The sequence below is a fragment of the Rhinopithecus roxellana genome, chromosome 20 (assembly GCF_007565055.1).
Source record: "Rhinopithecus roxellana isolate Shanxi Qingling chromosome 20, ASM756505v1, whole genome shotgun sequence".
Taxonomy (NCBI): Eukaryota; Metazoa; Chordata; class Mammalia; order Primates; family Cercopithecidae; genus Rhinopithecus; species Rhinopithecus roxellana.
This window is the reverse complement of record NC_044568.1, coordinates 70536165-70598485: the sequence shown is the minus strand read 5'-3', so window position 1 is coordinate 70598485 and position 62321 is coordinate 70536165. Positions and strand designations below refer to the sequence as shown.

Here is a 62321-nt window from a genome sequence, read left to right as displayed (position 1 = left end):
ACCCCAAGTCCATAGTCCTGGAAGCACTATGGGAGACGTGAGGCCTCTATCCTGCTCAGTTGCACACAGCGCAGGACGTGGAGTGACATCTGCAGCACACCACTCTCTCCAAAGCCATAAGGACATACTCAGTTTAGCCAGGCGCAGTAGATCACACCTGTAATCCCAGCACTTTCGGAGGCCGGGGGGATCACTTGAGCCCAGGAGTTCAAGACCAAACTGGGTAACACAGTGAGACCCGTCTCTACAAAAATTAGCCAGGTGTGCTGCGTGCGCCTGTAGTCCCAGCGACTTGGGAGGCTGAGGTAGGGAGACTGCTTGAATCCAGGACATCAAGGTTGCAGTGAGCTGAGATTGCACCACTGCACCCCAGCCTAGGTGACAGAATGAGACATAATCTCAAAAAATAAAAGTTAAAAAAAGGGTGGGTGTGGTGGCTCACACCTGTAATCCCAGCACTCTGGGAGGCTGAGACAGGCCGACCACCTGAGGTCAGGAGTTTGAGACCAGCCGGGCCAATATGGTGAAACCCCATCTCTACTAAAAATACAGAAAAAAAATTAGCCAGACGTGGTGGCACATGCCTGTAGTCCCAGCTACTGGGGAGGCTGAGGCAGGAGAATCGCTTGAACCAGAGAAGTAGAGGTTGCAGTGAGCCAAGATCATGCCCTCCAGCCTAGACCTCAGAGCAAAACTCTGTCTTCAAAAAACAAAAAAAAAAGGCCGGGTGCGGTGGCTCACGCCTGTAATCCCGTAATCCCACCACTTTGGGAGGCAGAGGCGGGTGGATCACCTGAGGTCAGGAGTTCGAGACCAGCGTGACCACATGGAGAAACCCCATCTCTACTAAAAATACAAAAAAACTAGCTGGGCGTGTTGATGGATGCCTGTAATCCCAGCTAGTCAGGAGGCTGAGACAGGAGAATCGCTTGAACCTTCAAGGCAGAGGTTGCAGTGAGCTGAGATCGCGCCATTGCTCTCCAGCCTGGGCAACAAGAGTGAAACTTCATGTCAAAAAAAAAGAAAAAAAAAAAAAGGCAAGCCAGGTTGGGTGGATCACTTGACCCCAGGAGTTTGAGACCAGCCTGGGCAAACACAGCAAAACCCCGTCTCCACTAAAAATACAAAAATTAGCCAGACACGGCGGCACGTGCCTGTGGTCCCAGCTAATCGGGAGGCTGAGGTTTAAGGATTACCTGAGCCCGGGGAAGTCAAGGCTGCAGTGAGCCAAGATCACTTCACTGCACTCCAGCCTGGATGACAGAGGGAGACCCTGCCTCAAAAATAAAAAAGAGTAATAAATAAAAAAAAAATTCACTATTTTGCTCATCAAAGTCTCTCAAAGGTGGTGACTTAACTACACCATTCACCCAATTACACAGCCAATAAGAGGACATGGTCCCCGCCCACAGAAAGCTAATGTCCAGACTGACCTCACTACGGAACCATCCAGATAAAGTGGTGGGGGTGGCTATGCAGAGATGGGCGGGTGCTGGGAGAGTCTAGGGCAGCCCCTTGTCTGGCCAGGGGCTTGGGCCGACCAGCTGGGGAGCTGCATCACTGGCCCAGGAAAAGCGATGACAGCTTACATGGCACTGCAAGAGCAGGGAGGGTCACACTCACATCCAAAAACTGAAACGTCCTAACAGCTAAACAGGTACCACACAGTTTTCATTCCAAAATGTTATATATATAAAATGTTTAAAAAATAGAGATGGGGTTTTGCTATGTTGTCCCGGCTGGTTTCAAACTCCTGAGCTCAAGTGATCTGCCTGCCTCAGCCTCCAAAAGTGATGCAATTACAGGCTTGAGCCACCATGCCTGGCCACTTTTTTTTGAGACGGGGTCTCACTGTGTCTCCCAGGCTGGAGTTCAGTGGCACAATCACAGCTCACTGCAGTCTCAACCTCCTGGGCTCAAGTGATCCTCCCACCTCAGCCTCCCGAGTAGCGGGACCACAGGTGTGCACCACTGTGCCCAGCTAATTTTTGTAGAGTTGGGGTCTTACATGTTGCCCAGGCTGGTCTCAAACTCCAGGGCTCAAGTGATCCACCCTCCTTGGCCTCCCAAAGTGCTGGGGATTACAGACCTGACCCACCACATCAGGCTGCCCCACACATTTTTAAAGTTCGCCTCCCCCTAATGTCCAGATTCCAAAGACAGCAGCCTTCAATGAGTCAGAAAGAAGCATCAGTCATTTTGAAATCAACATCCAAATGAGTGTAGAAGGCCTCTGGATTTTTGAAACGGCAATAACAGATGATGTATACCGACAAAGACACCCCACCCCACTGCTTTCCCACTGCATGCCTTACATGCCACAGCACCACTTCCATGCCAGCAGCTTCAATGACGTAAAGCGAATGCAGTCCCATCAAGACCACAGCCTTGGCTGAGCAGCTGCTCCATGCTGGGCACTGTCCTGGACACTGGAAGTACAGCAAAGAATGAAACCAAGACTATGCCCTCGAGAAGACTGCATTCCAGCAGGACAGACAGACTTCAAAATACAGAGCAGGGAAATGCAGTGTGTCACATGGTGATGATTACTTTGAGAAAAATAAAGCAGGCAAAGAGAACAGGACTATTTGGATGGAGGCGGTGCAAATTCCAATAATCAGACAGCCTTCGCTGGGAAGGTGGTAATCTTGATATCTGAGCAAAGATTCGAGAAGGTGGGGAGAGCACCGGAGCCTTCCAGCAGAGCAAAGGAGGCAGGCGCAACTCTGGAATCACAGCTGTTCAGCATGGCCACGACACGGCCACTTGCAGACAGAGCCCCAGGCTGCTGGGTAGGGACCCCAGCACCTCAGAGTACCCTTTCTGGGGTCACTTCTGGCACCCTCTGCAAACCTCAAGGGCGAAGTGTGAGGCCTGGGGCCATCCATTGGGGTCCAGGCACCTCCCGAAGGAGCCTCGAAGCCAGCCAATCGCCGGCTCCAGACCCATGCTGTCAGGTATCTCTGTGGCCACCAGACCACTGCACTCTCACAGGTGTGATGACATGGGACCTGTCTACTGGTAGTCTTCTGCCTTCGTGGAATTCTGTAACTTCCTTCCTGCCTCGGCCACAGCACATCAGCCAAGCACCTGTCAGGGTCCCTCCCTGGCAGGATGATGTTTAGAAGCTCAACACAGTGCCTCTGCCTTCTCTTCAGGGCCATCAGAACTTGCTACCATGGGTGTGTTGTAATAAATAACTTTATTTCTGCAGCAAAAAAAAAGATGGTTGAATATTACCTTTTTAAAGCACTTTTTAGCATCAATTGTGAATAAAAAGCCTGAGAAAAAGCCCTCTGAGTGTGAAGTGTCTAAATGTTTATTTGTACTACTATTGTTGTAAAGGGCACGTTTTGCAGCATTTTCAGGTAGTGATTACACTGCAGCCACGACCTGGAGGAAACGCACTGCCAGGGCCCACGTGCAGGGTAGGGTCCTGCCAGGCTCCCGAAATGCCCCCTTTCCCAGCACTCAGTCCCACGGAGGCAGCAGAGCCTCAGGGAGGCCAGCAACTCTGGGGCCTGGGGGTGAGTCCTTCAGTCCCTGCACAGTCCAATCAAACTGCCACCCATTTGGTGACCTAAAATTGTAGTAAGTAAACAATTTTTGGTTATTCAGTAGCTTCTGAAATTTAAATCTCTGAAACAATTTAAAGCAATAAGACCCTAGGTGTACCTGTCTACTATCCTTGTCCTCCCTAATAAAACGAGCTAGGCGTGGTGGCTCATATCTGTAGTCCCCCATTTTGGGAGGCCAAGGCAGGAGTACTGCTTGAGCCCAGGTGTTGGGAGACCAGCCTGGGTAACATGGCGAGACCCCACCTCTTAAAAAAAAAAAAAAAAATCTGCGGCTGGGCGCAGTGGCTCAAGCCTGTAATCCCAGCACTTTGGGAGGCTGAGACGGGTGGATCACGAGGTCAGGAGATCAAGACCATCCTGGCTAACACGGTGAAACCCCGTCTCTACCAAAAACAAAAAACTAGCCGGGCAAGTGGCGGGCGCCTGTAGTCCCAGCTACTCGGGAGGCTGAGGCAGGAGAATGGTGTAAACCCGGAGGCGGAGCTTGCAGTGAGCTAGATCTGGCCACTGCACTCCAGCCTGGGCGACAGAATGAGACTCCGTCTCAAAAAATCAAAAAATCTGCTGGCTGTGGTGGCGCACACCTGTAATCCCAGCTACTAGGGAGGCTGAAGTGGGAGAATTACTTGAGCCCAGGAGGCTGAGGCTGCAATGAGCCGTGGTCAAACCAATGCGCTCCAGCAAGGGTGACAGAATAAAACCTTGTCTCTTGGCCGGGCGCGGTGGCTCAAGCCTGTAATCCCAGCACTTGGGAGGCCGAGGCGGGCGGATCATGAGGTCAGGAGATCGAGACCATCCTGGCTAACACGGTGAAATCCCGTCTCTACTAAAAATACAAAAAACTAGCCGGGTGAGGTGGCGGGCACCTGCAGTCCCAGCTACTCAGGAGGCTGAGGCAGGAGAATGGCATAAACCCGGGAGGCGGAGCTTGCAGTGAGCCGAGATCGCGCCACTGCACTCTAGCCTGGGTGACAGAGCGAGACGCTGTCCTCAAAAAAAAAAAAAAAAAAAAAAAAGGAGCTCCTCACAAGAGAAGTCCACCAAAAACACCAGTGCCCACCTCACAGGTGTGGTGTCACCATGCAAGCCCCCCACTCCCAGGTTATGATCTGATCACTGGGTTTTCCTACAGACACACAGGTGCACGCACCCACACCCAAGGGAAGGCGGGGAGCTGTGGCCTGCCTCGCCAGCAGCCTCACTCCCTGGGCTCCTCACGGCCAAGGCCTGCCCAGGTCAGTGCGGCTTCTTTCCCACCAGGAGCCTCCCGCCAACCATGTCTTTCCACACCCCGTTCTCAGTCCTGGCAACCAATCAATCTCCCCACTCAGGACAGGACACCCTCTGTCCTCTTCTACCTTCTACTCCACTGACGAGACAAGCTTCTGTTACTTCATCAGTGCTGAGAAATGTGAGAGGCGTGTCACGGCACAGGTCTACTGAGAACAGGGAAAGGCCAATGCTCTAAACAGAACGTGGCTGGGAGAATAAGCACCATCAACAGGTTAGGTCCTTAAAGCTACCAGGTGCCATCCCCCAAGTCTCTGGAAGAGGGGCTCTCACATCCCTCCACGCCACTCAATGATGAGTCACTGCCGCCTACTTATTTCCACAGGCAGATGGGACCACCAGGTGCTCGTCCTGTTGCTCTTTTCCAGAGCCGGCACTCAGGTTTCAGCGAGACCCCACCCCTGCCCCAGCCACACCTCTGATAGAAAAACAAACCCTGAGTTGTAAACAAATTGAAACTTGTAAAAATGTAGCCGATGGGTAAACTGGGCATTTTCTGAGGATTTTACTTTGTTTCATAAAATGTGTATTTTATGAAAGAACTTAAGAGTTTCAATTCCTTTTTTTGAGGCGGAGTCTTGCTCTGTGGCCCAGGCTGGAGTGCAGTGGCGCGATCTGGGCTCACTGCAAGCTCCGCCTCCCGGGTTCACGCCATTCTCCTGCCTCAGCCTCCTGAGTAGCTGGGACTACAGGCGCCCGCCACCGCGCCCGGCTAAGTTTTTTGTATTTTTAGTAGAGACGGGGTTTCACCATGGTCTCGATCTCCTGACCTTGTGATCCGCCCGCCTCGGCCTCCCAAAGTGCTGGGATTACAGGCGTGAGCCACCGCGCCCGGCCTAAGAGTTTCAATTTCTTTAACTTTTCTAGGTATGAAGTTCAGCAGTTTCCATCTCTTAGAAGTAGAAACCAGGCAGGACGCAGTCGCTCAAGCCTGTAATCCCACCACTTCGGAGGCCAAAGTGGGAGGATGGCTTGAGTCAGGAGTTCAAGACCAGTCTGGGCAACATAGTGAAACCCCATCTCTACAAAGACAATTTAAAAATTAGCCAGGCATAGTGGCATGTGCCTGTAGTCCTAGCTACTAGGGAGGTTGAGGCAGGAGAATCACTTGAGGCCAGGAGTTCAAGACTAGCCTGGGCAACACAGTGAGACCCCAGTGAGACCCCATCTCTTTTTAAGAACCCTATCTTTTTTTAAAGAAAAAAAAAAAAGTAGATATTCTCTTGGCCGGGCACAGTGGCTCACACCTGTAATCCCAGCACTTTGGGAGGCCAAGGCAGGCGCATCACCTGAGATCAGGAGTTTGAGATCTGCCTGGCCAGTACGGTGAAACCTGGTCTCTACTAAAAATACAAACATTAGCTGGGCGTGGTGGCACACACCTATAATTCCAGCTACTCGGGAGGCTGAGGCAGGAGAATCGCTTGAACCTAGGAGGCAGAAGTTGCAGTGGGCAGAGATCGTGCCACTGCACTCCAGCCTGGGTGACAAAAGCGAAACTCCATCTCAAAAAAAAAAAAATGGAAATCAGGGTGCCTCCTATGGTCAAGATGCTGTCCCGCAGATGAACAGTGAAGCCAGCAAGAGAAAGGATCCTGAACAAAAAGCTAAGCTACCTTTGAATGGCTGTGTGTGCTCTGGAGCCTGGGAATGCAGTGGACAGGCACAGCCAGCGCCCGCACACTCTCACACACGGCAACTAGGAACTGCTCTCTCCAGGCCCCCGGACCAAAGTTGTGGGAGGCTGCTACAATTCAACCAGCTCATCTCCAAAGGGATACTGCCCTCAGGTCAGCTGTGCTCACTGGCAAAGAACATTCTGGTAAAAACCTCCTCTCACCCCAGGAAACTCCACAAAGCTAGGTCCGGTACAGAAAACTAGGTGGAGGTAGGGGGTGTTAGGGAGGGAACGCCACTACCTTCCTCCACCCCCCGGGCTGCCACTACCAAGGACAACTGTGGTGAAGCAGCAAAACCAATGCCCCCGTTGGGTTCCAGGCTTACAGCTTACCTGTGGATAAGCCACCCCTCTCCGACCCATCAAGACTCTTTTACAAAATGAGGCTAATGACATGGGCCCACTCGCAAGGGCTGCGGGCCCCACACCAGACAGGAGTGTGAAGCACTCTGTGGAGTCCGGCGGGCAGCTCACAGGGCAGGCCCTGTGGCGGACGGGATTCTTGGTGTGCTCGTACCAGCAACCCATGTCCGAAAGCTCTGCCCACACTGGTCCGTGACCACAGGCAGATGGGAAGCTGGCCCACAGCAGGCACGTGGTCACCAACGCTCTCCCGCGGTGCAACTCACCAAAACGCAGCTCACCCCAATCAGCATGGAAGCTCCGGCAACAGGTGAGGGCAGGAGGAAAGCTGTTTCTATTTCTCCACGAAGGGAGGGAGGAGCGGTGGGCGGGTGAGCTCCAAGGGCAGCTGCCCAATCTCTCCTCCCACAGCCATCTCCACTGGCCTCCCTAGGAGCCTCTCACCTACCCAGGGCAGACAGAGGGCAACGAGGCGGGAACTGCCAACTGTCTGAAGTCTAGTCCTCAGGCTCAACCGGGCTGCCAGCCTCAGGAAGCGCCAGGTCTCAATTTCACTAACCCACATCTTCAACATTGTCTTTGTATATTTGTCACACAAACATATGATGAAAACACCAAAGTACAAGATTTCTCTGCAAGGAGGCTTCGTTCACTTTCCACGCTTCGGAGCTTCCTACAGGTGTACTTTAAACACCACTGATCAACACGAAAACCAGGATGCAGGCCGGGCGCGGTGGCTCACGCCTGTAATCACAACACTTTGGGAGGCCAAGGCAGGCGGATCACAAGGTTGGGAGATCGAGACCATCCTGGCTAACACAGTGAAATCCCGTCTCTACTAAAAATACAAAAAATTAGCCGGGCGTGGTGGCAGGTGCCTGTAGTCCCAGCTACTTGGGAGGCTGAGACAGGAGAATGGTGTAAACCTGGGAGGCGGAACTTGCAGTGAGCCGAGATGGCGCCACTACACTCCAGCCTGGGAGACAGAGAGACACTCCGTCTCAAAAAAATAAAAATAAAAATAACTTTGTTAGGAGGCTATTTTGATAGCTTCAAGTAAACTTACAGGATCTGAAACATCCTGTGTCATTCAAAACCTGACTCTGACACGATGCTCAACATTAATTTGAAAAATAGAGGGCTACTGAAGGGAAATAATGTACTTGAAACGAAAAAAGCCCTAATAGAACAAGTTTAGTATGAATTTCTTATCACCACCAACTTCTTTGGCATGTTTTGTCCAAAAGGTCTCAGAGTTTGGCTGCAAACCCAGCCTCCCAGCAGAAGCCAGCTGTATTAGGCGAGTGCAGGCCGCCTGGAGGTCCTCCAGGCCCACACGAAGAGCACCTCCCGCTCGGAAACCTCCTCCACAGGAGGCCGATTCCCTGCTCAGGCAACCCACACCTCCCTGAGTGGCCACCCCAGCCAGGAGAGCTCCTCCCCTGCTAGTCCACGTTGGGGTCCAGACTCTGCCCAGCTCTCTAAAGCAGCCCCACAAAGGCCGGCCACCCCCTCCTGCTCAGACACTAACTACTCTCCTGCCTTGGGCACCATCTGCAATGGCCGTGATGCTGACTGTTTCCCTTCTGCCCCTGGGGCTGAGAGAGGGACAGGAGCATCAGCTGGATCATCCCCTTCCAAGCTGCAGAAGCAATCTTTTTCACGAAAGAATTTCCTCAAACTGGGAGCATGGGGCCCATTCTGTTCATAACCACTTCTCCTAAACCAACCGGGGCCCGCCCTCACCTTTTTTGCCCCAGACACAAAGCTCAGCACCAGCAGCATCTGCACAGGAGAGCCTGCTAAGAATTTTTTTTTTTTTTTTTTTTTTTCAGATGGTCTTACTCTGTTGGCCAGGCTGGAGTGCAGTGGTGCCATCTCCACTCACCGCAACTTCAGTCTCCCAGGTTCAAGCAATTCTCGTGCCTCAGCCTCCCGAGTAACTGGGATTACAGGCACGTGCCATTACCGCACGGTTAATTTTTGTATTTTTTATACAGACAGGGTTTCAGCATGTTGGAGAGGCTGGTTTCGAACTCCTGATTTCTGGTGCTCCACCTGCCTCAGCCTCCCAAAGTGCTCGGATTACAGGCGTGAGCCACCACACCCAGTGCTAAGATTTTTTTTTTAAGCATAATTTTGTGCTTAAGACTTTTTATGGAATGAGAACACAATGCATTCACCAATAAAATCTATATTTAGATGCGCATTTTTAAACTATGTATCTGATAATAACCAGCTATGTACATACAATCAGAAGACTTATAATTCTGACCAATGAAAAAAAATCCATGAAAGAAAAATGCCAGCCTGCAGGAAGAACACGTGAGTTACCAACGGAAAAGCAGCCGGAAGCACTCGAGCATCTGAGCGTCTGAGCCCACGCTCTGAAGGAGCCATGCACTCCCTCAGCCTCAGGACCAGAGTCCAGCCCAACTGGGAGAGACAAACGCAGACGAACCCAGCACTCACCCTCAGGAAGGACCCCCAGTGATGTCGACACTGGGGGAAATGAGCAGCCATCAGGCTTCTTAGCTCGTAAGTCAGGAGCCTGCTCACTAACCTGCCTCCCCAGGGTCTGGCTGCTGCAGCTCTCCAGATCAAACTTTCCGAACAACAGGGCTCAGCAAAGCCAGCACACCATTCTTCCAAAGATTGGTCTATTCCTATCCCTTCCCACAGGGAAAGTCCAAGCAGTGCTGGGTGCCAGTCAGCGGAGCCCTGGGCCTGGGCCTAGGTGCACAGCGGGAACCCCAAGACAGGTAGGCTGCTCGGATACTGACTGCTGGGCTCCCCAAGGACCACCAGCCACACAACCATCCTGGGGATGTAGTTTCAGCTCTACAGGTGGCTGCACCTACCCACAGAGCACACGTCCCTTTTACCACCACAGGATACCTTAGAAACAAGAGCAAAGTCAAGGCCTAGAAAAAGCCCCCTGGCACCTTGCCCAATCAGGAAAGAGACCACAAGAGCAGAGTCTCACTGTCAGGAGGGGAAAACAGCTTAAGGTCAGAAGGGCCACTAAGGAAGTCCGGGCATGGTGGTTCACGCCTGTAATCCCAGCACTTTGGGAGGCCGAAGTGGATGGCTTGAGGTCAGGAGTTCAAGACCAACCTGGCCAACATGGTGAAACGTCGTTTCTACCAAAAATACAAAAATGAGCCGGACATGGTGGTAGGAGCCTGTAATCCCAGCTACTCGTGAGGCTGAGGCTGGAGAATCGCCTGAACCCAGGAGATGGAGATTGCAGTGAGCCGAGATCGCGCCACTGCACTCCAGCCTGGGAGACACAGCGAGACTCTGTCTCAAAGCATGTTGGGAGGCTGAGGTGGGTGGATCACGATGTCAGGAGCTCAAGACCAGTTTAACCAAGATGGTGAAACTCCGTCTCTACTAAAAATACAAAAATTAGCTGGGCGCATTGGCAGGCGCTTGTAATCACAGCTACTCGGGAGGCTGAGGCAGGAGAAGCGCTTCAACCCAGGTGGCAGAGGTTGCAGTGAGCCGTGATTGCGCCACTGCACTCCAGCCTAGGTAACAGAGTGAGTGAGACTGCATCTCAAAAAAACAAACAAAAAATTACCTTTAGTTCATCATCTCCTAAGCAGGATTCTTGCCATAAATAGCCTGAATCTAATCTAATGAGGAAACAATGAGACAAATCCAGATTGTGAATCCTGTATTTACATAAAATATGAGACAACTAGCCTCGTATTTTAAGAAATGCCAGCCAGGTGCTGTAGCTCATGCCTGTATTCCCAGCACTTTGGGAGAAGCAGGTGGGAGGATCACTTTAGCCCAGTTCAAGACTAGCCTGGACAACACAGCAAGACCCCATCTGTACAAAAAATTTTAAACATTATAATTAGCCAGCGCTGGGCGTGGTGGCTTAAGCCTGTAATCCCAGCACTTTGGGAGGCTGAGGCAGGGGGATCATGAGGTCAGGAGTTTGTGACCATCCTGGCCAAGATGGTGAAACCCTGTCCCTAATGAAAATATGAAAATTAGCCACACGTGGTGGCAGGCACCTGTAATCCCAGCTACTCCGGAGGCTGAAGCATGAGAATTGCTTGAACCCGGGAGGCGGAGGTTGCAGGGAGCTGACATCGCACCACTGCACCCTAGCCTGGGCAACAGAGCAAGACTCCGTCTCAAAAAAAAAAAAAAAAATTAGCCAGGTGTGGCGGCACAGGCCTATACTCCCAGCTATTCAGGAGGCTAAGGTTGGAGGATGGCTTCAGCCCAAGGGAGTTCAAGGCAGCAGTGAGCTATGATCATGCCACTGCATTCTAGTTTGGGCAACAGAGCAAAACTCAGTCTCTTAGAAAAAAAAAACAAAAAGAAGAAAAAAGAGCTTTGACGAGGACTGGGGACCACTGAGGAAGGCTGAATGTCACCTTTGCATTAAAAAATGCCATGTTACGATAAAACCCCATCTCTACTAAAAATACAAAAATTAGCTAGAAGTGGTGGTACGCACCTGTAAGGCTCAGCTACTTGGGAGGCTGAGGCAGGAGAATCACTTGAACCCAGGAGGCAGAGGTTGCAGTGAGCCAAGATCACACTACTGCACTCCATTCTGGGCAACAGCATGAGATTCCATCCCCCCCCAAAAAAAGAAAAAAAAAAACACAACAACATGCAATGTTAATGCTATCTTGGATGTGATGATGAAGAGGCTGTACAGGAGAAAGCTTCTGAGCTCAGAAGGTACCTGCAGAAGGATTCTGGGGTGAAACGCTACCGTGTGTGACTTACTTTCAAATAACAAAAATAATAGAAAAAAATTTGGGGAGGTGAGGGGGTAACATATACAAGCAAATATGGAAAAGGTTAACAACTGGTAGAATAAAGGCGAAAGGGCTAGGGATAGTCATTGTACTATGCTTTCAACTCTTCCTTAGTTTTGAAATTTTTCAGAATAAAACTTAGTGGAGAAAGGTTCATCCTCAGTCCAGTAAGCTCCAGGAGACACAGCCAGGCCCACCTTATTCACCACTGTTTCCCCACTGCTAGCTCAATGCCTGGTCCTCATCCCACTGGCCCAGGGAACCACTGCCAGTGTTTCTGCAGGAACCTCCCTCCAGGCTTTTCCCCGGGCCTGAGGAAAGTTACACTGGGCATGCTGCTTTGCAACCAGGTCTTTTCAGGTAGAAACACTGTAACCACCTGTCAGGAAAGTACAGTCGGCCCTCCCCATCCATAGGTTGACTCCACATGCATGGTTTCAACCAACAGTGGATAGAAAATATTAGGAAAACAATAAATTGCATCTGTACTGAATATGCACAGACTTTTTTTCTTATCATTATTCCCTAAAGAAAACGGTAAAGCAGGCCGGGCGCGGTGGCTCACGCCTGTAATCTGAGCACTTTGGGAGGCCGAGGTGGGCGAATCACCTGAGGTCAGGAGTTTGAGACCAGCCTGGTCAACATGACGAAACCTGGTCTCTATTAAAATACAAAAAACAAACAAACAAATAAAAAATTAGCCAGGTGTGGTGGCATGTGCCTCTAATCCCAGTTACTCAGGAGGCTGAGGTAGGAGAACTGCTTCAACCTGGGAGACGGAGGTTGCAGTGAGCCGAGATTGTGCCACTGCACTCCAGCCTGGGTGATAGAGCAAGACTCCATTTCAAAAAAAAAAAAAAAAGAAAAAAAAAATATATATATATATACCCACACACACACACAGTAAAGCAACTATTTGCATAGCATTTACATTCCATTAGGCATTATATGTCATCTAGTGATAACAGAGCACACAGGAGGGTGTGCACAGGTTATATGCAAACACTACACCACTTCAGAGCAGGGGCTTCAGCATCCTCCGATTCTGGTATCTGAGAGAGGTCCTGGGACCAATTTCCCACAGATCCTGAGGGATGACACAGACTTACCACAATGTTTCAAACTATCTCTGCCTGAGGGAAATTCAAGAGATTTCCAATTCTCCCCTATTTCAAAGCTGTGACAAATATTCTAGTAGCAAAATAGTTGCGTACACCTTAATTATTTTCTGAGCTTCAATTCCCAGAAGCTCAACTGTTGAATCAGCCTGTGTTTAAACACACACTGGCAACTGACTGCCGCCCCACCTCAGCAACAATAGGCGCTTACGTTCCCACCTGTACTGAGTTCTAGCTATTCGAGTTCTACAAATGCTAGGTATTGCCATTTTCACTGCAATGCACTCCAGCCTGGGTGACAGAGCAAGACTCTGTCCCCCCCCAAAAACACAAAACAAACAACCAACCCAGCAGATCGGTCAGAAAAGACTGTACAGTCACAAGAGTTTCCATGTAGGGAAATTTCTCCAGGCAAGGAGGAAAAGCCTGAAGACGACAAGAACTGCTGAGAACAGGGCAGCAGGGAACATCCTGGACCCTCCCGGGTCGCACAGACTGGAAAGAGAGGCCACAACAGGGCACCCGAGCCTGTGCCCCTCATGGAGGAGGAAAAAAGTGACAGGTCAGGAGAGGAGGGGGAGGTGCAGGAGTGCTGGCACCTGGGGACCAGCCAGCAAGTCCTTGGAGCCCTCCCTCACCAGAAAAGGGGAGGCAGGAAGGACAGCGGCAATGGCCAGAATGAGGAGAACACAGCGTCCTGCAGCTCCACAGAGCGAGCGCCTCCTTCACGGAGCAGCCCTGGTCGCCCTGCAACTGAGGCCGCAGCACTGACGGCCCCACCAATGCAGCAAGGGGTGACAGACACCACACCTAAGACTCAGGAGCAAGGTCCTGTCCCTGCTCCCAGCCCTGGGGCTCTTGGCATCACCGAGAGAGAGCTGAAAAGTGAGTGCGGGCCCCTTTCCCACATGTTTCACTGCAAAGGTTAACGCACACCAGGAGCATTTCAGTGAGGCTTCGAGGCTTCCCTGCAAATCTCATCAGCCTTTTCTGACAGCATTCAATGCACAGCGGTCACTTTGAGCTACAACCCCTTCCTACTGCAATCAAATTAATTCCAAAAGGGAAAAAACAAGTTAAAGAATGGGACTTTAACGATGAATTTATTGTAAAAAATAAGGCCGTAGCCAGAAGAATCCTGACTGGCATCCCGCTGAGACAACACAGCCTCTCCTCAGCTCACCAGCTCCACAAACACGCGGGAGACAGGGACCTCCAGAACTAACATCCTGGGTCTCCAGACATACCTTCAAACCTCATCTTTAAATATTTCGAATCCCTGTGTGCTACAAGCTGATCTGAAAACAGACTGGGCCGGTCCGCAGCACGGTGGCTGATAGAGGGGGCATCTGATCTTGTCTGTGGAATGAAGGAAGCCACTGAACTGTCCAGGAACTACATGCCCACCTTCATCAGATGGAAACCACACACTGTTTATTCTGCAGGGAGCCATGTGCTCAACGGTGAGCTGCTAATAATGTCAGGCTCGTCCATCTTCTTCATACACAGGCTCTACAGTACTGTCAGTTCTCGATTCTGTGGGCCCAGGCTGGGTGCGGTGGCTCACGCCTGTAATCCTAGCACTTCGGGAGGCCAAGGCGGGAGGATCCCTTGAGCCCAGAAGTTTTTTGTTTTTTGTTTTGAGACGGAGTCTCGCTCTGTCGCCCAGGCTGGAGTGCAGTGGCCAGATCTCAGCTCACTGCAAGCTCCGCCTCCCGGGTTCACGCCATTCTCCCGCCTCAGCCTCCCGAGTAGCTCGGACTACAGGCGTCCGCCACCTCGCCTGGCTAGTTTTTTGTATTTTTTAGTAGAGACAGAGTTTCACCGTATTAGCCAGGATGGTCTCGATCTCCTGACCTCGTGATCCGCCCATCTCGGCCTCCCCAAGTGCTGGGATTACAGGCTTGAGCCACCGCGCCCGGCCTAGCCCAGAAGTTTGAGTAGCCTGGGCAACAGAGCAAGACCCATCTCAATAAATAAATTAAATAAATAATATACGGGGTGCACACCTGTAATTCCAGCTACTTGGGAGGCTGAAGCACGAGAATCACTTGAACTCACGACGCAGAGTTCGCAGTGAGCCGAAATCATGCCATTGTACTCCAGCCTGCGTGACAGAACAACACTCTGTCTCAAAAAAATAAATAAATAAACAAACTGAAACCAGAATTAGGTGCTCTTATAAAGGATGTGTAGCCCAGAAACTCAATCTTAACACATTCTAAATGACCTGGAATTTGTTGGAGCAAAAATTCCAGTTGAAATATCAGGAAAATTTTCTAGACTAAGAGAATGGAAACAGACTTTGTGCAACCAATATCAGGTACAGAAAAGAGACCCCCCAACAAGCATCATGAACCCAAACATTTCTCCTCGCTGAGAGAGAAGAGAACACACAGAACCCATGCCTCGTTACTCTTTGAGAAAATGTGCCCTGCGTGTGATCTAACAGCTAGAGACGGAACATACAACCTGTTCTCAATTTTCAAATAATTTTTTAAAGAACATGATGTCACACTGAGCAAGTGAATAATGCAATTCTGTTATAGAAGAAGGCACGGCTCAAAAGACTGAGCAATACATGTCCAAAACTTGCAGTTTCCACACCAGCACTTCCTCCCAGCACACTGCCCTTTGAACCTGCTTTCTAAACAACTGTGCTGGGCAGCCCGGTGGCCACCTGTCACCGCACGGCAGGCGTGGAGCAGCACACAGCACCCTAGTCCTCGCACCTGCTCGGGGGACTGTTTCTGCACCCAGTGCTTCTCTGCAGCCACAACCTGCCCCCCACAGAACTGCTGCACCATGTGGCAGCCTGTCCAAGTCCATTTCCACAGAAGATGCCTCTTCAGAGGGGAAAAGTACCACGCCAGTGCCCACTCTCTTCCAAACACACCTCTCAGAAGGGACTGGCCATGCTCGCCCCCTCATTTCTGCAGCGCTTCCCAGTTCATCATCTGCTTGCTGGACTCCATCTCCCATCGGAGTCAATCACTTGCCCTGAAGCATCTAAACCCTGGGTCAGGCGGCTCGGGGGATGAGTGCATAGACTGAAAAGGGACCACTGCCAGGCACGGTGGCTCACGCCTGTAATCCCTGCACTTTGGGAGGCCGAGGTGGGCGGATCACGAGGTCAGGAGATCGAGACCATCCCGGCTAACACAGTGAAACCCCATCTCTACTAAAAATACAAAAAATTCACCAGGCGTGGTGGGTGCCTGTAGTCCCAGCTACTTGGGAGACTGAGGCAGGAGAATGGCATGAACCCAAGAGGCGGAGCTTGCAGTGAGCCGAGGACGTGCCACTGCACTCCAGCACACTAGGCTGGGCACGGTGGCTCACACTTGTAATCCCAGCACTTAGGGAGGCCAAGGTGGGCGGATCACGAGGTCAGGAGATCGAGACCATCCTGGCTAACACGGGGAAACCCCGTCTCTACTGAATACACAAAAAATTAGCCAGGTGAGGTGGCGGGCACCTGTAATCTCAGCTACTTGGGAGGCTGAGGCAGGAGAATGGCGTGAACCCGGGAGGCAGAACTTGCAGTGAGCGGAGATCGCACCACTGCACTCCAGCCTGGGCAACAGAGTGAGATGATTCCACCTCAAAAAAAAAAAAAAAAGAAAAGGTAACGCTCCCTGTTCCTCCCGAAAACTGTGCTGAACACAGTCTAGAGAGCCAAGACCTGCTGAGAAGACCTGCCCAAGGCCTCTTTTCAGGCCCCACATCTCTGCAGGCTGCTGCTGGATCTTTCTCATAAAACACATCTCAGAAGAGCCGAACAAACCACTTCCCTCTTACTACTGGGACCTCACCTTGCCAACTCTGGACTCAGCTTGGAATGGCTGTCGGGGCATCGCTGGGGACAGGAATACATCACACTATGCACCAGACCAGCCACATAAGGAGGAACTCCCCAAAAGGAGGGAGAAAATCGAAAGCCACTGCTCTCCATGCTCTCTGCTTCTCCCCTCACCTTCCCCTAAGGATGCAGCCACCTTTGCAAAAGACAGAACCACCCTAGGGAGGGCAGGAGCCCACTCTGCCTAGTCCCCCAATTCTACCTTCAGCAGAATCATTACATGTTTCTTTGTTGCCAAAGGGAGGATTCCAAGCCTCACACATTCAGAGTACCGGCCCTCAAACAAGGCCGAATCACAGCCTCTTTCCAAACAGCTGCTTTCTGACAGCAGGAGGCTGAAACAGGCCCCGGGGTCACAGAGCTCAGCCATCTGCCAAAGAAATATGTACAGTTCGTCCACATGAAGACACCCCTCCTGCCTCCAGCACGGCATGGTCACGACGTTCAGGCCCAACCCCCAGGAAGACATCCTGGACAGTGGCACTGAAGACTTCCTTACACAGAGTGCTGGGCTGAGCTGCCCGGCAGACCCTCCCTCGAGGGCTCGGAACGTGAGGGGCAGGGTGACACTGGAGTTTCTACCACTTGCGAGGCAGGTACTTAACGTCTCTGCAGCTCAGCTTCTGCACCTGCAAAATGGGAACAACGCCTACCTTGCAATGAGGTGTGAAAGTACCTAGGGAAGCGCCTGTCTTAAGTAGTCAGCTCAAGAAATGGTACTCACTGCCTCTGGCCCACTTAGCATCAGACTGGGCCAGGCCACTGTCTGCCTTCACGCTCACACTGCTCCCTCTGTTGGCTGTCCACGCGTACACACATGGGAAAGTTCACTGGGAAGGGGCTTCTCACACAGGGCCTACAGGGCCACCCTAAAGTCCAGATGCAAACCCACCTGAATCCTAAAGGTCTATCCGTCCTCAGGTGAAAATACAATATTAGGGCTGCCTCCACCATTATGGACAGGAAACACGGCATGTTCTCACACATGTACAGATGTGGAAATCCAGCTGACAGAGATGCAAAAGCCTCGTTCCTGACACTTCCTCATGTGGAAATCTATCCTGTATGCTATCATTCTTGCTCACTGGATTCTAATGTTTTTGTGCAAAAAAGCTGCCTTACGTGAAGAAAACTGTAGATACTAAACGTCCATCATGTGGAACTGCCAAGGCCGTGAGAAAATTTGCTCTTTCCTCTTCCCGTGGATGACACCAAATATATACCTTGCATTGCAACAGCGTTACTGGGTGCGAGTTAATCTCAAACTTCGCCATGACTGTCACTGGGTGCAGGTTAACCTCACAGACTTCGACATGACCCTCAGCCCCAGCCTCCGCTGAGCCTCAGCAAGCCGCCTAATTCATGTTTTTGCGTGTTAGGGCACTTTGGGGTGCAGCCACATATGCGAAATAGCGACAGGCATCCCTTTCACCCTCCAACATTTTTCTCAACTGAACCTTCTTCCTTAACACTTTGGATTATCACGCATCTCTACAAAGTCCACGAGTGAGCTGCAGAAGGTTCAAGAGCCTCCTGACATCGTTACAAAATTCAGTGTCACTCTGCATTTTCTCAGAAGAAGGCCCATACCTTCCCCTGCCTCTACTAAAAATACAAAAATTAGCCGGGCATGGTGGCACACGCCTTTAATCCCAGCTACTCGGATGGTTAAGGAAGGAGAATCACTTGAACCCGGGAAGTGGAGGTTGCAGTAAGCAGAGATCGCGTCACTGCCCTCCAGCCTGTGCGACGGGAGCGAGACTCCAACAAATAAATAAATAGATAAATAAATAAATAAATAAAATTAATAAATAAAAGCCGCATCCTGGAAGATGCGGTAAATTTCCTGGGTTTTCCTTCATTTAAAATATTAAAATATTTGCCTTTTAAATCAGATTTTGCAAGCTATGTAGACGTTCTTCCGTCACCCACTGCACATCGCATACCATCGTCCCCAGACTGTAGAACTTACCGTATAGAAAACATAAAAACACGAGGGATATTTTTAGCAACAGAGAGAAAATAAACACCAGAGATACTTTTAGCAAAACATTTCACCCAACAAGTGGTTTGTTTCGGTCCTTCCCGTAAAATCCCTCCTACCTGTCAAGCTCACTTTCCCCTCGGTGCTCCTGCACATTCGGCCTCCCAGGGGCTTCCCACAACGCTGAGCACAGCCACGGGCAGGAAAAGCACCCAAATGCCCCTTGGCCAGGCCGTGAAAGGAGAGTTTACCCGACCACTGTCATCGAGAATCTGCAAACGGGGGCCCAGGCGCGTCAGGTGTTTCTTCGAGCAAGAACTTGCACCTGCTTCTCTCGCCAGCGGAGACGCCAGGGACTCCGTTCCAGGTGGAAGCCCAGGGCGGTTCCTCTACAGACAGAACCAAAAGGTAACTCCGGAGGCTCAACTCCAAGCTGCGCCGAGCCGAAAACAAACTTTCCAGGCACTTCCACCCGCTGAACCGGGTGACACCTCCCGGCCTCCCCCGCCCTCCGCGCGTCTGTCAGCGCCCCGGCCAGGACGGCGCCCGCCGCAACCCAGGCCCGAACTCCCCGCCGCAGTCGAGCAGCGCCTTCGGCCGGCGCCCGCCATCCCCCGCCCGGCCGCAGGTGAGGCGGTACCCGGCCCTGCGGACCCCGGGCCGCCCCGCCTCGCCGGACCCGGGCGGCCGCCGCACCCGGCAGGGTAACAAGCTGGCGCGCCCAGTCCGCCGCCGCGCGCTCACAGCTGACTGGTGGTCCTGGCCATGGGCCCCGCGTCGGCGCAGGCGCCTCCCACCCAGCGCTGCGCTTCTCGGCGCCTCCTCAGCCTCCTCCTCCTCCCAGAAGCGGAGCCCCAGCAGTGGCCGCGACGCCCCCGCCCCCCCGCGCGACGCCTAGTAGGACTTCCGTCGCACCGCAGACGCCGCCCGCGCCCATTGGCCGCACCCATCGTCGCTCCGCCTCGGCCTGAGTGGGCCCCGCCTCTGCCCCAGCTGCATTTCCGGGTTGGGGCCTGGCTGGCGGGAGAGGCCCGGCCCCTCCTGGGAAGGGGGACCTCGCACGAACCAATCCCAGGGCCCGAGGGGCGGGGCGGGGAGGCGGGCTGTCATTCCCGGCTCCCAGACCGGGAAACTGAGGCTCAGAGGGGACCGGGATCCGGCCAGGGTCACGCCCGAGGTCCCGGCGGTGCTGAGCTCGAACCCGGGGCTCGGACTCCGGAGCTGGCACTGCGTAAACGCGGAGGCGCAGCTCCGCTAGTTTCACGACTAACAAGCATTCACAGAAGGAAATCTGGCCTGTAAGTCACATTCATAAGGCAGAAAACAACCAATCCTACCACTGTCCATCGTCCCGGAGGCAGCCTCAGAGCTTCTGTCCTTGCCTATAAATGATTTTGTGGCGGTTTTGTTTTGTTTTTTTTTTGTAGTTAATGTGGATCATGATTTTTTGTTTGTGTTTTTGTTTTTTGGGGGGGGTTTGAGACGGAGTCTTGCTCTGTTGCCCAGGCTGAAGTTCAGTGACTCGATCTCTGTTCACTGCAACCTCCCCCTCCCGGGTTCAAGCGATTCTTTATTTTTATTTATTTATTTATTTATTTATTTATTTATTTATTTTATTTATTTTTTTGAGACGGAGTCTCACTCTGTTGCCCAGGCTGCAGTGCAGTGGCTTGATCTCAGCTCACTGCAAGCTCACCCTCCTGGGTTCACGCCATTCTCCTGCCTCAGCCTCCTGAGTAGCTGGGTCGATAGGCATGTGTCACCACACACTACTAAATGTTTGTGTTTTTTGTAGAGACAGGATTTCACCATGTTGGCCAGGGTGGTCTTGAACCATGTAATCCGCCTGCCTCAGCATCCCAAAGTACTAGGATTAGAGGCGTGAGCCACCGCACCCGACTGAAATGGGTTAATTCTTTTTTTTTTGAGACGAAGTCTCGCTCTGTCACCCAGGCTGGAGTCAATGGCAATTTCAGTGCAACCCCTGCCTCCTGGGTTCAAGCGATTCTCCTGCCTCAGCCTCCCAAGTAGCTGGGACTACAGGTGTGTGCCACCATTCCCAGCTAATTTTTGTATTTTTAGTAGAGACAGGGTTTCACCGTGTTAGCCAGGATGGTCTTGATCTCCTGACCTCGTGATCCGCGCGTCTCGGCCTCCCAAAGTGCTGGGATTACAGGCTTGAGCCACCGCGCCAGGCCCTTTTTTTTTTTATACTGACACATGGCCATGCAGTTCTTGAGTAATGCACAGAGAAAAGGGAAGCAGTGAAGTAAAAACAACTTACGGAAATAGTACGCGGTGAACTCTAGAACACGGAGCCCAGGGTGGAGGAGCCTCAGGGGCAGGGGCCAAGGGTCACAAGGAGGCTGTTATGTGAAGAAAGCAGCTGACAAGGCAGCAGGGGGCAGAGGAGAGAGAGGCAGCTGAAGGGCAAGGAAGAAAGGACAGTTCTCAGTTTTGCTGGAGGCCTCAATGGCAGCCAGAATGCTTGGCCAAGCGCTAGAGAAGCCAGACCAAGAAGCCCCTCTGCCCTCTGGAGACACAGAGAAACCTCCCCATGGGTCAGGTCCAGCTGCCCATCCTAGGACACCACACAGGGAGCAGATGCCTCACCTGGCCCAGCACGATTCTCCGGACCCAGGCTGGAGGAAGGGGACTGACCCCTCTCTTTATCTCACCCTTTCCTGCCCAGAACCTCTGTCCATGGCCAATGGATGACCTCAGGCCAAGAATACAATAACTTGGCCTGACGTTGTGAAGTCACGGTCCATCCAGGGAGGGGCAAGAAGATGACCAGAAACATCTCAGGAGGGGCTGGCAAGCTGCCTTATGTGTGTGGCCCTGTGCTGCGACTACACGTTCCTCACTCACCTCTACAACGATCATGGCACGAGGGAGGAAACGGGTGCAGAACCTAAGGAACGTGCCCAAAGCCCTACAGCTGGTATATTAGTTATCTACTGCTGTTTAACAAATTGCCCCAAAATTTAGATGTGTAAAACAACAAAGAGGTCTAACTCATGGTTCCTGTGGGTCTGAAATTCAGAAGAGGCAGGGCTGGGTGGTCTGGCTCAGGCTCTCTCGTGAAGTTGCCATCCAGATGCAACCAGGGCTGGCCAGGTGCGGTGACTCACACCTGGAATCCCAGCACTTTGGGAGTCCGAGGCGGGCAGATCGCCAGGTGAAGATTTTGAGACCAGCCTGGCCAACATAGTGAAACCCCGTCTCTACTGAAAATATACCAAAATTAGCTGGACATGGTGGCAGGCGCCTGTAATCCCAGTTACTCAGGAGACTGAGGCACAAGAATCGCTTGACCCCAGCAGGCAGAAGTTGTGGTGAGCCGAGATCGTGCCATTGCACTCCAGCCTGGGCAACAAGAACAAGACTCTGCCCCCCCAACCCCCCGAAAAACAAAAATTGCAGCCTGGACTGAGTCATCTAAAGGCTAGAGCAGGGCTGAAGGATGCACTTCCTAAAAGATTAATTCTCATGTTCCCACAGCTGTAGGCTGGAGGCCTCAGTCCCTCACCACTGGGGCCTTTTCCCAGGAGTGTGTGCTTTCAAACCCTGGCAGCTGGCACTCCCCCGAGCAAGTGGCCCAAGAGAGAGAACACAGGCAAGATAGAAGCCGCCGCGTCTTTATGACCTAACCTCAGAAGTGACAAACCATCACTTCCAACACATATGCTGGTCACACACAACAACCCTGATAGAAAGAGATCGGGTGTGCTTTGGGAGGCTGAGGCAGGAGCACTGCTTGAGGCCAGGTGTTTGAGACCAGCCTGGGCAACAAAGTGAGACTCTGTCTCCAACAACAACAAAAAAAACCTTTTAAATGTTTTACAAAGTGAAACAGGACTATACAAGGGTATGAAATCCAGGAGGGGCCATTCCTGGGGGCCCCTTCAAGCTAGTTGAGGACAGTCAGGATTCCAATCTCAGGGAGAGAAAGAGAGAAGCAAGAAGCACAGGCCTGGCCTGGACCCTGCAGGTGTGCACACCAGAAGGCCCTGAGTTACAAAGCCAGGGAAGGAAGGGCTCTCCCAGCAAGGATCCCAAGCTGGTTGGCATTTCTAGACTGACCCTACAGCTACTCAGTAGCGCCTGGAAAGGGGACTAAAGGGGAAAATGGGGGGCAGGGAGATCAGGTGAGAGAAAAGGGGGCTCTCAAAAGACAACAGCACTGGCCGGGCGCGGTGGCTCACACCCGTAATCCCAGCACTTTGGGAGAGTGAGGCAAGTGGATCACTTGGGGTCAGGAATTGGAGACCAGCCTGGCAAACATGGTGAAACCCCATCTCTACTAAAAATACAAAAATTAGCCAGGCATGGTGGTGCATGCCTGTAATCCCAGCTACTCAGGAGGCTGAAGTATGAGAATCACTTGAACCCAGGGAGGCGAAGGTTGTAGTGTGCACTACAACCTAGTGAGACTGAGCTACTGCACTCCAGTCTGGGCAGCAGAGGGAGACTCTGTCTCAAAAAAAAAAAAAAAGAAAAGAAAAAAAAGACAACATGGTCTCCTGTCTGCCTCTGGCCCACAAGGCCCTGGTCACATGTCTGAGGCTCCCAATATACATTTGCTGGGCTGCAGATACATGGATGGAAGATACAAAGTCATTGAGTGGTTTCCAAGCCACCGGGTAAATATCCTCCCATATAAGGCACGCCAAGGGAGAATCAGACTTGACTGGGAGTCGGGAAACAGAAAGTTGCATGAGATCTTAGGCAAGTAATTTCCCCTCCTTAAACCTCAATTTTCCCTGAGGTAAAATGGGCTGGCTCAACAACTGCTAAAAGTCCCAAAAGTGGAAAACATCCAATGTTGGTAGGAATGTAGAGAAAGGGGCGCCTTCATAAACCAATGATAGGAACATAGCATTTCCTTTAAACCTGAGCAGTGGGAATTCCTGTCCTAGGCCTTTCTCTCTAAAAAGCAGAATAATGGCCTCTCCAAAGATGTTCTCATCCTAATCTCCCAACCTGTGAATGTGTTATTATATGGAGAGATGAATTAATCAGCTGGCCTTACAACTGGATAATTATGGCTGGGCATGGTGGCTCACGCCTGTAATGCTGACACTATGAGAGGCTGAGGCAGGAGGATTGCTTGAATCCAGGAGTTCAAAGCCAGGCTGGACAACATTAGCAAGACCCTGTCTCTAAAACAAAATTAAAAAAAAAAAAATAGCCAGGCTTGGTAGTATGTGCCTGTGGTCCCAGCTACTCGGGAGGCTGAGGTGGGAAAATGACTTGGGCGCAGGAGATCAAGGCTGCAGTGAGCTATGATGGGGTGCAACTGCTCTTCAGCTCCCGTGGGGGAGAGGCAGACATTGCTGCCCACAGACCTGCCTCTGACTCAACTGTGTCCACCCTCCCTGATCCCTACTCCCAAGTCACAGATGACTCAGCAGTGACCCTGTGTGTCAGGCCAGGTCCAAACTGAGAGGGAAGGTGTTCTTTTTACACTGTTAATGATGAGAGTGACTCTTTTTAGCTAGGCAAGTGCAGATGGGAGCCTGGGAGGGGGCAGAAATGTTCCCCAGGCCCTGCCTGCGGTTTCTGCCTGGGCCTTGGCTGCTGCATGTGAGCCTGTGACCTTGAACTGGGGTGAGCTAGGCCACACCTACCCGGGGGCGCCCCAGGGAGCAGGACGCTCCGGGGCCCAGCACGTTGCCCTGGGCCTGTGGCCGGAGTCAAGTCCTCTCTCCTCCTCCTGGCTTTTGGAAAGGCTTGGCTGTGCTGGGGAGTCTCTCTTGGTCCTTTCAGGAATTTCTGTTCAGGCTTACTTCTCCTTATCAGCTCTTTTATCCATCTCAGAACGTCCTGTGTCTCCGTGTAGGAGAGTGGCTTCCTAACCCTCCTAACTGCACATACAGGCACAGGAAAGACGTCTCTCAGGGCGTCTGGTTATAGGGAAACAAGGGGAGCAGGGACGTGGCTTTAATTGGAGCACTTGGCTGGGCTGCTTGGGGAGACATGGGCCATTTCTTGCACTCATCCAGCCCAGGGGACGGGCGGGCAGGTCTGGGGGGCCTGTGTGTACAGCCCCATGGTGGAGCAGATGCACAAAGCCCAGGCAGAGGGAGAGGCAGGCCCAGGGAGCAGCACTGGGTGGTCCTAGCGGAGCAGGGACTGGCCAGGCCTCGCAGCCTTGGAGAGCCCCCGGTGAACCTGCACCCTGCTCTGGGCTGTGCAAGGAGCCCCATGACCCCGTGGTCAGGGGGAGGCTACAGGTTAGATGGTCTCAGGAGGGCAGCCCCTGCTGTCTTTGTGCTGAGACCCCACCCAGACCCAGGATGTCAACAGGCAGATGCCCATGGGAGAGGAGCAGAAAACACTCTCTGCAGACTAGGGGTTGAGAAGGGAAAACAGGTCTATTCCATGCAATTAACAGCTCCCACGAAGCACGCTGTGAGAAGGACGCTAGGAAGGGACCAGTCCAGGGTGCCACAGGTCGCTTTTCCACCCTGGGGCGGGGGTGCAGCTCAGACTTTGCACGCTGCCGCCAAGCAGGGCTCTGAGCCATCTGCCAGGTGGGCGGCAGCAGGGCCCCTGCCAGCTCCAGGAGGAACTCGAGGGAGAGCCTGGCACACGACTGCGCACGTTCTGTGGCTCCCAGGGAGGCAGGCAGAGCGGGTGGCAGCCTTCATCCCCAGGCTCAGCTGGCCCATGTGTGCGTGCGCGCACACACACACATACACACCATACCCATGCCACTCACAGGCACACACATGATGTCACATACCACACACAGGCACACAGGCACACACCACATGCCACACATCACCTACAGCACATGTGCATGCCACACACACCATGTGCACAGAGGCACACACCACACCATGTACAGCCAGTACGTACGTACGTACGTACACACACACACACACACACACACCCTACACACACAGCGGGAGCCCCAGGAAAGAAGTCTGTGGGCTCCGTTCGGGAGCGGTGAACTGCAGTGAGGGGTCAGCCACAGGCTGGGCCTCCTTGTGCCAAGCCCCAGGCCTGGGAACGCTGGGGAGGAAGAGCTGGTCTGGGGGCAAACTGACCCATCTTGGGGGACACGGCTCAGTGCAGAGGTGCCGGAAGTCACCATCCCTCACACAGACGCCACATCAGGGCCTTGGTGGCCGTACTGTGGGGTCAGCTCTTTATTACCCCAGCCAGCCGCTGCCACGTGCTCTAGGAGGAAGGAGGGTGCCAGAAGTCCCTGCTGAGTGGACACAAATAAATGCAGGGATGTCGAGGGTGGTGCCAGCTGCTGGAGGGCTCCAGTCATGGGCTCTGCAGGAAGCCTGGGGGGATGGGCACCCATGCGAGGCATCTGCACATGCCCCGCCCCGCCTCCTCTTCTGCCCTTACACTGGGCTTCCTGGAGCCACAGAGCGGGGCCCCAGCCCCCACAGTGGGTGGGCTGTGCCAGAGCCCTAGGTCTGAGGAGGAACAGGGCTCCCTCCCTGCCCAGCAGACCCAGCGTCCCTGAGTGTCCTCCGCTTCAGGACCCAAACTGCACGGCTTGCCTCCTTTCCAGTCTTGCTTGGATGGGAGACCTGCTCAGGGCTTTGGCTAGGGATGCCTGCCATGCTGAGGCCTCTCCCAAGTGCCCACAACTCTACCCGGTCAAGGGGTTGCAAGGCCTAGCCAGGCTCCTGGTGGGAGTCAGGCAGCGGGAAGACCCCTTGGAGCAGAATCTGGGTCTTTCCCCTGGTCCAACCCGTGCCAGCCTCATGCTGGGCACCTGGAAGCCCAGTCACCCACTCCACCCCTCACCAGGGCACTGGGGTCAGGCTGGGCCAGCCACACACCTGGAAACAGGATGGACAAGGCCACTACAGCCTGAGGCTCTGTGACCTCAGACAGCCAGGCCCTGGGGGACACCGTGAATGGGAATCTCCTTGCAGGGGGGCAGGGAGTCCAACGACCAAGCCTTTGCAGAGCAGCCACTAGGGGAAGTCATAGCAGCTGGGGAGGGGGTGCCAGGAACCCAGGACCTTCTCAGGAAGCTCCTGCTGTCACCACCTGGGCTGCAGGCTAAAGTGAGGGAGAAGAGGCAGACATTAACTTGAGGTATCAGGACTTTGAAAAAAAAACATCACTTGAGTCGGGCGCAATGGCTCACGCCTGTAATCCCAACTGCTTGGGAGGCTGAGGCAGGAGGATCACTTGAGCCCAGGAGTTCAAGACCAGCCTGGGCAACATAGCAAGACCCTTGTCTCTTAAGAAAAAAAAAAGGCCGGGCGTGGTGGCTCAAGCCTGTAATCCCAGCACTTTGGGAGGCCGAGACGGGCGGATCACGAGGTCAGGAGTTCGAGACCACCCTGGCTAACACGGTGAAACCCCGTCTCTACTGAAAAATACAAAAAGCTAGCCAGGCGAGGTGGCGGCCGCCTGTAGTCCCAGCTACTCGGGAGGCTAAGGCAGGAGAATGGCGTAAACCCGGGAGGCGGAGCTTGCAGTGAGCTGAGATCCAGCCACTGCACTCCAGCCCGGGCGACAGAGCGAGGCTCCATCTCAAAAAAAAAGAAAAAAAAAGGCCCTTGTACATGGTCTCTAGTCCCCCAGGATGGGGGTATGATATCTGCTGGAGGCAGGTGAGGTGTCCAGGCGGAGCAGGGTGCAGGGATAGGCTGTGCAGCTCTGATCCAGTGGCCCCGGCCAAGCTAGCACCCCATGGACTGCCCGGCTCTGCCCCGGTCATCAACTGAGAGGCAGAGCCCCGAGTGAGCCGTGGCGGCCAGTGGGGCTGGGCGGCTTGGAGGGACAGCACCTTGGTCCGAGCGACCCGGGTTGGCATTTCCCTGCATCTTAAGACCATTAACAGCTGCTACGCTCATTCATAAATACACAGTTTTATTTGCTATTTTCAGGGGAAACTTAGGCATTAAACTGTAAGCTGATAAAATACAATACCTAAAAAAGTATAAAAGTATAAATATCCCCTTAGAATAAATTTTAGTGAATTAAGTCTTAATATCTTTAAATTAAAAAAACCACAAGCCTATCTACTATGTCAAGGTCAAAAGTCAAACAACGCTAAGCGGCCAGCAGCTCCCCAGAGAGGATGCCCAGGAGCCCCAGCGGCCGTCTTCCTCCCGGGCTCTGCTGGAGAGGACAGGGTCGACCGTGGCTAAGTCTGCCTTCTAGAAAGGCTTTTATAAATTGTTTAAGCCAAACATTTAACAACATACAAGAGACCTTACAAAAACGAGGAGGTAAGTCCTAATGCTGGAGAACTGGTTAATCAGGTGACTGGCAAAGAAGAGGAAGAGGCCTAGGCAGGAAGTCTCCAGAAGCATTGGAAACCAGACAGTGTCAGAGCCTCTGACCTGCAGGCGGGAGGCCGGTGGTCAGTCTGCACAGCGCCCCTTGGGAAGCCTGAGGTCCAGAAGCAAAGCGCTTGGAGCCTGCCCTGCACGCCAGGTCCCCAGACTCTGATAGGTCCCCACAGCCAGCTGAGAAAGGTCTGTTTTCAAAGCATGCGGGCAGCGGTTTCTAAAGGAATCCCAGCAGCTCCCACGGCATGTCGGGCGGAGCCCGTGCAGGTCGAGTGAAGTCCCAAACATCCCAGAAAGAGAGGGAAGGCTGCATAGTTATACAAAGAAAATGAGAGAACGGCGAGAGAGAGGCATTTGTGATGCTCTGTAAACATCCCGAATTTTCACCGTGACCCAGACTTTCAGCTGCAGAAGCCAGTGGACAGGCCTCCAGCTCAACCTCTATGCCAGGCGCAACAAGGCACTGACAGGTGCCAGCTCCCCGTGAGCCCGCAGCGGGAGGGACGAGGCGACACTGCTACCTCATGCTAACGGGTAGAACAGATCAGTCTGCACGCAGCAAGCCCTGTGGGCATTTCCAGAGTATAAACACTGGGGAGTCTATCCACACGGAAAAGGGGTACAAAGTTCTCTCGCCTGGAAAATACAAATTGAGAAGCCTTGACTATCCCAGGCTTGGTCAGGCGGGGTTGGAGCCTGTGTCAGAAGAAGGCCCAGCCTCGGAATGATACCGGGACGTAGTGACGACGTAGAAGCCGCCTTTGTCAGGAGCTCTGCGAGGTTGAGAGAAACCGGCGATCCCGCCTGGGAGGCAGAGCAGACTCCCTGACCGAGACTAGGGCCTGGCGGTTGGACCAGAGGCCACGACGCGCTGGACACCGATGCGGCTGCGGCCGCTTCCTGCCAGTGAAGCCCAGGCTGCTTTTCCAGACTGTGTAGCACCAAGAACGCTTCCTTCACACCATCTTCAGTATTGAGCGGACTGACTGGGAGCGTCTGTCTCAGTCCCATGTGGCACTTGGAAAAAACAGATCGAGGCCCCCCCGAGCGGCAGTGCCCACCCAGCCGCTGCGCTCCCCCCACCTGGGGACGTCTGGCCTTGGGACAGCTGGGCCCGTCTCTCACCACCCACCTCAGAGGCAAAAAAGGATTCACACCCAGATCTCTAGAAAAATGATCAAAAGCAGGTTTCTTCTCACAGCCAAGCTTCCTGGACATGGCAGTTCATTACATCTTGGAAAAACGTAAATCATTTCTTCAGCTGTCAATACTATGTCCCTTACATCCTTGAACCTCGTTCTTGCAAAATCTGAAAAACACCAAATGCATAAAATGAGAACTTGGGCCCTGGGCTAGGGAGGTGGCCCTGACCAGGCGCCTGCTCTAGAGAACAGAGCCCACAGGCCTGGGGTCAGCTTGGGGGACCCTGAGAACCCAGCAGCACCGGCCAGGCTCTTGGGGACTCAGCTGGCAGGCCCAGGACCTTCACCGGGGTGACCGGCACATCCCCAGGCCCCACACAGGAAGTGCTCACTGTGCACGGCAGCCTCTCCCAGGCCCACCCAAAGGTGCTGACTCCTGGCCCTCTCAGCCCACTCAGTCCTGGGTTTCAGACATGAAGTGCAACTTGGCCCGTGGGTCCCTCAGCAGTCCCCGCTCCCCGATTAAGTGTCTTCCTCTGTTCCTCTATGCCCACTGCAGCCCCCACCCCAGACACCCAGACCCTCCTGGAGATGCCCCTCGCCCAAGCCCTCAGCCCTGCACCTCAGCCTGGCCAGTCCACCTCGTGTGCCGGCCCCTCCCAGCTGCCCCATGGAACACCCCAGCCCTCAGAGGCCTACCCCAAGTGCAGATCACGCTGTGGGGACCCCTCCTCATCTGGACCACAGCAGCCCTGAAGAGTCCACCGCTCCTCGGCCCCTGCCCTCCCCACCCTCTGACCTCCTCAAAACTCTTCCTCGGGGTACCCTCCCTACTTTCCTCACCAGCATCCAGGAACCCCCCGAGGCCACCCCCAAGTCGGCCTGGGCTCCCGAGAACAGGCTCAGGAGCTGGTCAATGCTGCTGAGCTGAGCTCCCAAAATGAGCCACGGCAGCCCCAGAGACCAGGTGGAGGGGAAACCAGCCCACGCTCCCGAGCAGGGAGCTTCGGAGCCAGCCAGCTTCACTGTGCGTGGTCCACAACGGCTGTCTCCATGTGTCACGTGAGGGCTGTGAAACACCGGGTGGGGCAGCAATGCCCGAGCCCTCGCTGGGCACAGCCTCCCAGAGGTCACTGCCATGCTGCACTGACCAGAAAGAGGGCAGTAGTGAGAGGTGCATGCTGCCCCAGCCTTGTTCCGAAGGCTCCCGGAGGCCATGTCCCCTGAGCTGCTCAGCCTGACTCCAATACTCCACCCCCAATGGTGCACCCGAGGCTCAGTGCCCTGGGCCACTTCCAGCTCGAGGCTCCCACTCACTCTCCAGTGCCTTGGAGGAGCCCATTCCGCAGGCCAGCACATCCCTCCCTGGCCCAAGTTTACTGGGATGTCTGGAGTTGACTCAGGGAGACAGTGCAGCTCCCAAGCCCCCACCAGCCCCATGTAAAACTAAGCAGCGCAGTGGACAGGCCACAAGCAGCGTGGCATCCAAGCATCCGGGAGCCCCAACAGCTCCCTCCTGATGAGGGCAGGAGACCCCCCTGGAGACCTGCAGCCAAAGTGCTGTCCTTCACCCTCCCAAGACCGGCCAGGGGCAGCACTAGCTATTCTAGACAGAGCCTGGGGTGAGACCCACGTCTTCTGGACACACTCTCGCCCTAGGCCATCTTCCACAGGAAGGCCCAACTGCAGACACCAACCAGGGGGCCCTTGAGACTGTACCCCATGGCCAGGCACCCCCACAGGAAGGCAGGCACGGGTGGCTGAGGAGTTTGCAAGACACGCTGGTCTGGGAGGCTTGAGCGCAGCAGGGATGCCGCAGGCTTTGGCAGCTGAGATCGGGGTCTGCTGTCTGCTGCACTGGTCCTGACCCCTTGGCCCTGAGCCTGTGGCCTGAGCCAGACAAGGTCACTAGGGCTGCCAGCAGGAGTGGCACTCCCTGCCCAGCCTCCAGGAGGGGCTCTTGTATGCGCGACTACTGACGTTCACAGCCTGGCCTGACACAGGCACCCTCCAGTTATCCCAACAAACGCCACAATACTGCCCCTGGGCGTCTGCCCCAACAGCAACAGCCCCACCGCCCCCCAGGACAGTGCTATTGCGGATCTACAGCTGGTGTGGAGTGTGGAGGGCTCTTGTCAACTACGGGGCAGAGACAGACACACAGGGAGGGTCTGCAGCAAGGGTCAGCTGGGGCCATGGGGTCAAGGAGGCCACGGAGCTCACCATGACATTCACACTTAATCTGAGCCACTCCCTGGGTGCCCCTCGTCCTCGTCGTCACTCTGGCAGCGTGCAGCGTGCAGTAGGGGAGAAGACAGGCTGTCAGGACAGTGCGGGTGGGCGGCTGCCCCGGGCCCAAACCCCCACGCCCGGTGACCCTCCAGCGAGGCCAAGCCATGAAGAGATACACAGGCTCAGGGGCTCTGCCACATCTCAGAGGTGAAACTTCCCTGTGTGAGGCAGCTGCATCTCATGATCTGGGGCTGCTCCTGTCCCACCACATGCTGAGGGGCTGAACCCTGTCCAGAGGTGCCTGGCCTCCGGCCCCACTCCTGGCAGACGGCGCTAGCTCACAGATCTCAGCCTGATAGGAGGCCCTCTGCTGCCTGGGCTCTCTGGACCCCACTGCATTGGCCCCACTGCTGCAGGAGAGAGGGTGGGGCCCTGGGTGACAGGAGGTAAGACTGGGATCAGCCATGGTGGCAGGCGGTGGACCCACCCATCAAGCGTGGCTATGGAATGGAGCCCCAAAAACATCAAAAACCCCCTCGTCAGCCACCCGGGCACTGCTCGACTCTGGGGGAGACCCTGGGCTCTGCCCAGGCGCCTGCCCTTGCTGATCTGAACCTGTCTCTCTCTGTTCCTTGGGAATAAACAGCAGCCCCGAGTCCAAGCGCTCTGTGAGCTCTGCGCGTCCTTCTAACAAGTTCTTGAGGGGCTGGCGTGGGAAGCAGGTATGCTCATGTGTGGACCACCTTCACCTGCAACAAGTGCAACTCCTTGCTCCTGCCACTGCTGACTGAAGTGTGGACAGCTGCCCAGCAGCACCAGGCCACACATGCTGCAGGGACACTAGGGACGAGGGCCTGCAGACCATGCGGCCCTGCGCGGCCCAGCCAGACTCAGGTGCCCCCATCGCGGTCCCCCAGCTGTGGCCCCCGCAATTCCCCACAGCCACCTGAGGCCCTGGCCTGAGCTCTGCCTCCGGGGCACTGCTGACACCACCCCCATCAAGAAACCACCACAGCTGCCCCACTTCAGAGCAGGTATTTTTGGAAAACGAAATAGGGCCACATTCTCAACCACAAATGGATTTGGGGTCATGCCTGGAGCTTCCTCACAGTACAGAGCGTGTCCTTTCTGCAGCTGCCAAGCCACCTGAGGGATAGGAGCCCAGGGGAGCTTGGTCATAAAAACTCAGCTCAGAAATAAAAAACTTCTAAAAATAAAACCATTTAGAAAAGAGCCCTGTGACAGCTCCAAGAGGAAGAGAAGTGCCTCCCTGTGACGGAGCTCCAGGGGTCGCCTCCTAGGCCTGAGACTCACATGGAAGAACATCTCCAAGCCTGGCAGTGGAGCCCCAGCTTCCACCCTGGCTGTCGCGAGCCAGGGCCTGTCCTAGCCCTACACTGCCCCGGCCTCGAGGAACAGTGGTGGAGCAGGACTGCCCTCTGCCCACTGCAAGAGGGCAACGGGCGGCCAGCAAGGGAGGCTCTGGGCCAGGACAGTCGCCCGTGGTGGAAAAACTGCAGTGACCAGGCCACAGGCCTCCAGGAGACATGCTTGGTGGCCCCGCCCCTCTGTTCCCAAGGGCATACCTCCAAAGGCCGACTCGGAGAGGCTCACAGGGACAGTCCTGGGCTGCTGGTGGCCAGCCAGAGGCCCCCAGCCAAGAGTCTGCAGTTGCCCAGGTGTCCCTGGTTTAATGCCACCAGTTAAAAACCTTCCGGTTCTGGCCTCTCATGGCACCCACTCAACACCCTTTGCCAATGCCCCGAGCCTTCACCCCCAGGCTGGCTCCCCACAGAGCCTGCCCCACCACCCAGGCTCTCCCAGACCATGCAGACCCCAGCCAAGGGCTCTCCAGCCACCACCTGGCTCTGAGGTCCGGGAGTCCTGCCAGGTGGAGCTGGCCCAGGCCAAGGCCGGATTCTGCTCAGATGGTCACATTTGTCCATCTTGGAGCCTCAACCTTAAGAATGTGCCCAGAGGAAATGCCACCAGAATGGGTCACCTGTGGGCAGGGCCACGGGGCCAACCTGAAAGCAAATGAGGCAGGGGTCCCTGCATTTCACCCCAGCTGCCTGCCCCACAGAAAACAGAAGGGCCTGAACCCCCGCGGAGTCTGCGCCAGTGCTGCCAGGCTGGGTGCCACACAGGGCCCACTCTGTGCAGCCTGAGAATCCCAGGGCCTGCAGGACACCCTCCTCTCAACAAAAATGAGGCCTAGACAGTGGCTGAGCCAGGCTGCCCACCCCTGCACTGAGGGATGGCCCAGACCCCCACCACGACAACTGGACCCCTATGTCCCTGCACTCAGGGATGGGCCCAGATCCCTATGACAGCCAGACCTCAGCGTTCCAAGTCCTCACTCACACAGCAGAGGCTGTGCCCTGGGAACAGAGGACCCTGGGTCCCCTGAAACACAGCCCTCAGTGGCATTCCTAAAAGCACGGCCCCTGCAGTAGGCCCAGGGGCCCCTTCCAGGAGCAGCTCTGCGTGCAGGCTGGGAGGCCGCAGGGGCTTACTGGGAGCCTGTGTTGAGAGACCCTGTCCCATGGGAGACCATGCGTCCGACCAGTCAGCAAGGCCACCGGAGCAGACACTGGGGGCTTGATGAGAATGGCAGGAAAGGAGGAAGCTCTGAGAGGGCAAGAGCCTTCCTACCCAAGCCTGCCCTAGGCCGGGGCCGTCCCAGCTCTCACCTTGGCCTTCTCGCTGGGCTCACTGGCCGTACCGTACGGGGTGTTGTGCAGCTCCTTGGACACCACACAGAGGAACTCTGCCTGGTCTTCGTTCCCATAGTTGTAAGAGGAGCCGATGCTGACCAGCTGCAAGGGAAGACACAGCCTGAGATGCAGCCCACTGAAGCCTGAGAGAGACGCAGCCAGGCTGACCGGCCCAGGCTCAGGACATGCCTGCCACCACGAAAGCCACAGCAAAGACTGCTGACGCTTGAGGAAATGGATGGAAAACAAAGCCCCAGAACACCTGCACGAGCACACATGCGGCACCCCTACACCACGGCAATGGCATGGGGCAAGCTCTTCCTCTGTGAGGACCCTGAGCTTTCCTTGGCGCTTCCAGCTGGGACGAAAGGGGCCACTGCCCCAGGGGGAGGGGGCGCAGAAGGGTCCCTGAGCTGGGGTGGAGGGAGAGGGGCAGCGGGAGGGGAGTGGAGGGCGGCTCTGATAGCCTGGAGGGAAGAGCCTGGGGCCCGCTGACTGGACCAAAAGCCGCTGGAGGAGCTGTGCTGCCCAGGAGTTCGGCCAGGGTGGGTCTGCTGCAGCCTGCTGGGCACACCCTTGGGCCACTCCAACCTTCCTCCCTCCGGGTGACCAGGCAGGCCAGGCCATGCAGGTCCAGGGCCAACCTGTCTCTCTGGCCAGGCATCTGGCCCATGGCTGGCTAACCTGGGCCCCTAGGCACTTCTGTGCTTTTAAACGGAAAATTAAAATGCAATACGCAAATCACAATAGGCATGCCAGCAGCACACCACCAAGCCAAAAAGCAGCTGGGTGGCACTCACAGTTTGGCCTCCCTATGACCTGCACAGTCGGACCAATGGCCGGGAGAGCAACCCGCAGTTACCTGCTGTTCCTGTGCCGCTGGCGGCTGACCCAGTGGGCAACAGTGGACCCAGCCCAGTGAGGCGGCCACAGGGGTGCTGGCATGGGCCCGAGCAGCTAAGGGTACCCCTGGGAGCACTCATGGCCATGCCCACCGGAGCCCCTGTGTCCTCACAGGCACACCAGCCACTTCCAAGCCTTGTTCACAATCCCCTGCTGACCACTGGGGACCCTAGGTCCGGTCTGGCCACCTCCCAGCACCCCGCAGGGTCCCACCCCAGAGCTGGGGCAGCTGGTCAGCCCAGCAGCTTCCCTACATGAACTGGGAGAAGGGGTCGCCAAGGGATGAAGTGTGCCAAGCAGGTCATAATCAAGGAAGGGGGAAGACACCCATTCTTTGCAATGGGTTTGGAATCCACCCAGAAGCGCTGAGGGCAAAGACCTGAAGCCGCCCTGGGAGGGAGGTGCCCACTACGGGCAAGACACATCGCTCCCTCCCAGCCAGAAAAGTCACAAGACAGCTGCAGAAGAGCACAGGTGCCACATGGGGATAGCCCTGTTCACGGACCCCGAGCTGCTGACACAGCTTCCCAGGGCCCCTTGACAACGGGGAGGTGGGGCTCACCCAGTAGTGGAGATTTCTGTTCCCATGGGAGGCTCTGGCACGATTCTGGTGAGGTCAGAGCATGAGAAACATGCAGCCACCAGTGCAGGGCAAGGCCCAGGCTGCTGGTCAGCTGCCCTGTCAGCACAGAGACCCACAGTTACCCCGGCCCCCAGCCTAGGGGTCCAGGGTGGACGGTGGGATGCAAATGTCTTTAGTGACATTTTAAGGGGGGGGTCCGAGTACCCTACAATGTGATTATTTTGAAAGACTCAAAGGAAAAGGTAGCTTTCATTCAGAGGGACACTGGCTGAGCCTGTCACTCCCACAACCTGGCAGGGCCACTGGGTCGTGGACAGAATCTGCCCCAGACAGAAGCAAGTGACAGAGGAAACTCTTAGGACAGGGAAGGCTTGGCAAGGTCACTGTCCCCACCCTCAGTGTCTGCCTAGCACCAGGAACAGTGGCAGCCAGGCCGTGGGCAAGGGTCCGCCGCTCAGAGGCCATGCCTCCTGTGTCCTGAGGTCCCCGATGACAAGCCACAAGGCCACAGCAGAGTGGCCCATGCAGCACTCAGGAGGCTCCCATGGAAGCTGCTGAAGAAGGCACGCCCTGCACAGACCCATCAGACCCTACACGCCACAGCTTGGCAAAACCAGGCGGAAAGAAGGCACGGGGGCCTGGCAGCACCTTCCAGCACAGGCAGGAAGGGAGGCAGCCTGGAAAGGGCATCAGGGCCTCCATATGCTTCACTGGAGTGAGCTGTGGGGGACGGGGGCGTGCACTGAGTGGTGGGCTGGCCAGGAGGCTCTGGGGACACCAATTCCCTGGTCACACAGAGGTGCCAGGTGATGTGAAGAAAGTACAGCGCTGGGAAGAAGAGGTAGGCCAGGGAGGAGGGAAAGGTACAGGGCAGAGCCTGATACACCTCTGCCCACCACACTCGAACTCCCACGGCTCCTCCAGTGGAAACAGGGCGCAGGTCACTGTTGTGATCACCCCCAGAACTGCAGGAAGACACCAGCAGCGAAGTCTGCATTTCCAGGAACACTGAGCCCTGAGCCATTGTGAGTACAAGGTCAGCTGCAGCATGGCTGCCGCCAGTCTGGCCACGGCCCCTCACCTGCTCAAACTTCCAGCCGTCAGACATGGTGGACACCATCTGCGTGAGCTCCTCCTCCTGGCACTGCAGCACGCGGTACACATGCTTCACAGGCACCTGCAAGAACAATGGGCACAAGTAAGGGCGGGCCACCCATGTCCCGCTGCTGCCTGCAGCCCCAGCCCAGGTGACCCAGGGAGGCTGAGGTTCACTCTCCAGTTCTCAGCACAGGGCACGAGGCCCAAAACAACCCTGAGCACATCCACAAAAGCAAAACACGCGGCCCGAACAGCTGCTGTTTTCTGCTTCCTCGTTCGCCTCCAAAAATATTTCTATTTCTAAGTTCCAAAATAAAATGAGTCATGTTCCTGAAATCCCACGAGCACCTGTGGCTCGACATGACGACACGAGAGCGTCCGTTTCTGCTCCACACGCAGGAACCACGCAGCCCTGAATTCACTGGTCAGGAAAGGCTCTGGCAGGCAGGGCCCTGAGAGCCAGTGGCAGACAAAGCTCACTCCCGGCTACCAGAAGAGGCTCCTGAACTTGCGCAGCAGCCTGGACTCGAGCCTCCCCAAGGCTGAGCTGCTTCCCAAAACTCCATCTACCTCCTAATCCTCCCCCTGCCTGGCACGCTTGCTGTGCCCCTCTAGACAGCTGTGGTCCTGGAAGTGATGGTGAGCCACCAGGGCCGCCCGCCTGCATGGAGCTGCTCCCCAGTGGGCAGGGCGGCCCCATGTCCCAGACACAGTCATTACAGAGGACTCCGGCTGCAGACAGGGCTGGATGGAAACATAGCAGTGAGAAAGGGTTCAGGGATCCTTGGTCCTTGACCTTAAGATGGTGACTCATGCCAGGGATGTATGAGTGACAAAGGCACACAGTGGCCTCGAGGTCACACAACCGAGTGCCTTCTTTTGGAAGACAGTAAGATGCTACTGTGTGTCACAGCAAGACTGGACTGCAAGGACTCTCCCACCTGCACCATTTCTCACCCACCTGCGTCATACGGGCAGATAGACTGAGGCAGGGAGCACCCACACAGCCCGGTCACACAACAGGGAAAAAGGCAGGCTGGACAAGGTGACCCAGGGTGTGGGACACAGCTCCTGCCCCACAGACAAGGAGCCCCTCCAGATCCCTCAGTGGTGCCCAGGGAACTCCAGCAGGAGGGGGAACTGGGCATGTCACTAGGTGGCCAGCAGCCCTGATCGGCCAGGCTAGGAGTCTCTGCACAGGGCCCAGGGCTCTAAGCGGACTGAGACTTCCGATGGCAGTTGCAGCCACAGCGTGGCCCACACCCACTCCCGGTGCCTTCCCAAGGATGCTAAGCTGGGGCAGGGGCGGGCTCAGCTCTCAGGGACAAGACTGATGCCCAAGGCCCAGCAGTGGCCCCTCCACAGGAGGTACTGGGCACAGCCCACCAACAACCTGGGCTCCCAGGGCTGCAGAAGGGCTGCGCTAGGTGTGAGAGGTCTGTCTGTGGCGACCCAGCCCTCTTCCCAGTAAAACCAAGGTCCTTCTGACGCCTGTGCAGATCCACATGCTGTCTCCCTCCAGTCATGCTAGCTGCAGGCCCTTGGCACCCTCTGCTCACTACCAGATGCCATCCACCTCAGGGTCTCCCCGACCAGCCCTCATGGGGCCCTCCTTCCCTCCACATGTCTCCCATGCCCAACTCCCTTACAACCATCCTTTGGGGGCTCCCAGAGGCTGGGCCAGGCAGGCTGAACGGATCCTTCAAGGGACCCTGGGGCGAGGCTGGTAGACGGAGCTGGCGGGCACTGGGGTGGTGACAGAGGACAAGGGTCTCAGGGCAGGAGAGCCCCAGACTGCAGGACTCATGTGGGAGGCAGCCGATCGGGGGAGTAAGAGGGAGCCGTTCCTTCACACCAGCCATAAAAGCTTCTAGCCTCACTTATTTTTCTTACCTGTGATGTTTTGCTGTCTCGTTCTCTAATTTTGTCCTTTACAAGTTTTATTAATGAGGTGATATTGTAAAATTCGGCTTCCTCCAACACTCCTGGAATAAAGAAAAATAAATTGTCTTTACTAAACCAAACGAAACCAAAGAATCTCCTGCAATGAGGACCTATGACTCGGGCCAGCGGGAGCTGCTCAGGACCCATCCTAACAGGTTTCCTGCAGACACGTTAGCCCTGCAGGGTTCCCGGGATGATGGGTGGAGGGGTCGTGGCAAGAGGGCCGACGTGTGGACTAAATACCTCCAGCTCAGGTCACCCTAGGCAACCTCGAGCGACCTCCAGTGGCCCACCAGGTATGGAGTCGCTGGTTACATGCAGCTCAGTGCATGCCTAAACTGAAGCCACGGCATGCAAGGGGTGGAATCTGGCATTTTCCCTCCAAGCCTGGAGGCCAACACTTCCTGCTGGGAACCTGCTCACGGCCACGCCACTGGGTGGGGTGCTGTGTGGGGCTCAGGCCTGCAGCCTTGTGCATATGTCTCAGTCACCTGGCACCTCAGTTTACCCCATTCAAAGGGAAGACTGTGGCTGGCTGAGAGGGTCACTTCCAGCTCTTCCCAAAGACTGCCATCCGTAATGTGCTGCATTTAGGGACTGCACACCTCCTTAACAGCCTTAAGAGCAGATTCCACAGGTCCAGCCTCAGGGCTTCCTCATGGGTGGTCTCCAGAGGAACCCACACATGGGACATGGCAGCTCAGGACAACACCCAGCCACCTACATAGAACAGGGCCACGCAGGATAGGGACGAGAGCCTCAGAGTCACAGGCTTCCCGGCCCTGCATGAGTCTCGCACAGCCCCCTTCTCCAGCACCGAGGGCGAGTGGCCGTGTCAGAGGTGGGCCAGCGAGCCCAGGTGGTTTGTGTCTAGCGCCCATTTCTGAGCCAATCCCACTAGGGGCAGATTGAGATAAAGTGAAGCCTGGACTCAAACGGCTCCACGGCAGAACACAAGGGGCTGCCCAGGCGACCAGAGAGCGCGCATATGAAAGACATTGCCTGCCAAAGAGACAGGAGTGGGCAGCGTGGGTCACAGCCTCAGAGCGGGGGCAGGGCTAGGCCACAGCTCCCGTCACCCTGCGCCCTGCGTGAACTCGGAGGAGGCAGGCAGATGCCGAGGCCCAGAGACCCAGAGCAAAAAGGGAGTGAGACGCTGCCCAGTACAGACCGATGCACAGACACGGACGCCGGGGAGCAGGGCCACGCCCGCACGCAGGTGCCCAGAAACCCTCAGTCTTCATGGCAAGGCCTCGGGCTGTTCTGAGCCAAGCCAGCACTACAGCACACAGGCAGGCCAGCCTGGGCCCAACGCGTGTGGGTGCTGTCCCTGCACCACCACCACTCAGAATGGAACACGGCAGCTGGCAGCAGCAGGCACAGTCCAGGTGATGGCACAGGGATACTACCCTTGGGCTGTCCTTGAGGGAGAGCAGGCCAGGGAACCAGGGCCCTGAGGCACACCATGGGCATCACCGGGCATGTCTCACACACCTGCTCAGACCACCTCAGTCACAGCAGGGAGGAGCCCCTCGCCCCTTTGTGTCGCCAGCTGGAGCCTGCACAGAGGGAGCCCTCCAAGGAGCTGCAGCCGGGGAGGACCCCACAGCCACAGGGTCCCCAGGCCTCCGTGTCCGGCAGCTGTGCCTGCCCATGGCCTCAGCACCAGAACGTGGGCCCCAGCTTCACAGTACAGGGCCTGCTCCTCCCTGGGGGTCCAGGCTGCAGGCATCTGTGTCTTAAGTGGAGCCCGTGGCACCTTCGTTGGGCCCTTGCCCCCAAAGCTAAGGCACCTGTGCTCAAAAGTCGGCTTACCTTCCTCTGCGAGGTCTTTGTTAATCACCAGCTTGCCATGTCTCAGGTAGTTCAGCACGGGCCCAAAATAGGTGGGGTCTCTGTCGATTAAATAGGCACCTGTTTCATCCTAAAGAGAGCAGAGCACGGTGAGTCCTCCGTGAGAAGCCGACAGTTCCTGCAGGTCCACCAAGGCCCGGTCACATCAGGAGGCTTCAGAGGCACCAGGTGACCCAGGCCTCTCCCCAACAGACCTGAGCCTGCGGCATCTCAGGAAACCCCTGACGGTGTGGCCACGTCCTGCCGCCTACAGCCTAACCCTGACCAGCCACCATCCCAGGTCTAAGTGAGTTTAAGTCTCTCCATATGGAGACAGCCTGGCTCTATGTACTCCAAGGTAAGGCCACTGTGCCCTGGACCTCTGTCCTCACAACTGCAAGACCTCTAGGAAAACACACACGAAAACCTCACCCAGACCCTCTCCCTGGGATGCCCTCGCGGGCAGGGCAGGGGCCTAGGGCTCAGCCTCTGAAGGACACCCCTGATGGCCACCAGCCTGGGCCTGCCCTCCTTGTGCCCAGGTCCTCCCTGGCCGACATCCAGGACTGGGGGTCAGGGTGACAGGGGCTCCCTGCCAGGGGTGGAGAGGGCACCTTGCAGCAGGCGCAGCTGCCAACAGGCCCCGAGCCAGCAGCGAGGGAGGCCCACAGTGACCTCCACTCAACAGCATCCAGGGCTTTCCCCGAGATCATCACTCACCACACACAGCCCTCGCCCCGGCTCAGTGCTCACGGAGGCCGAGATGTTTACAAACAGACCCCTCGGAAGGTGTCCTCACGCACCTGGGTGGGGGGCCCCTGAGAGGCACTGCCCCTGCTGCTACCACGGTCACCTCAATGTGGGCAGACGCCCTCTGAGGCCCGGGGTGCCCCACACATCACACCTGGCAGCCCTTTCCACCAAGTACTAGAGGCCCAGTGGCCTGGCTGTGAGCACAGGACGGGCGCCCAAGCACCCCAGGCAGTCCCCGTTGGGGAGACAGAAGAGGCAGTTTCTGTCACCTTATCCAGACCCAGGCCTGCTTGTCGGCTACACATCTGACGGGGAGGACTGCGAAGCCGGCACGGCCCATCTTCCACGCGGACTCAGACCTTCGATGTGGCTCTGCTGGGGCAGCTCCTGCCTCCCCCAGTCCTGCTCCCACCTGTGAGCCACTCCCACAGGGGCTGGTGCCTGCGGGTGCCCTGGAGGGCGGGGAGCTGAGACCTTCATTCAGAAACACCGGGCCGCCTCCCGGACATGGCCCAGGGCCAAGCAGCGGCGAGAAGCCACCCCACACCCCAGTCAGGGCAGGAGCAGCCCCCTCCCCAGAGGGGCTCCCGTGGGGCCTTGGGCAGGTGCTGGCCACGGGAATGCCAAGTTCGGCGATACGGGGAGGCCGAAGGTGTCTCCACCACAAAGCACAGGGCCGTGCTAGGACCCTATTTTCATCCATGGACAAATTCTGCCATTTGGGTGCTAAGACCTAGTGGTTTCAAGAGATTTTCCCCAAAGTCCACCACTGCAAACCTGTAAAAACCTGCTCTTAGATCAGAGGAACGAAACTGAGTTTTGCGGCTGAGATAAAATCAATTAGGGCTCCGGGCATGGGGGTGCTGGACCTGGAGCCTCAATGGCCCCCCTACTCCTCCTTAAGTTGACCTCAACTCCACACAGACCTGACCCCATCCTCCTCCTCCACCCCCCCCAAGAACACTCAAGCCAGAGCTGCCCACCCCACAGGCCCTGCCTCCTGGGCTTGTCCCTGCCTTTCCTCAACCCTCCAGACTCCACAGCTCTCAAGCAAGGGCCAGGGCCACAGGCCAGCTCCCGGGAAGAGGACACTGGGTGGTCCTGCCCAACTGGTAAAAAATGGCCCCCATTTCCCACAAAGGGGTCCAGGTCTGGCAAGGTGGCCAGTGCTGCCACCCGAGTCCAGGGTTCCTCCCCTCCCCACCCCCATACGGAGAGAATGGTGGCCGCGTGACATCCGCACACCACTCAGCTCAGGAATCATTCATGGCTCAGTGCTCCCTCGACAGACTGCTGGTGGGAGGTCAGGAAAGATCAGATAGTGTGGGGAGGCTCGCCTCTGCCCCGGACAACCCCAGAAAGCCCCCCTCTCAGCCATGGAGGCCTCCAGGCCTGGCCTCAGTGGTCAGACTGCAGCTCAAGGCCAGGCCACCCCAGGCCTCAGTTTCTTTATGAGCAAAATGTGGAGGAGACCAGCTCATGTAGCTCAGGGCCACCATGAGCGCCAGGGCACCCAGCCTGTGGCAGGACCTGGGCACTGAGCCGTGACCTCTAGACCAGGACAACCCACCGTGCACTTCTTGGCCCCTGGGCTGGTGCAAGAGGAGAAGGAAGCATGCTGGGTGCCCCCAGACACACGAGGCAGCCCCAGTCCTGCAACTGGAAGGATGAAGGCTGGAAGGAGGGCGGGGAGGAGACGGCCATCGGTGGAAACCACATGGCAGGACAGAGGAACACAGACAGATCCAAGGAGCTGGCAGGGCACTGGGCGTGCTGGCACTGGGCTCGGCCTCGAGACGGGCAGGCGGGGGCAGTCCACCGTGTCTTGGCAACTCGTGCCACTGGGCGGGGCTGACTTTTCCATTGAACATCCCCTGTAGGAGGCAGCTTTTGTGGCTGATGCTTTGAAGGTACCCCTGACCTCAGTCTGGCCACACCTGGCCCAGTGCAGTGATGCCAGCAGTAGGCCAACTGGTGCAGCCGCTACCATCACGTGATACCTGCTGCAGCAGGGAGGGAACAGGGAGGAGGCGAACAGACCCTGCTTCCCACACCACAGCCCGCTTCCCTCAGCATGGCAGGAGAGCAGCATGGTTGGGTAGAGAGGGGCCCCGATGCAGAGCTGGGGCTGTGCTTCTTTGGGGGCCTAGGGCGGGTAGTGAGAGTGGAACCTGGTTTGTGGACATGGCCAGTGGCACAGCCATTGCACCCACCCCACTGAAGGTGTCAGGTTCCTGGGCCTCAGGAGGAGGATCTGTGTGGGGCTGCCTGGGGCTGTGTCCCTGGGGTTTGCCCCACCCAAACTATGGCTGCAGACCCAGGCCTCCTGCTCCAGGGAGCAGGCAGGCCACAACTGCAGCTGCCCAAACCACAGCCTTAGGCATCCCTGCACTCTTGGGGGCCCAGGAAGCCCCCTCTGCCCTTGCAGGCTCGGAAGTGCCAGTGGGATCCCACTGCCTGGCTTATTCCTGTTGTTGGTGCCTGCTGCGATCTTGGAGCAAAGTTGGGGCCAAGCCCAGGCGCCATGAACAGCAGCAGGAGGCAGATTCCTGGGCAGAAGGGGGCAGGTCCCTGGTAAGGCCCCACCTTCAGGCCAGGGAGGGCATGAAGGCTGGGGCCAGGCTGCCAGTCCTGCAGACCAGTGTGGGGATCTGTGGTGCGTTCTCTGGGCCTGCCCATGAACCAATTAGCATGCACTTCCTTCCCTCTGGGGTCCGTAAGAGCCCTGGCCTCAGCCAGAGCAGGGCAGAGGACGAGGATGACAGAGACAAATGGCAACTGGAAGACCAGCTACAGAGAGAAGCTACTTTCTCTGCTGAGAGCTGGGAAGTCAATGGGGACCTGCTCGTGGAGAGAAGCCAGCCAGTCCAGGGCCTCCTCTCTGCTGAGGTACAAACGGAATGAGCCGACCTGCCTACAGAGAGGAGCTGCCCCTGCCATCTCTTCTGCACTGTCCTAACACTTGGTAAAGCTTCTCTTCGTCATGTTCACCCTCCACTTGTCTGCTAGCTCATTCTTCCTGGACACAGAACAAGAACTTGAACAAAGGTGCTGCTGGCCAGAGGGGTTTCTGGCCAGAAAAGCGACACCCTAAAGATACCATAACAGCAGGGTTGGGCATATCCAGACATGGGGACGTGGAGCTTTGCAAGGCCAAGTTCACTAGCTGGAGCCATGGCAGCTTTTCAGGGTGCCTGAAGAGAGGCCCTCCGGCAGTGAGGGCTCAGGCCACGGGGGCTCTACCCAGCCCGTCTCAGTCTCTGGGGTCCAGACTCCCCCCAGAGGGACCAGGAAGTCCCTGGATGCACCTGTGTGGGAACCGCAAGCCCCAGGAATCTTCCTGATGTGCTTTCCCTGCAGCCCTTGGCTCCAGCCCATCCCTGTGCTCAGGGGCCAGCAGCCTGGGTGCAAAATACCCAGCCATCAAGGGCGGGGAGGCTGGGCACCGCGGGGGACCCCACCTGCATCCAGTTAGGAAGAGACTTGAAAGGAGCAGCCCCTCGGAGACTTCCAGGAGTCCAGATGCTTGTTGCCAACCTCACGGGGAGCCAAGGCTGCAGGGCAGAGGGGCAGAGAGAACCCCAGCTGCGTCTACCAAGAACCTGCCATTCGGGAGGCTGCCGGCCGCTCTGCACCCCCGCCGCCGCCCTGGTGCCTCCAGGACAGTGGCTTCATATGGGGCCCCCGCCACACTACACTCCTCCCACATGGTTCAATTATCTGAGTCCTACAACCTCTGGGCCCATGTAGGACACATCCAGACTCCGTGGACTCGGCACACCGGGCCTGCAGCTGCCCCCACAGCCCTCTCCCAGAGTGACACTGCAGAGCCCTGCATGGCCTGCCCTGAGACCACGTAGACCCTAGAACCCAGCTGAGCCGTGGGGCACCAGAGGCTGAAGGGTGAGCAGCAGGCTGAACCCTAGGGGGGAAAATCCAAAATTGGCTCCTCTGTGGCTGGCCTCATAGCTCTCCGGCCATTTCTTCCCGTGGGTTCCTTCTAACTGGTGCAGTTCCTTCAGAAACAGGCCCTGTCTGGGCAGAGGGGAAGGTCAGGGACATCCGCGCCAGGGCAGGGAGGCAGTGGCGTGTGGAGGTGCTGCTCTCACCACTGCGCTCTTTGAGTTCTTTCAATGGGAGATTTCCACATCCACAGGAAGTGCCAGGGTCTTAAACCAGGACCTCCAAATCCCACCAGGGTTCAGGTCTTGCTGTGGCCTGACTCGCTTCCACACATGTAGGCACGGTCTTGGTGCTCCCGCTCGAGTGAGTCACGTGCTCCAGATAGGCCTAGTGCATGCGGGGGCTACTCCTGGCGCCAGCCCAGGCCCCGACAGTGCCCAGCCCATGTGCAAGGGCCTTGGCAGCTCACTGCTGGTGTTAGGGATGTGGCTCGGTAGCCTCCACCCTGATGCAGAAACAACAAAAAATTAAGGAACACGGGAAAATGGGAAACACAAAATCATACAAAATTCAGGATATACTCCTAGGCTCACGGAGACAAAGGCAGCAAGGTCACCTTGGGGAGGTTTAGAACAGCGCCTGGGCCAACCTAGGCAGGGCCCCTGTGCTGCCCATAAGGCCGGCAGCAGTGCCTGACCAAGCCCCCACAACGCAAGGAAGGAAAGATGCCCCGGCCTGGTCACGCCTCTAAGACTGGGATGAGGAAAGGCGACCAGGAAGCCAGTGAGATGCTGCAGGCCGGGCGTGGGGGTGCTCTTCTTCCTGGCTTTCCCATGCCTTCCACGGCTGATACAACCAGCATAGTCTGCACTTGATTCTCGGGAAGATTCATGGTGTTTTTTTTGTAAAAGAGTCATAATTTTTTTTTTTTTTTTTTTTTTTTTTTTTTTTTGAGATGGGGCTGGAGTGCAGTGGCCAGATCTCAGCTCACTGCAAGCTCCACCTCAGCCTCCGGAGCAGCTGGGACTACAGGCGCCCGCCATCTCGCCCGGCTAGTTTTTTGTATTTTTAGTAGAGACGGGGTTTCACCATGTTAGCCAGGATGGTCTCGATCTCCTGACCTCGTGATCCACCCATCTCGGCCTCCCAAAGTGCTGGGATTACAGGCTTGAGCCACCGCGCCCGGCCAAAAGAGCCATAATTAAGACTGTTTTCTTGACAAGTCATTTCCCTCATCTTCCCTGCATCTCACTGAATTGGCATCTGACCTACTTGTGGCCAGGCCCAAGATGGCCTTGAGTGGGCCCAGCAGGCTGGGCTGAGCCACCCATCTCCAGGGGTCCCAGCTTTCAGCCGGAGCCACGAGCCGTAGGCCAGGCAGGGCAGTTTCCGAACCACAGAGGAGAGGGTGACCCTGGACACAGGAGCACATGGGAGGCAGCGCCGAGCCAGGGCACACACAGCCCTAGGAGATGGAGAAAAGACCCCGCGGACACAGCTAACTGCTTGCCCACTCCCCAAGTCCACAGGGCAGCCGCAGATGGACATCTGGTCAGGAAAGCAGCGCTCAGAGTAGTCTGGTAACAAGCCTGGCCACTCTGTTCATCTCACCAGACTCCGGCTGCAGCGCTCCACCATCCATGCTGTGGCCCAGCAAAGCAGCAGGGGCAACATGGGGGTCCCCCAGCTTCTCAGGCACACATCCCTAATGCAACCAGCAGCCTTGAAAATGGCAGTGAAGGGCTGGGAATGGTGGCTTACGCCTGTAATCCCAGAACTCTGGGAGGCCAAGGCAGGCGAATTACCTGAGATCAGGAGTTCAACACCAGCCTGACCAACATGGCGAAACCCTGTCTCTACTAAAAATACAAAAATTAGCCGGGCATGGTGGAGGGTGCCTGTAATCCCAGCTACTAGGGAGGCTGAGGCAGGAGAATCGCTTGAACCCGAGAGCCCCGCTGCAGTGAGCCGACATTGTGCATTGCACTCCAGCCTGGACGATACAGTGAGGCTCCGTCTCAAAAAAAAAAAAAACAGCAGTGAGGAATGAGGGTGCACACTGCCAGGCTCTCACGCCAGATTCTAAAGGGAACATAACCCTGCTGCCGCCCGCCCCTGTCGCAGCTCCCGCAGCTTCCGCAGCTCCACATAGAGGCTCGGTCAGCCCTGCGGCTCTCAGTCAATCCCGACGCTCGGAGACACGTGCCACCAGAGGGGACGAAATCAAGAGAGGGAGGTGCCCTGAGCCAACTCTGCCAAATTAAATCTAGACGCAAAGGCATAGAATTTTCTGTGCACCAACATCCGCAACCAACCTAATTAGAAATACTTAGTTTTTACTCTGAAATTATCCAATCTCGCACACAAAACCTTCATCTCTACTCTCTCTTCTGTTTTGTTTTATGCAGATGTGTCGTATCTTTGGCCCACGAGAGGCCTTTGATGTCACCAATTACTAATGGGGAAACCGAGGCCAGAGAGCAAGGAGGCTTGTCCAAGGCACCCAGATTCGGAGAGCAGGGTGGGGCCCCTGCGTCCTGGTCGCCAGGCCTGCTGCCTCCCCACCACCTCTCCCTTCCATTGCTTCTGGGCCTCACCCAGCACAGAAACTGGAATTTGGGAAGTCCATGCCCCATGCATGACTCAAAGCTTAGTGAGAAGCAGACGTGTGGACGCACGACCTGGCCCCTCACACGAGGTCCAGCGGCTTCTCTGGGAAGAAACATGCGTCAGGTGCACCACGGGGGGTCTTGCCAAGCTGAGGTCGCTGCAGGGTCCTGCTCTGCTCGGCAGGAACTGGAGCCCTCTCAGGAGGGAACTGGAGCCCTCTCAGGAGCAGTGGTCTCAGGTTTCTTGCAAGAAAACTCGGGGGCTGCCCAGGAAGCCCTGCCCTTCCCGCAGCACAGGGTCCAGCACCCAGAGGTGGAGACACACCCTGTGGGGGCCTGTCCGGCTAGGGTCAGCCAGAGCTCTGGGTGGCAGCAGGGGCGCTGGTGGGGAGAGGCATTCCTGGCCACACACACTGCCTTCAGGGGCCTCCGGCGCATCACCAAAAGCTGACAGGGCTGACTATGGCCAGAAGTGGACATTAACAGAAATTAAGTGCGGCTGGCTGTGTGCAGTGGCTCACGCCTGTAATCCCAGCACTTTGGGAGGCTGAGGCAGGCGGATCATGAGGTCAGGAAATCGAGACCATCCTGGCTAACACGGTGAAACCCCGTCTCTACTAAAAAATACAAAAAAATTAGCCGGGCGTGGTGGCAGGTGCCTATAGTCCCAGCTACTCAGGAGGCTGAGATAGGAGAATGGTGTGAACCCGGGAGGCGGAGCTTACAGTGAGCCGAGATCACACCACTGCACTTCAGCCTGGGCGACAGAGCGAGACTCCATCTCCAAAAAAAAAAAAAAAAAAAAAAAAGAAATTAAGTGCAGCTGCAGGAAGGGAAAAGCGTTCTTGGCATACTCTTTCTAAAAGCAAAGTACACTCACATCTGTAATTTCAGCACTTTGGGAGGCCGAGGTGGGCAGATGACCTGAGGTCAGGAGTTCGAGATCAGCCCGGCCAACATGGCAAAACCCCATCTCTACTGAATATACAAAAATCAGCCAGACATGGTGGCTGGTGGCTCGTGCCTATAATCCCAGCTACTTGGGAGGCTGGGGCAGGAGAATTGCTTGAACCTGGGAGGCAGCGGTTGCCGTGAGCCAAAATCACCCCAGCCTGGGGAACAGAGCAAGACTCCATCTCAAATACATAAATAAATATTTAAAAATAAAAACCAAGTGTAAGCATGAAATGAAGATTGCCAGGCACAGCCTCTCCTGACTGCACTGGCCTGGTACCAGGTACGGGGCAGGGGTACCACATTTGTCATCTTCAGGAGAGGACGTCACCCATACTTTACAGAGGAAGAAACTACAGCTCACAGGGACACGAAATCACCCCAAGTCACAAGGCAAGCCCGGGGTGGGCGGAGTCCAACCCAGGCTCACCAACTCCAAGGAAGATGCTCCATCACACCAACCCCAGGCCAGAATGTTCTAGGTGCTCTGCAGTCCAGGGAGAGCTGCCCAGTTGACGCCCACGGAGAACAAGCACATCCTGGGGGAGAGACGGCTTACTGGCCTCTTCACTACGAGGACCCCTCCCATGGTGCCACGCAGGCAGGTTCTTCCCCAGGCTTTAAAGACCATGCCTGGGGACTGCTGACTTGGGGTGTGGAGGGGGGATCTGCTAAAGGAACCAAAGTGCCTACGAGAGTCTGAAAAGGAGTCCTTGGGATGCCTGGTGGCTAACGACAGGGCTGGGGAGAGACCAGGCAGCAGGTGCCCCCATCACAGCCACTGCTCTCTTCTCTGACTGGGGACCAGCCCTGGCGAGGCTTTAGACCTCACTCCACCTTGACCTTTCAGAGCAAAAACGGCCACACACAATCCGTAAGCAAACGGGCATCTCTGCATTCCTGTAAAACTTTACTTGCAAAAACAGGCGGGTGGGCCAGTTTTCTGACTCCCACTACACCAAGACTAGTCACTGCCCTGCTGGACAACAGCCACTGAAGGCTGCACCTGCAGGGCCAGAAAGAGGAACTGCCCAGGCGGCGACAGCATTTCCTCCCAGCCACCCGCTGAGGTCTGCAGGCGAGAAGGCCAAAGACCGCGGGCCCGTGTCAGGTGCCCCGAAACAAGCTCTTCTCACAAAGGCTCAAAAGTGTTTTATTTTATTCTTCCTAGCTAGGACTGAACCCATCAGAAATGTTCCATTTCATCACCAGAGGCGAGTCCTTTTCTCAGGAATTTATGGCACTGACTCATGGCCTAAGGTCTAAAGGGCTTCAAATGAGGCACCTGATAAAGAGGTGAGCACAGGTTTGCTGAGGACCAGCATCTGCTGCAATGGGGAAGGAGCCGGGAGGCCCCAGCACCGCGGGGACCATCGCTCACATCCAGAATAGATGACGGCTTGTGGTCAGAGCAAAGAACATGCTCAGAGCCACATCCTCAACTGAAGTGTGAAACCAAGTCCATCACCGTCGCACACACCCACTCACGGCCTCACACTGAGGCTGCCACAGCTCTCACCAGTGCTGGCTACACAGAACATCATCTGCCATCCCCACTCGACGTGATCCCCACTTCTCTTGCCAAGCGGCTTCAAAGACGGTACTCCAGCCCACACCGCATCACTGAGCCCCGTCTGAACAATTCCTTTCATAACTTTCCACCCCCGAGGTCTTGCCAACACCAAGTACACTGTTAGAGGCACCCTGACTGCCCCACCCCTCAAAGACCCATCTGATGCCACCACATGTGCAACCCTCAAGCCAGAACACTGGCCCTGTTCAAAGGGCAAATGTTCACGTGCCGTTTTCTCCAGGGCCGCCTCAGCTGCAGGAACCGAAGCCTCCCCAAATCCTCCTCTTTCTGAGTGGTTTCCAACCATAAAGCAGTAGTGTTTCCTGTTTCCTTTTAACTCCTGAAGTATCTCCACACTCAGGCAGGGGCTGGTTTAGCTGGAAACAACAAACTCGACTTTGTTTTCAATAACGCCTACGGGCCAGGGATTGTGCAGTACAAGAGACCTAACCCAAATGAATCGAGTCTTTGGGAAGCCACATTCCACCTGGCCTGCCCTTAAAGACACCATGGAAGAGAAACATGACAGTGCAGCAGATGAGCAGATGCTGAAATGCACAACATAGCCACAGTCCTGCTGGGGGAAGTCCCAGGAGGAAGTGAGAATTCACACCGGGCTGTCTAGAAAGAGAACTTTGTGGCAGCCATGGGCCCTTGGGACAGCAGAGTAAGGGCTTGGGAGCATGGAGTATGGCGGGTGGTGGGTCCCAAGCTGGGTTCTGAGGACTTGGTTGGGGGCAGTCACAGCCCAGAAGCTTAGATGTGGGGCCAGAGGATAAGCAGGTCAGCCCCTTGATGTGTGTGGCTTTCACCACCCTCCCTAACAACCCGTCTGTCAAGAGCTCCCCTCCTACCAGATACGATGCTTTAGCGGGGTGCTCTCCCAACCTCTCAGGCACCCAGAGCTTCTATGGTTTCTTGGGAATCCTCCCCCTTAAATCTCGCCATCCAACTCCTCTCCAGACCCCCATATTCTGCAAGCCCAGGTGCTCACTCCACACTAGTCCAATAATCCGGGCAGGGATTCTTCCACCACATGCATGCTTAATTCCAACTCTAGGAATATTCTTTCATGAATCTCAACTCTGAGGTCAGAGCTTCGAGATCTTTGCAGGTGAAGCAACATCCTGTTTGTCTTCCATCGTGTAATTAATGGCCTCCCACTCCTGACACCCCTTCCCCTCCTCCTCAGATTCCTCACTCAGGATTTAATTAGGAGCAATCTCCTGGGACATTCTTTCATCAGAGCCACAGGAGACAAAAACTAAGATGACGCATTTTACACATTTCCTCATTTGACGAAAAACACTTTAGTATTGGGACTAATATGAATTAGCACTACACTTCTGGCAAATTATCTGTCACTAAAACTAACCTTCTTCACTACAATTATTGTTTATTTAATTATTATTATTTTTTGAGACAGTCTCACTCTATCACCCATAGTGGAGTGCAGTGGCGCAACCTCAGCTCAATGCAACCTCCACCTCTCAGTTCAAGCGATAGTCCTGCCTCAGCTTCCCGAGTAGCTGGGACTACAGGCACGCATCACCACTCCCAGCTAATTTTTTTGTATTTTTAGTAGAGGCAGGGTTTCGTCATGTTGGCCAGGCTGGTCTGAAACTCCTGACCTCCGGTGATCCACCCGCCTCGGCCTCCCAAAGTGCTGGGATTACAGGTGTGAGCCACCATGCCTGGCCCCTACTCCAGCTATTTTATGAGACAGAGACTGTACTGCTACTTTACCTTCATGTTCTGCGTTTCAGTTTTACCATTTGGAAATCAAACCTGGTTAAATGGAGGATGATGAAAAGAGCAAGTATAACACAGATATATTCGGAAAGATTAGTTACCCCTCCCCCAAAGAATTGACTCCTACAGTAAAGCTTTTTTTTTTTTTTTTTTTTTGAGACGGAGTCTTGCTCTATTGTCCAAGCTGGAGTGCAGTGGTGTGATCTTGACTCACTGCAACCTCTGCCTTCTGGGTTCAAGCGATTCTTCTGCCTCAGCCTCCGGAGTAGCTGGGACTACAGGCATGCGCCACCACGCCCGGCTCATTTTTTGTATTTTGACTAGAGACCGGGTGTCACCTTATTGGCCAGGCTGGTTTCCAACGAGCTCCACCTGCCTCGGCCTCCCAAACTGTTGAGATTACAGGCATGAGCCACCGAGCCCAGCCCATAATTTTTAACAAAATCTTAAGGAACTGTAAAAGAAAGGGATGAACCACCTTAGCTAAAGTTAGTCAGCTCTGAATCAAGTGCTCCAGTGCTGAATAGACAGACATTGCCTCAAAGAACCCAATGGACAAGAGCAATTTAAAATCTAATTTCACATACAAAACAGGAATGCTTGAGTAGAAAGGCAAGGGAGTGACCACTAAGCCCTGCTATTTAAAAAGAAAATCCAAACAGTAAAACCCACACTTATAAAAGGAAAATCACAGGTAACAAAAGCCTATACTGTCATTTCCTGGGAGTCCATTCTCTGAGGAGGGGGCTTGGTCAAATGAGCAATGGAAACAGTTGGAAGTTGTGGGGAGAGACAGGAGTGTTGGCATCTCAAACCCTCATTTCTACCCGCAAGGCGGCCTTAGCAGTAACTCCAGATTCTCATTTCCTGATCATAGTCATGCCATGCTGAGAATGGTCTCAGTCAGGCTTCTCAAACTTGAAGAGGGATCCGAGCCTTTCTGGGAAGCCTCATGCATGGCAAATGCTGGCTGTCACGGCACAAAGCCAAGTGCAATCATGTAAGCTCAACTGACAGACCCAGCAAAGTTAGTGTAAGGCTTGTCAACTGCCTTGAATAAACAGGTAACAACTTCTTCAAACAGGCTTTTTTTCAAAGTTTCAATCCTGCACAACTCCCAAGACACTCTTCCCCGGCTTCTCTTAATAAAGGTAATAAAAGGTTTCTATTACCATCTGCCCAACAGCATGAGCATTTCGCTTGATGAAAGACAAGCTGCAAACTAACCTGGAAATTCCTGTCTTTTGGCGAAGACAGTGAGAAAACTAAGCTAATTAGAAAACAGACTGAAAGATTCCCTACCTGGCTCTTCCTGGACAACCCTAAAGCAACCCTTAACATGAGCAAAATTCCCTTCGAAAAATCATACTACACACTACGGACGCATCTTCTAAGAGGTGCTGAGTGGGTGATACGTGCTGTGGATGGAGAGGATGGAGCGCCAACTCTCTAAATGCAAGTCACCGGGGAAAAAAAGGGCCGCCCATGTCAACCCCCGCGCCAGCGTTAATTCAAGCGTCCAGAATGTGAAAGGACAGACCAGCGCAAGGGTTCTGTTTCCAGAGCCAGCAAGTACCCTGGGACAGAGAAGAGAAGGCGTTCACACACCCTGGGCAAAAGAACCTACTGAGAAAAAGAAAGTAGAATCACAGCAAAGTCCAGGGTCTGGGAAGCCTCCTCCACCGAAAAGCAAAGAGGGCGAGGAAGAGACACCCCAGGGTGAAGCGACTCAGGATCCTCCAAGGCAGTGGACTCCAGGGCGCCATCCTCGTCCTCCCCTCCCAGAGCAGGGGGTCCGGGGAAGCTGGGGACGAGCTGGTGACAAGGGATCGCGGGGCTCGAAGCCCGAGGAGAGTCGCCCGCTCCCGCTGAGGTCTCCTCCGCACGAAGCAGGACGTGTGCGGTAGCCGCAGGCCGGGACGGCCAGGACCTTCCGGGCTGGCCCGCGCGGCCCTCACCTTGTCCGAGTCCAGGTCGGGGTCGGCCTGGCACAAGCGGTACAGGAAGGATTTCGGGTCCCGGCACAGCGTCTGCCGAGTGGTGAGGAAGTAGGTGCCGCCGACGTTGAGCCGGACCCACTTGGACACGCTGCCGGGGCGCTGGGCCAGGGCGCTGAGCCCCGCGCTGCAGCGACGGCACAGGCCGCCACCCAGCCCCGCCCCGAGGCCGCTCCGGGCCGGCGGCAGGAGCTCGCAGTGATTCTCCGCCATGATCCCAGCAAGCCCCGCCACAGCTCCCTTCCACCGGAAGCGTCCGGCTTTTAATAGCGTCCTCCCAGTTCTGTCCCGCCCACAGGTCCGCCCTGGTAGAGCGCCCGCCCCGGCGACACGCGACAAGCGGAAGTTCCGGTCCGGAAAAGCGGGAAGTCAGGCCCGCTTCCGGCGGGAGCGGAACCGGCGTGATCTGGGCGCTAATGCTGATGGACTGCGGTGGAGACCTGCCTCGCTTTCCCACAAGCGGGGTGCGAGCGCCTGACCCAGACCCTAGCCTTTACCTACACTCTGATCCCAGCTCATGCACCGGTCAAAGGAAGAGCCACACCAGCAGACGTCTACACTCTACATGCTTTTTATTACAAGACGACCGAATATAGGAGGAAAATTGATCATGTGGTAACTACACCTGAAGCACAAATATTTGGGGGGGAAAAAAGAATAAACAGATTCATTAAATGATATGATTAAATCATTGACCCAATAGAAAATTTATTTAATAAGGGCGGGGCCTGGTAGCTCAAGCCTGTAATCCCAGCACTTTGGGAGGTCGAGGCGAGCGGATCGCGAGGTCAAGAGATCCAAACCATCCTGCCCAATAGGGTGAAACCCTGTCTCTACTGAAAAAACAAAAATTAGCGGGGCTTGGTGGCGGGCGCCTGTAATCCTAGCTCCTCTGGATGCTGTGGCAGGAGAATGGCGTGAACCCAGCAGGCGGAGGTTGCAATGAGTTGAGATCTCCCCACTGCACTCCAGCCTGGTGGCAGAGCGAGACTCCATTTCAAAAAAAAAAAGAAAGAAAATTGATGTAATAAAGTGAGAAAAAAGTTTTAAAATATATAGTAATTGTTCACATTCAAGGCTGTACATCAATACATACAACAACGTGGCCCCGAACATGAATTCAATCCAAATAATTCATATATTAGAATTTAGGCCGGGTGTGGCTGGCGCAGTGGCTCAGGGCTGTAATCCCAGCACTTTGAGAGGCCGAGGTGGGCGGATCAGAAGGTCAGGAGTTCGAGACCAGCCTGGCTCGGTGAAATCCCCTCTCTACTAAAAATACAAAAAATTAGCTGGGCATGGTGGCACCTGCCTGTAGTCCCAGCTACTTGGGAGGCTGAGGCAGGAGAATCAGTTGAATCCGGTAGGCGGAGGTTGCAGTGAGCTGACGTCGCGCCACTGCACTCCAGCCTGGGCAACAGAGCGAGACTCTGTCTCAAAAAAAAAAAAAAAAAGAATTTGGCCGCTCGCGATGTAATCCCAACACTTTGGGAGGCCGAGGCGGGTGGATCACGAGGTCAGGAGTTCAACATAAGCCTGGCCAAGATGGTGATTCCCCATCTCTACTAAAAATACAAAATACTAGTCGGGGGTGGTTGTGGGTGCTTGTAATCCCAGCTACTGGGAGGCTGAGGCAGAGAATTGCTTAAACCCAGGAGGCAGAGGTTGCAGTGAGCCAAGATCAGGCCACTGCACTCCAGCCTGGGCGATAGAGTGAGACTCTGTCTCAAGAAAAAAAAAAAAAAAAGAATTTAGCAGGCTGAATTAGAGGCCACCAATAGCCAGCAAATAACCTTATATAAGAATAAAAATACAAAAGTGTATATCCTAATATCATTGCATTATTTGTTTTCATAAGTCTCTTAATTTTTGCTTTGCCTGTACATCACAGTTACAGCTACAGACCAGGTAGAGATTACGCATGTTCTGACTGCCACCCGCCTGAAAGACGTACTAGTCATTTCTCCTATTTTATGTTGTGAAGGAGCAGCTACAGCAGCTCTAAATACTGTAACAATTAAATTTTTGCCAACGTCCAACTTAAAGTCATAATAGAGGCTTTTACCAGCACAATGACCCCTATTTGTAGTCATTCTGCCAGATGGTTAGGCTATGTGGGTTACACGGCTAAAAAAAGATCTGCCTTTTGTAAAAAGTTCCCTGTACATAGTTTAGTGTTTCTTCATATTGAAGAAATGAGTTATGGGGAAAATTCAGGTACACACGTAGCCTCGTTCAGTTGTGCTCACCACAGCCATCTCAACAGATCAAAGTGCTCTTTGTTGGAAACGCCTTCCTCCTCACACCAGTTCTCCACAGGCAGCCTCATCTACAACCCTGCAATTTTGGGCCAGAAGTGGTGGCTCCGAAGTGCCTCCAGCCCCGATTCAGGCACTTGCCACCTGTGCTGCTCAGGCACTTGCCACCTGTGCTGCGTAAGAAGGGACCCCACCCAGTGAGTCAACATAGGTCCATGTCAGGTTTGAAAATAACTGGGGAAAAGTGTATGACAACATCTTCCAGAACATAGTACCTTCACCGTATTCTCACAGCAGCTGCGATCTCTGAAGTCTCAGCAGTGAGCACCCCGGCTCTGTGGACCAGCCAGGCAAGGGGGCCTCAGGCTTCAGAGGAGGGCAAGAAACCAAATTCTGTGCTATTTGGCCATAATCTCTGGTAGAGTGAAGCAGCACTGAACACGGTGCCTAGAAAAACCTCCTGCATGTTCCCCCGTACAATCAATGGACACCAACTAAAGTGGAGAAATGAAAAATCCAACCAAATGTGGGTGGTCTGGACTTGCCGCCAGCCAGGCAAGCTGCAACACTGTGGGCAGGGAGTGGGGAGGAGGCGGCCTGAAATCTACACCAGCTGGGACAACCACGCCCTACAATGAAAAAGCCAGCCTGGCTGCGGGGCTCTTCTGAACCACTAAGGCCTGAAGCAGGGGCGGGAGCGGGGAGACAAATACACTCGGAAAACCCAATCAGCGACATGGTTTTTTTCAAGTGGAGGCTTTGCTCTGCTACTGATTCCAAATGGCCTAATGTACTTTCTGAGTCTATAAACTTAATTACAAATCACTCACTAAGCATGTGGCAAGGTCAGTTCAACACTTGTTATCTCTGCTGACTGTGCAGATGCAAATTCAGTACCATTGTGGACACAAAGTACAAAATTCTGAAAATACCGCCAAGCGCTTGAAAGCCACAGCAGCAGGGATGGCAGAGAGCTGACATGCAGGCGGAGCCAGGTTCTTGCAACCAAAACAAGGAAACTGGCTCTTGGAAAAAATCGGCCACAAATGGATTGCAGCAATGACATCCTCTTAGCATTTAAATAAAGAGCGGTCTTATTCAGACATTCTTTGGAACACACACAGTTTATCAGAAACTGATTTGTTCAGAATCTGCAGGACACAACTAAGGTGGTTCTGCTACTGGAACTCTGAGCATCTAAACATAAGGTTGAGAGAGAGAGACGGAGAAATATATTTAAAATGAACAAACTCTTTGACCTCAAAATACCACTTCTAGGCATCTAAGGGGGAAAAAAAGTAAGAAATCAGAAAATTTTAAGGATATTCATCACAGCATTATTTAAATAGTGGAAAAATCAGAAACCGTCTAAATATTTTACAGTAGGGAAATGGTCAGATAAATTACAGTAAATGGACAACGACTAAACACTACAATTGTTAAAAACGTGTTTCTGAGAAACTCATGACATGGGAAAATGCTTAAAACATCAAGTGAGAAGACGAGGCAAACGGCGTGTGTCGGATGTTCCCAATTTAGTTGAAAAAGTGAACAAATGGCGGGGCAGGATACAGGCCAAAATGCTCACAGTGGTCTTCTCTGGGCGGCGAGCCTACAGCTGATCTCTTGTCAGAGACAAATGTCAGTTTTGAGTCACCCAGAGCCCTGTGCTGGTGCCTGGGGGTCTGTGCCATGGGACAGTCTCCACAATTCCTCTGAGGAAGGGCCGCAAATCCCACAGTGTGTCCCAAGAGGGCTGGAGTAGGTGGAGTCCCCAGCGGCTGTGGCATGATCAGCCATCTCTCTCAAAACGAATTGTTAACAAGCCTTCCGTAAGTTAAGGTTCCACGTGGTAGCCGTGGTGCAGAGCCATTTCACTAGCGTGGAGAGGCTTGTGCTCCACACCAGGACTGCCCACCGCCCTGGCTGGGGCCAAAGAGGGGAGAAAAGAGTCCCTCAGAAGCCAGCCCCCAGCTGTGTCCCAGAGAAAGGCAAGGCACCTGGGGCACCTAGGCCGGCAGCGACCACAGCCTCCTTCCCCTTTGTGCCGAGAAGCCACACAGAGTGTGGTCCTGACATTCCACCTGTCCTTGCCCACATGTGGGGAGGCACATGGCCCCAGGTCTATTAAACAGCAGGTGAAATCTTCCTCACCTTGGATAAACCCACAACTGTAATTCCATGTAAGCATGTCTGTGTGCACACACATGGTACCCCACGTTCCACCGTAGAGTGTAAGGCACCTGCATGCCAGGTGATGGCTCTAAGGATGTGCTAGATAAAACTGGAGTTGACATGAGCAAGCACAGGGTAAAGAAAGAAAACACACGAGCCTTTAAAAAGGTAAGAGATGCCGGGCGCGGTGGCTCAAGCCTGTAATCCCAGCACTTTGGGAGGCCGAGACGGGCGGATCACGAGGTCAGGAGATCGAGACCATCCTGGCTAACACGGTGAAACCCCGTCTCTACTAAAAAATACAAAAAACGAGCTGGGCGAGGTGGCGGGCGCCTGTAGTCCCAGCTACTCCGGAGGCTGAGGCCGGAGAATGGCGTAAACCCGGGTGGCCGAGCTTGCAGTGAGCTGAGATCTGGCCACTGCACTCCAGTCTGGGCGACAGAGCGAGACTCCGCCTCAAAAAAAAAAAAAAAAAAAAAAGGTAAGAGAAAGGGGCTGGGTGAGGAGAAAGGTGGTGACCCACAGAAGGGCTTGGCTGTCATTAGCTCAGGCAATGGCATCGTCAGCTGTCAGCTGCCAGCTCTGGCTCTGAGTCCCTAGTTCTGTGGCTTTGGAGGTTAAGGTGGAGCTTGTCAGTGACGCCCAGGAGGTGGTGGTTCTATCCAGAGGAAGAACACACGGAAGAGTCTAGGGACCACTGGGCAGCCCTTGGGGAGGTGGGTCAGCCCCAGCGGGGAATTCCTTCTGTTTTGCTCCCCATGGTGTCCCCAGGGCTGGTCCCCAGCAGCTGCTTGCTGAGTGGGTGTTGGTTTGATTCCTCGGTGAATACCCCGGGCCTGATTTCTTCCTGGCGCTGTGCAGGCCACAGTGCCTGTGTGCATGTGCACAGGTGTGTGTGGGTGTGATGTACTCATGTGCATGTCCAGCCTAACCCCCTTGCCACCACGTGCTGCTCTGGACTCTGGCATGGGGGTGGAGACTGAAGAATGGGGTGGAGGAAGAGGAGCCAAGAGTCAAAGGGAGACACCAGGGCACAGGGAGACGAAGGGTGCCAGGAGCAGGAAAGCACGGGTGTGGGCATCCACCCGAGGGAACAGCTATCACCACTCCTGCTGAAGTGGTTTAGAGAAGTTGGGTGGCACCGAGACATGGGCAGCCAGAAGTGCAGGCTTGGGAGGCTGAGGTGCCCCTGCCCAGCCAGCCCCTCCATGCCCTGCTCTCCCCCAGGCACGGCTCCTGCATGGCCCTGAGGGTCCTTCCACCTGTGTCCGTCGCTGTACCCAGTGTCCACCCTGGGGCGGCCTTCAAGGTGAGGGAACAGGGGAACAGGTGGCAGCAGGGGGCCTCCTGTGCGAGGCCCATGACAGGGGTCCCATGCTCTGGTGCTGCCCTCGCCTCAAACACCAGCTGCAGCTCCCTTCTGCTGATTCAGAGATGACCAGAGCCCTCCACATCTCCTGCCTGGGCCTTGCTCTGCACCTCACAGCTCCTCACCCGCTGGGGTCGCCCAAGGATCCCCACGTGGGCAGCTGGCACACAGGCTGGGTTTTTATTGGAGGAAACATAAATAAAATAACTGTGTTTGAGAGGGGAGGAAGGAGCATTATTTACAAATGAGTCTGGTGGGGCTCAGAGGTGCAACAGCAGCGCTGGGAGAACCAGCAGGATGGTGTGGGCAGCCAGGCTGGGCGCAGAGCTCTGCTCAAGGGGCTGCTGGCCCCGAGGGTCTTGCTTCTGGCCACCCGACCTGGCTGGCTGGAACTGCAGTGTGGGGATGATCTGATGGATCCAGTTGTGGTGGGCGGTGACACGGATGTAGACACCTGGGCGGTTCTGCCGGGCGCAGCCCTCACCCCAGCTGATCACCCCGGCCTGCAGCCATGACTGACCCACGAGGCACACCAGGGGGCCACCTGAGTCGCCCTGTGGGGGATGCAGAGGCACTGTCAGCCCACCTTGAGTTCCCAGAGACTCATTTGCAGCCGCACAGGAGGCATGTAACTCCACACTGGACTCCTTCTCTCCATCCCAGAGCCTCCCTGCCCGGCTCCCCCTCCCCTGCCGGTCGATTGACTAGAGTGCCTATTTCTTCAGTGTCCCCAGATCAACAAGGGGGTGTGTGCGTTGAAAATGCAGTTTCCTGTGCCCCACCCCAGAACCACTGACTGACCCTCCTGGGGTGGGGTCCAGGAATCTGCTTTTTCTTTTCTTTTTTGAGACAGAGTCTCACTGTCACCCAGGCTGGAGTGCAGTGGCGCGATCTCTGCTCGCTTCAAGCTCTGCCTCCCAGGTTCATGCCATTCTCCTGCCTCAGCCTCCCAAGTAGCTGGGAGTACAGGCACCCGCCACCACGCCTGGCTAATTTTTTGTAGTTTTAGTAGAGATGGGGTTTCACCGTGTTAGCCAGGATGGTCTTGATCTCCTGACCTTGTGATCCGCCCGCCTCAGCCTCCCAAAGTGCTGGGATTACAGGCATGAGCCACCGCGCCCAGCCCCAGAATCTGCTTTTACGAAGCAAGCTGCTCAGCTGGTTGAATGCACAGCCCATGGAGCAGGGCATGATCCCACCCTGCCCTGGGCCCGGAGGCGGGGACTGAGTCCCCGTGGACACCACATTGCTCCCACCTTGCAGGCGTCCTTCTTGCCCTCCTCGAAGCCGGCGCACAGCATGTCATTCTTGATGGTTTTGGGTTGGTAGCCAAATTCGGCGTCTTTGCTGTAGAGCAGGTTGCACTTGGGCGTGTCAATGATGGGCACAGCGAGTTTCTGCAGGATCCGCGGGTTGGGCAGACGGTCTGGGGAGGGTCAGAATGGCCCAGGGCTCAAGACTTCCTCATCAAGAACCCACGGCCCCCGGGAACCACCACTCCATCCTGCCTGCCCTTTCCTCATGTTTAGACTATCTCTGGCCTAGGGCACTGTGGGGCAGACATCCTCCCTCCTTCCAGGCAGCAGGCTGGGCCCTTTCTGTCCCCGTCTCCCTTCACCCCCTCTTCCTTCTTGGTCTGCTGCTGCTCCCCTCAGCCCCATCTACGTGAACAGAGACCTTGTGTGTGTATTAATACAGCAACAGGAAGACTGTGGGTTCAGAGTGGCCCCCAAGACGCCCTGGGCCTTCTTGAGGCACATCCCTCATTATTTCCCAGCCCTGTCTCCTTACCTTGCTCACTGGAGCTGCCCCAGCCAGTGACCCAGCAGTTCATGCCCGTCTCAAAGATCACCGAGGGGTCGGGCAGGCACACGGGGAGGATGTAATTGGTGAGGGGCACTGGTGCCTCCAGCTCCACCAGGGCCACGTCGGCACTGGAGGCCATGCCCTGGTACAGGGGGTTGCTTTCCACCCGCCTCACCCGGGCATACACAGCGTGCGGCCCTGGCTGCACTAGCTGCCTTGCCCCCAGCAGGACCTGGTACAGGGACGTCTCAGAGGTGCTGGCGGGAGAAGCAGAGAGGCCGTGTGAGGCTGCCCTTCATGTGGGGACAGGCCTGGGAGGGGCTGGGGCTCCTTCTCTGGCCACCACCGTGCCCCACACCTCTCTCTGCATGCTGTCTTTGAGAGCCATCTCTAGGACAGCCAGGTGCAGCAGTGATGCATGTTTATGTTGAAGCCAGACCGCCCTACTCAGATTTCCACCTCCACCCCTGGCCGCTATGTGACCTTGGGGAAGTCACCTAACAAGTTCTCTGTGATGCAGCTTTCGCACCTGTGCTGTGGGGACAGTCTCAGTGCCTACCTGAAAGGCTGGATGGGAGAGAACCACCCTCCAGGTGCAGCAGGGCCAGTACCACCTGTGGGCCTCTGGCAGGTGACCTGCCCTCTCTCAGCCCGAGTTTCTGATTTCTTTTTCCCCCTAGAGACAGAGTTCTCATTCTGTCACCCAGGCTGCAGAGCAGTGACGCAATTGTAGCTCACTGCAGCCTCCAACCCCTGGGCTCAAGCCATCC

The 62321-nt window shown here is 55.3% G+C and overlaps 2 protein-coding genes and 1 long non-coding RNA gene across 3 annotated transcripts in view; all 3 read right to left on the bottom strand.

The window, feature by feature from the left end:
* Nucleotides 1-2333: 2333 nt before the first annotated feature.
* Nucleotides 2334-19537, bottom strand: LOC115895211. Its single transcript, XR_004055389.1, has 3 exons — nucleotides 19411-19537; nucleotides 18786-19055; nucleotides 2334-2429 (listed from the first exon to the last, which is right to left on the bottom strand). It is a non-coding gene; the product is annotated as an uncharacterized LOC115895211 (long non-coding RNA).
* Nucleotides 19538-27508: 7971 nt separating this feature from the next.
* Nucleotides 27509-54224, bottom strand: KCTD5 (potassium channel tetramerization domain containing 5). Its single transcript, XM_030924695.1, has 6 exons — nucleotides 53905-54224; nucleotides 40385-40493; nucleotides 38519-38610; nucleotides 36609-36704; nucleotides 34018-34143; nucleotides 27509-29259 (listed from the first exon to the last, which is right to left on the bottom strand). The coding sequence occupies exons 1-6, from the start codon at nucleotides 54154-54156 to the stop codon at nucleotides 29230-29232; spliced, it is 705 nt and encodes a 234-aa protein (XP_030780555.1). The 5' UTR covers nucleotides 54157-54224; the 3' UTR covers nucleotides 27509-29229.
* A 5678-nt stretch (nucleotides 54225-59902) lies between these two features.
* Nucleotides 59903-62321, bottom strand: part of PRSS27 (serine protease 27) — an 8082-nt gene continuing 5663 nt past the window's right edge. Inside the window, exons 4-6 of the mRNA XM_010376123.2 lie at nucleotides 61537-61808; nucleotides 61002-61171; nucleotides 59903-60299 (exon numbers count right to left, since the gene is read on the bottom strand). Coding sequence (XP_010374425.1) covers nucleotides 60006-60299; nucleotides 61002-61171; nucleotides 61537-61808 — 736 coding nt within the window. The 3' untranslated portion in view covers nucleotides 59903-60005. The remainder of the gene's footprint in view (nucleotides 60300-61001; nucleotides 61172-61536; nucleotides 61809-62321) is intronic.

Coding starts and splice junctions, on each gene's coding strand:
- KCTD5 (XM_030924695.1), bottom strand. CDS start 54,156: ATGGCGGAGAATCACTGCGAGCTCCTGCCGCCGGCCCGGAGCGGCCTC. Junction 40,494..53,904: donor CCGACCTGGACTCGGACAAG/GTGAGGGCCGCG, acceptor TGCTCTCTTTAG/GATGAAACAGGTGCCTATTT. Junction 38,611..40,384: donor CAAAGACCTCGCAGAGGAAG/GTAAGCCGACTT, acceptor TCTTTATTCCAG/GAGTGTTGGAGGAAGCCGAA.